The following is a 66169-nucleotide window of genomic DNA, read 5'->3' on the forward strand; positions in this document are numbered from 1 at the left end:
ACCGAATTTCAAGTATAAAAAGCGAAACCTGCTGTCTTGGAAGAATGATTTCATTCATTCGATCGTATATAGTACTGCAAAAACATCTTTAATCACGTAATCCAAATACATTTTAACAAAAAAAAATCTATATGTATATTCTCTTTAATTTTAATAATTATAACTATAAATAATTTTAAATAAATAGTTATGGAATTTCGAATTTCTTACAATAAATTTATCTTACGATATTCGTTAATATTTTTCTTACAATAATTGATACAAACTCAATCGATGAGACATACGCATAATTCATAGAGTGACCTTGACAGGTAATTTATGGAGATATGAACATAAGAAAAACATCTGATATACACGGCATGACGATGGTTATTATGGCGGTTAACGCATCGACCACAAACAGCTTCGATGCCCTCGTGACATTTAAATGGTGAAAATTTTGTCCATAAAGCCATAAGTGCATTATTGCACTTTGTTCCTCGCATTACCAAAATATTACCAACGAGTTATTCCAGAACATTTCCATTTACGGATTCGAAATTTCGAATAATATGGATCGCGTTTTTGGCGAAAAGTTTAATTGTTTATATTATAACAATAAATTTCTCGAGAGAGAGAGAGAGAGAGAGAGAACTCTAACAATTAAATAATTATAAGCAAAATTAACAAGAAAAAAATACTTACAGAATAGCTTCCCCTCATGTCATCTTGCGTGTTTACAAAAAAATACTAAATTATTCTGATGCATCAGTCGAAAGAAATGAGAGCTCGGTCAAGAATATGAATTTAATGAATTATCAATTTAACCGATAAATCATTCTGAGATCATCATATTTATAAATAACATTTTGGAATGAGAGAACAAATTCTTAAACAGAATTTTAATAGAAAGTCAGTTATATCTGGTAATGATATAATATATAGAGAATTTTGGGCTCATTCGATAAATTAATGAATAAAGGATAATGCCATAATAATAAAATATATTTCAAAATTTTTAATTTAACTTTTATTTGCTTCTTTTATCATAATTGCACAATAATATATCATACTTTTAGCTAACATTGTAATTGCAGGCACTTTTATACTCTTATTATACGCGATGTTAATGTCTAATGACCACGTTTCAGATCGCTTTCTCATACAACGTATTATATTGCTTCTTGAAGCGCAACAGAATTAATAAGTTTCCAAGGAATAATAATGCGAATCTCTCAACTGCGATTCTTCAGCGAGAGATTCTGAAGAAAAATCTGAAATTTAACAACACGTAAACGAAATGCTACTGCCGCGAGCATTTCTAATGAATTAAGAAATATCATGCAAAATATTGTGTAATTTGCGACACAGTTAATACATTAACTAGCGAAGTGCCAAACGCAGCAAAAATTTGTTATTTTAATGCTTATTACCTCATAAGCAATACGTAATAGAGATTGTCGATGAGGGTAGTGCCGTTAAAGTTTTTTTCTCAAATATATAAGTTCTATTTTCTTTTGCCAGTATCAGGTTTAATTATTTGATATCATAATTATTATGTAACAAAAACGTTTTTACTTGAAATGCGTAAAGTTCAAGGAAATGAAGTTTCACAGAAATAAACAGACTAGAAGAAATATTTAATATCATCCTGTTGTTAAGGATTAATTAATTTACGATTTGACTATACACATAATTAAAGTTTCTTTTTAGTTTCTTCGAACGTCTAAAAAAGATGCATCGGTAACGAACTGGCCACGTCCTTCGGAATTTCCGAATTCGACTTGAGGAATGTGGGACGTAATATATAAAACTATTTAAATGTAAATTCAAATGCATGGTAATTGTTTAAATACGTATTTGGTATCTGAAGGTTAATTTCTCTACTTCTATTTATATTCTTTTAATATTCTTTAAATAATTTGTAATACATATACAAATTTCTCTTGTTTCTATTTTATTAAATTTTTTTGTATAAATTGATTTATGAGAGTAAGAATTAATGCGTCCAAGGATTAATACCGCACCCTCAAACTTTTATGCTCCTCAGAGATGCAATTAAGGATCATTTTTTATCAAGATACGAGACGCCTACGTTCATCGTGGATGTGTTAATGGAAATCAAATTCTTAGAAACTCGTGAAATTTACGTTTCCGAAACACGATTTCACCACGAAATTGTGAAATTTATAGTTCAAGGACGAGACGGAAAACATATTATTCTAATCCTCAAGGTCGCCAGCTAATCTTAATATGAAGATGTAGAATATGCAATAAACCTTGCGAGTGATGAGATCCGTCAATAATATTTTTTCTCGAAAGTAGTGCTCCCCACGTTAGATTCTTTTTTATACACGAAGTGGGTTGACAAATTTATTATTATAAGCGCTAAAAACTTTTTAGGAATTATCCGTCTTTTCGAACGGAGTGTAACCTGATCACAGTGAAGCATATAAAATTATCATAAATTTGCAAAAATTTTAATTTTTGAGATGAATTTATTATTTTTAATAAGTAGTATCACACACGCGCGCGCACACACACACACACACACAGCAGCTGGTTCGTGATTTAGAAACCGATTTTCCTATTCTGTCGAGAGTATACATATATCCCTTTAATGGCTTATCTGCGGAACGTGACGAGCGAAGGTCGCGCGGGCAGCGATCACGACCTTTTCTGCGTTTGTGTCAAGCCCCTTCATTCAGTGAAAAACTAAATACTAAGCGAAAGGTTAACCTCACGAGAAGCGAACTTCATTCATGGATAATTACAATATCCCCGGAATTATCTATCGTACGCTGTTAAACAGAGAAGCATGTAAAAGTGCGGATGTAAGAGCATTGATCAGGAAAAACGTTTCAATTAGCCCTGACGAGAATTAGCCTCAGATGACTAGCAGCGGCAATGTAAGATTACACTGACATAATTTTAACCTTTGTGTGATTACATACTAAAACGTCGAATATAGTAAGAATTAAGAAGAAAAATGCACGGTTTGAAAAATTTAGACGTAAATATTTTTTTTTTTATTTTTATTTTATATATTTAATTATAATTATTTTAACAAATTTCGATTCGCAGTTTTGATTCGGGAAAATTTATAGATGGAAACCTTTTTCCCACGACTATCAGCACCCACGCCTCTGAAATCATCGCGCATGGCCAGTTAACTCGCGATCGGAGAAATTTCTCACGCCGCGCCGCCGAATGGAGGATGCAATCTTTTTTATTCGCGATCATATTTAGCCAATCTACATTAAAAATTTATTAAGTTTTATAACCGCTCATTTGTATCTAATGTGATTTATATTTCGAATGCAATAAAATTAATCTTTTGATTAGTAATGAAGTTTCAATAAAAACGATGTTGCGAACGAGCAAAAATAAGTATATGATGTATTTGTTGTAACCAAAGATTTATAGAGTGTGATAGTAAAAATAAGAAAATTTACAAGAATTAATCAATTACTTTTATAATATGTTGCTTCCTAATTATGCTTATAATTTGCTCTATAAGCATGTTTTATTTAACGCAGAATTTGAGAAAACAAGCTTTTTTACGAAGACTATCCTGATGATAAATCTGGTGGCGTGACACACCGGATGTTTATCTGCTTTTTATTAACGTAATGATTTGCCGACGTTGCAAATCGTTATAAGTTAAAGAAAAAACGAACTAACAGAGTTGAGAGACATACCATCTCCATCGCCAAGATAATTGCATTTCTACGTAATTAGGAATATAACATTTTGCGAAAATTAAACAACTTGGAAGACTTTTTTGTCAATTATACAATATATTCGCCGCTATATACAATAGATATAGTACATAATTATTATTAATCGTAAGTGATCAGAAATAATTAATCTATATATATAATATACACAAAAATTTGAGTAGACCATTTGGGACGCATTCGAAATAGTCCATTCATATATAATAAATCTACATGATACATATATATATATATGTACAATATATAATATATATAAAAGAGTCTTAGTATAATCTAAAAAAAACTATTTATTATATTTGGAACTAATTATTCTTTGCAAAAATGAATAGTTTAACGACCGAATGTGATTTATAATTTTCTGATATCGCAGGTGACTATCACCTTGAAACAAACGCAAAGAGCGTACAGATTGAAGATTTCTCTACACGAGTACTATTCCCGTTAGCAAATAACTCAGGCACTTATTCTAAGTACTTGCGCCACTGGCACTAAACTTTTATTGGACCTCACGGTAGCCGGTGCATCTCCACGCGTAAATGCAAGCTCGCGTAATGTTTGCGATGACCCGCTGATGATCGTTCGAGCATCATTGTATCTAAGCATCTCTAGCCCGATGACGAGTTTACATGACTCAAGAAGAAACATTAATGCGCCTCTTCCTTGCGCAATGAAAAGTCTGTTGGCTTTTTTCGCCACTTTTTCCCCGCATAAATGAAAAGGCGTCGTGTGAAACGTGCATCTTGCATTCAGGTGCACGCCACCCGTGATTTATCACATGAAATCAAATAAAATTATGTTAATAATATAAAGTTGAAAAAATTATGTTAATGAATATAAATGAATTAAATTATATGAAAGTTTTAACATTTGCAAAATTTTATTACAAAATATTAGGAAACTACACACATTAAGTAACATATTTCTTATTTGTGCAGTTATTTTATTACAGAAATTGAAAAATATATATAAAATAAAAATAAAAATATTTGAGAAAGGAGAGGAGTAATATGAACTTTCGGTATTTTAAATTTAAGATGATAAAAAGTAAAAAAATAAACATATGTACATATTTTTAATTTTTTTATTGTAAAGACAATTAAAAAAGTTTTTTACTAAAATTTTACATGGGTATCTTATGTGATACAAAAGATGTCGAGCCGGTATTTCGCACTAACAATAAGTACAATGTAACATATCGTTAGTTTATGGTGCCCATGGCGGTCACCATTCGGTTGCATAAGGCATTTACGTTTGACATCTTAATGGAGAAAATTAAAACCTTGATATATCAGAAGAAGAAATCCAAGAGAGTGATATCAGAGAAAAGAGATGGCCAGAGGATGCCTCTCTCGCTCAATTCAAAACACAAAATTAAATAAGCGTATATAGAACACCAAACAAAAAACTCAGATTATCGTATTTACATTACCTGATTTTTAAGACAATATTAAAACCCTCCAAATAGCACATAACTTAAGTGATGTATCAATCGTATAAAAGAATTGATGTCACTAACTAGCGACAAGTTAAATTCTATAAAATTGCAAATTAATAAAACTGTCTAATATCAAATGATTTTTAGGCCATAACTAAAAGCAGTTAAAAGTTACAGTTTTAATGTGATTTTACGGTAAGAAATGCCTATACGATGAGAGAAATTAGCAGATGAATATCAAAATTTTACCGACAGCTTTCGTCGACGGTCGTAAATTGATTAGTCTTACATCACGCGCAGTCTATAATACTCTTGCGCAATACTAAAATGTCAATAATATCAAAATCCACAAACTGTAAATACGGCCTAGTGAAATGTAAACTCTCATCACCCTCGCTTTACGACGGCAATTAAATTCGATCGGATATATGCACCGGCTCCTACATTACGTTATATTAATCAGAATCAATAGAGATCGGCCTTTGACAGACATACACACGGTAGACATTTACGATAGCAAAGTATGTTACAATCTTCCCAGACCATCCAATCACTTACTGTCGTGGCGGTATTTATCGCCACTTTGAATTACACTCTTACACCTCAAAAACGCGCAAAAAAGTATGTTGCATAATGGAACCGTGAAGTTGATCGTCGCTAGCTGTGGCATGTAATTATTGAAGTGTCCATATGACCCTTCCACCGTTTAATATTACATAGCGAAGCAGATATACATAACGAGACTTGGTTGACATTTAGAAGATACGTGCACGTTAACTGTATTTTGACGGATCACGGTGCGGAAGTTTCAGCGTCCTTGTCTTTCTGCAGAGAAAGGAGAGATGAAAATGTTGTAACCGATTATGTAGTTCAATGACGTCCGATCAAGTACAACTTTATTTATTTTGATTCATTATTTTTACTTATTTAATAATAGCGATTTGTATTAGTAACGTTCTAGGCAACAAATTTTAGTGAATCCTTCAATCAAGGTATGTAAGAAGATTACTTAAATGTAATATTGTGTCACACTATTACATTTGTGATTATTATTACTATTGTAAAATGGTCATATATTGTAAAATTAATTACATTGATTATAAATTTTAATTTTTTTGTCAATAAATTTTATTATTTTAATATATCACTTAAAATTGCACATAAAAAGGCTTTATATAATATCATAATTATTTTCATATATTGCAAAAATATTCAAATTATAGTTATGTATTACATATGTACAACTTGCGTAAATAATTCAAAGCAGAGTTTTTAAAAATTTTAAAGAATATGATTGAATTTTTGAAAAGCATATCCTTTTTTAGGGTGAAAACCCTTACAAAGAACATCTACTTCTTGACAAACAAAATGTTATCAAAATTTATTGTTCAGTGTTATTAACATCAAACTTGCATATATACGACTGTTTTGCGTCTTCTATCAGAATAAGGACATTGCGGAGCTCGTTTTGGCAGTAAACATTGCCATCACTTGCTGCCACCAATTCGCATTTTTTTTAATGCCTATGAGAAATGCATATGCACCAGTCGGCGACTCAAACGTGATATCGGCATTCCTTTTTTTGATCACACACACATTTTTGAGTCTCTCGAAAACATCTCCGGACATTCGCCGACACGCTCTTGGATCAGGGACGAATACGGAGTCCTTCGGCTATTGCCATTCAGCATCCATCGTTCTGTCAGACCTTTGGAATATCGCGGATGGCTCCGTCCTTTTCATGGGATGCTCACTCTCACTTTCTCTCTCTCTCTCTCTCTCTCTCTCTCTCTCTCTCTCTCTGTTTTTCTTCCCCTCTATCCTTTTCCGTCTTTCTTCGGCTCTTTCTCTCCCTCTACCTTTCCAGTCCAACCCCCACCTGTGTATGTGCGTGGAAGTAGAAGAATTACAGCATCCTCCCGCGGACATCTCATGCTTGGCAATAATCATCATGGACCGAACGTTCTGTCCTCCCCACCAGCCAATCAGGTAAATCCTATAAATGCTCTTGGTCGTTCGCAAATGAAGAAGTCACCTCCCGGGACGCTCGCGCTCTCCCGAGTGAGGTATGTGTCCGTTTTGAAGTGTCCGTTTTGTTTTGGTCATCTTCATCGGTGATCAGCGCAGCGATCTAGCCATGGTAAGTAACAGTGTATCACAAATCGTGGACGCAAAAGTGATGTGAGAGAAAATAGGCACAAACGGGAAGGGGCGGTGTACTCGACGCGCGAAGGGGTTGTGGGTCCGTTTTTCATCGGCGAGTGTTCCGGAGAAGTGAGATATAGTGAAGAAATCTAGTGGAAGGTTATAGCTGCTATTTGAGAATAGAGATTGAAAAATTGAACTTTACGCGGTACCCTTCACCGTTCATCTTTCAATCTAATGGTCATGTTATCTTGAAGTTTTTAAAAATTCTTACGTTCTCGTGCAGAACATCGCGGTAATGTTGCATCTCGTGACAGATGAAAACGCAAAAATAAAAGTGATAATCTTGTTGCCATATTTAAATATTTAAAAAAGTTATAAGAGATCAAAATTTGTTAAAAAAAATTGAAACTATCAATTATAAATATATATATAAGTTTAATGAGAAAACTTATGTGTAATAACATTTTAAATTTTCGCTTGAGCAAAATCTTTTACTTTTTGTATAAAATTCCTAAATTTTAAATTCTATTTATTAACTATTCGATATATAATATTTTTTATGTTAATTAAATTTTAAACTAAATTTTAAACTAAATATTTCCCTTGATGTAATGTACAATTCTATTATTTTTTGCTTTATAAGATTTAATTGAAAGTGTTATTTTGAGTGTTGTTAGCTTTTAATATTAAACTCTTTTGATTTTCACAGAAAAAAATGAAGAATTTTTAAAAATATTGTCGAGTATTGTTATATATGTCTTTTTGTGAGATATTTTGTTATATTTCAGTTCCACAGTTAAGTTCCTTTTTTGTCGTGCTGCGATAACGTAAAAAATTCGCCGTAGAAAGTATCGAGCTCAGCGACAGCAAAGATGCAACGATGATAATTTATTCCGCATGCACTCTCGTGACAATGGCGAGAACACCCGGTTGTCTTGGCGACTTCGATTTTCGACTCTTACGAGCGTTACATTCGTCATGTGCACTTTCCTTTCTGTAAAAGAATGTTTTCGTTGATGAGCCTGTCGTTTGGTATTTACACATAAACCCAGTCTTCTCGCGGGAATATAGTGAAACAGCTGTTGCGGCAGGTTGCAAATGTCAAGAGTTATTGTTCCTTAACTTGAAATTCGTTTTGTCCGACATATTTTTTTACAATTTTCTTCATTTTTTCAAATTCCTCCAATAAAAATTTATTTTTTTTTATCAAAACAGATGTAATGAAATTATCACGCAAGTGATAGAGGAATCTAAAGAAGAATGCAGTAGGCAAACTAAAAGTTTTGTTTAATAAAATAGATTGTAATATTTTTTTGAGAATTCAGAAGTTTTGTTATTAAATTAAAAAAGAAAGCGGTAAAGTTAAATTTCGAAACTGCTTAAATTTTAGCGTTAATTAAATATTGTTAGTATCTCTTGTATAATTTGAAAGTTCGACTATACACATATACACATACTGAAAAGAGAATCTTAAGTCGTAGAATTCTGGTGGAAAATAGATAAATCAGTTTTCTATTTAAATCCATTAGAATTTCAATCGAGATAACCGGATGTTCAATTATGATGACCTGCAGAATTTCGGCTAATACGATCAAAATATGCTAGTTTGTCCATTCTCTCAACCAGAAATTTTACTCAGTGCATTAATTAAAACTGTTTATATTTTGTATTAAATTACAAATTAAATAATAAATAAAGAAGAATTGTGGAAACGTTTCTCAAGTATATTTTAAAAGTATAAGCTTTAGTTAGAAGTCCATTAAATGCAAATCTTACGTTCTCTTTGCGTGGAACAATCTTAATACATGAAATTTCTAAAGAACACCATTCACCTAATCCGCCAACTTGTTCACATTTATTAACACAGAAATCATTTTAGATTATTATCTCCTCGGTATGCTTCATGATTACTAAAAACATTCTAAAATAAAAAACGTTATTATTTTAATCCTTTCTCTTACAAGATATATAAAGTTACAACTACTTGAATTGAGTTAGATGTATTGGAAAAAATGTTTGGTTGCATTGATTGAAATTCTGGCTGAAAATAGACAAATCAGAATTTTTTGGTTAAATTTATTATATATAATTCTAGTTGAGATCATCAGAATTTTAACTGGTATAATCAGAATCTTCTGTGGTTCATACATTTTTAACCAAAAATTTTTCTCATTATAACTGAAAAATAATTTATCAGCAATTTATATAATGTTTATATTTCTTCGAATTCCATCGATCGAATTAGAAATATACAATATTCTTGCTAATATGCACTCTGGGAAAAATTTCTGGTCTGAACGAACCAAAAGATTCTGAGCATATTATAATGAGAATTCTAATTATTTTAACTAGCGAATTGTAACAGATTCAATAAAAAAGTTCTGATTGTCCATTTTTTAACCAGAATTTCAATTAATGCAACCAGACTTTTTTTCCAATATGTGGATTAAAATGGGAACGATCATGTAACGAAATAAGTTTTCGTCCGGTAAAGGTCAATCGCGCAGTTTCTGCGCATAAAAAGTCACACGCCAACAAACTGCTCGGTTCGCGTGCCATTAGAGATCTCGAGGATCTCATGGCGTAATACAACCGCGTTCTTCTTCAGCGTCAAATAAGGCACAGTTACGATATCTACACCAGTCTCTCACCGGTTCACGGCCTAGCACGCCTTATGCAAATTAGGTGAATCCGAACAAAGTACGGAAGATACTTGAATTGACGGTAGTTCTTTGGCGGTTTTAATCGCTTTCATTTGCCGACTCTCACTTTTTTCATTCATCTCTTGTTTCTGCTTCAGAATGCAATGTTCTAACATTACACTCGTTATCTATGGTATTTGAAACACGATAATTAAATAAAAGTTAAATTAAAATCCATTTTAAATTGGGATTTTTATTACGGAGTAGTTTTAATATTTAATTTTTCAAAAAATCGCCATTATTATAATTTCACATTGAAAGAAACAAATTGTTGCAATTATAATTTACGTATAATTTATAATCTCTTTTAATTATAATTTATATTAATAGTTCTTTTCATTATATATTTTTTGATAGAATTATAAATATAATTATTACTAACATTTACAGCAAGAATGATTGTAAAATAGAATATCTAACGCTCGCATAATTATTTTACCATACGACTATAATCTCACAAATGCCAAACATTTTTTTCTCAATGCAAATTCTATAACTTTGGACATATAATATTGATAAATTTCTATTACTTATAATATATGTGTACAACATAATACCCTACGAAACCTCTCGGTAGCTAATTTTCAGCCTTCGCGATATAATCTGTTGACTAAATAAAGCCTGTACGTTAACGAGTAACTATCAACAAGTAGCAGGATTAGCGAAATTGTCGTGCAATAGTTTAACACCGGCGCGATGCGATAATTGAAATTCTTGCTCAAGTCAACCAAGGGTTAAAGATCGGCGCAGATTAAAACTTGCATAACTCTATACGTACGTATAATTAATTAGTGTCGTCGTTTAATTGTAAATAAATTTTGATATTATCATAAAATTCAGTATAATTGATTTGGTGACAAAGTAATTTTTAAATTATATTTATGGTATTTGTACATATATATAATACATATGGTATTTGTACATAATACATATGATATTTGTACAGAAATTATGAATGAGAAATATAGATACGTACGTAATAAGATAAATTTTACGTCATTGGCACAATTCTGCATGCGATGCAAAAACATTACATTTATCTGCAATATTCCTCAGCATTTAATATACAAGATAATAGAAACATGTATTCGATCATTAACTGAAAAGCCACGCGAGTCTCGCGTGAAAGATTTTTGCGTCACATTGTAAGAAATATTACGATATTTTCGGATTAATGTATTATCAGAATGACTACGTAAATATTTTCAATGTTTTCTAATTAAATAAATATTTTTTAATTGTTCAAATTATTAATTAAATATAGATATATAATAAAAGAAATATATTAAAACACAAATTAATAAAACTATAGCTTAATTGCCATAACAAAATATGTTATAAGTACTGATTGGCATAACGTAATTAAAAAAAATTAAATCTGTTCCACTGTATGTATAAATTAAATAATTGTGGAGAACAATAACGTCGTTTATTTATACAAATATATATTCAAATTGTAATCTACGATTAACCGATTATGATATTAATTACTCATTTTGTAACGCAATCGTAACTTTCACTGATTTATTCCGTTGCCTCGGCTGAATGTCAATGACTGCGCATCGTTAGCGATCCGCAAAAATGTCGTAATTACTGCCGAAGCATGTGCTCGGCATGTGTTACGCAAACAGATCTTTCACCGCAAGAAGATTTTTTTCTTCTAAATCCCCAAACTATCGTCCATTGACAGAATGATGAATGGTCCTATTAACGATTCGTCACGTTCGAAGATTCGGTATCTTCACGTTTTACTTCGGTGTCTTCACGTTTTAATCGCCATGACAAAACGATTTGTTCGATCGTTGAACTATTAGAGTTAATATATGTTACGCACAAAGGATGAACATAATAAAGATTTAAGCCGGTATTCATAGTCGATTCTTATATTTAAGATCGTCTTAAGTTCAATCTTGAGATGTCATGAACCAATCAGAGAGCCGCATTAGCATCTTAAGACTAAGGGGGTAATATTTCACTAGCTGAAATATTGTCCCAGAGATTATATGATTTCATCTGATTACAAATAATTTTTTTCACTACTATGAAGTAATTTGGTAAAATATACGATTTTATTTAATATTATACAATGATTTCTTGTGATTGCATATATAATTATCGGATTATACATAGAGATTTTATATAAATTTTATAATGATTTCGAAGATTCTGTCCCACGATTACATTAAGTGGTTACCCCCTCGCTTAAGACACTACTTAAGACAGTCTTAAAATAAGAACCGACTATGAATACCAGCCATAGATATTTTTTTATAGAAAGAATAGCTTTGCTGAAGTATTTAAAGATTTAGGTAGATACACATCTAAACATAATTTCTGACTCTTAAAATAATTATGTAGCTCAAAATAAAGTATCAAAATTTTTTACATTATTGTTCAACATGTTTGAATAAATATTTTGATGATTTAACAAAATTATTTTCAGATTCGTATCTAGCTAATTTTTAGACATTTCAGTAAAATTATTTTTTCGATGTACTTATAAAATTATAATCATTTCTTATGTTATAAAATTGATTTTGCATCTGTGGTAAAGTAAAAACTATTTTTGAACACTTTTTTTAAAAATTAATTACTTTGTGAACAGAAACATTAAATATTATATATAATCGATAGTGTGTTATAAGTAACCTTTAAATTAGTATCAATAGGTAGGTCATAGATTGTGAAAGTAATCGGTTCGGTAAACAAGTTGACAACTCATCGCTAATACGAATTAATTAAATCCTTGGAACTCGTGATGGATCATGATAATTTTGAAATTAATTCGACGCAGTCATATTTATGGCTCATCGTCATATCGTATCTCGACATTAAGTAACATGTTAACATGTTAGAAATGTCGGCATTATTTCAATAGTTCACCAAAATGAGAGAACTCTTGATGTCACTTGACCATTTCGGTGACGACCTCCTAAAAATAAATGCACGCCTCTATAATATTTTGCTATTAGTTTAACATATATAAATGCGTGTATTCATTCAAATACGCGTTTTGCAAGGGTCCTCGGAAATCCGCTGACTGTGTATTAATCAGAAAACTCGAGCTTCAATTTTCAAAGGTTATCAAAGAAATTAATCAATGAAACTTATAGAGCTGTTATTATATATATATAATTGAATGATGAAGCTCGAATTTTCTGATTAATACACAGTCAGCGGATTTCCGAGGACGCTTGCAAAACGCGTATTTATTTGATCTCGCAGCAACCTGGAGGTATTAAATTTGTGATTAGATTTGACTTAAATTTATAGTTTATTAGTTACTAAGCAGATATATTAATATGGACAGTGTTTACTTTGAAATTAACTACAGAAATGGATTAACTTATATTAAAGATACCAGAAGGTTTGCAGGTTATCGCCGCGTTTTTGTCCGTTATTAATACCAATGTTTCGTGAATCTTCCTGTTCACTTCATTAGGGCGAGGGGTGCACTGATGCTGAGCTGCTCCTCCGGGAAACTCCCTTTATGGATTAATTTATATTTTGACACATAAAAATTAAAAATTACAAAATGTTATTTGACTTAAGGAATTGGGTTATCATTGCTCCTTTGATTTAACAGCATATTATAATGCAATAACAGTTCATGCTGTGGATGACATAACTTTTAATCGCCCCTCAACTCTCTCTCTCTCTCTCTCTCTCTCTCTCTCTCTCTCTCTCTCTCTTTATTAAAAACTTCAACTTCTAAATTCGAGCTATCAATGCCTGATATAATATCCTCGAAATACAATCTATGATCCTTTGTTGTGAAAGAAATGCAAAGCAGCGTTACGCGATATAGAAAGCGAAACATCTCAGAATCCATCATTACAAGGCCTGATCATTATCTATCAATATCAAACAGTCATTCGTCAACAAGATCCGAACACGAAATCAAGATTTTCGCGATACGAGACGCCATTTCACATTCACATCGTTCGCGTTCGTACGACATGCCAACGTTTATTACATTTATCGAGCACCGTCCTCATCTTCCATATCTTCGCCTCTCGCGTATTCGCGTCGATCAGCCGAACTGCAGCCAAGTAACCGGTTGACACCAGCGATGCCGTTCATTGTGGTATTTTAATTATGTAATAACGGGTCGCTGCGGGACCAAATTGGTCAATAAATTTCAAGATGAGCCCACGTCCTTTCGTAATAACGATAAATACCCAACTGTCCTTTTTCTTCTCCCACCTATTTTTCTCGTCTCGAACCGGACAGAATCGATCTTGCGAGGTCAATCGTTGGTCTGCTTGCGTAATGCAATTATAATGCGGCTCATCATCATCGGCGTGAACTTCTGCCTTTTGGCAGCGGCGAGAAGATTCGATACAAGACTGGATTCTATTTAATTATACCCACAAAAATTCGTGAGATATAAACTCGTCATTATATATTCTCTTATACTAATATTTTTTAGGCTTTCACAGCCGTATCAACCAGTATAATTGTATTATATTAGTCAAACCGACGTTGATGGACCAGCAAAATTGACGTCGATTTATTTAATCATTTTTGACTGAGAAGTCTTCAACTTATATTTTTATTGTAAGATATAAAAAAATTCAAAGTTTTTACTACAATGCCACCGCAACATGAAGCAGTGCTTACATACCGTTACGTCTAATACGAGGAGGAAAGTGGTACTTTTTATGATATGTCCATGACGAATGAATGAGTTACCGCAAGTTTCTTACTATGTAACACGCGATCAGTTAAACGCATATGGAAACATCATGGGGTTGAAAACCAAAGACACAAGTTTTCCGTTTGCACGTACTGATCCGGCTTAGAAAAAAAGGCTCTGTCATGTTAAGCAGTGAAAACAACGTACTACACAGCCGGGACTTTTGTCGGCGTTTAACAATAGCTTCGTCAGTCTTTCCGAGCCGCGTTGTTCTTCGACGACAGAGACGTGACGCCTCGCCGTATGTAGAAAGTAATTACAAGTTGCAGGTGCAATAAGACGCCGGCGATTATGGGAGGCTTCATACTTTCATAGATTGCGTAGTAATTAATATTGACTGGTTATTAATGAACAAATAATTAATAATGACGCGTAAATATCAGTTGATGCAATATCTATCTTTGCTCATTTGTTACTATATATTGATGTATGTATAATATATTAATATATGATAAGTATATGTAACTTGGAATATCTGGAGAATTGTAAATTACTACAGCAAATTACTGAAGTATACATTACTCTAATTAAAAAGAAAGCGTCGCAGAAAAAGGCTAATAAAATTTTTTACAAATTTGTGAAGCTAAATTAGGTCAAATAGGTAAGAATCGTATTTGTAATGTAGTCTCTTTACGTGTTTCTTAAATCTGATAATTATACACCAAAAAATGATTTTGCTGAAATATCTAGAAATTTAGCTACATATAGAAAAGAATTTTGCTGGATGATTAACCCTTACCGTACTAATATGGGTAACTAGTGACCGAGCAATTCCTGTTCGTGCAAGTTTCTTTGAGTCTTTCGATAATTATAAATTATACTACATTTTATTATTTTCCAAAATAAAGAGTCAATATTTATTCTAGAAAGTTGAAAGTATCGTTAATGAATTTTTAGAGATTTTTAAAATTATTTTGAAGAAGTGAAAAAACGAAGAGATTTGAAGTGACCCTTAATGGTATGGATGAGGCACCAAATTGTAGATGGTATGGTAAGGATTAAAATAATTACGTAAGATTCTAAAGCATGATAAGTCATACTGCAAAAAGTTTGGACTAGCAACCAGATTGATCGTTCTACACAATTATTTTGATGTTTACAAAATTATTATTTAAATCTGTCTAGCTAAATTTTTAGATACTTTATCAAAACGTCCTCTCTGTATAAATAAAAAAAAATTTATAAAATTTACATATTTCATAATATTTTCTCAATTTTACTTATTTTATTCGTCATTTCGTTATTATGCGTAACATAATATCTAAAGTCGTGACTTTTAGAAATATGACACAATCAAGTGGAGATTACGCTAATCGATACAAACATTTATCATCGTTGAGTGAGATAATTGGAAAGCATCTGTCCTGAAGGCTTTAACCGTGCTTTGTTAGTACTAGTAAGACGTAACTTACTGGCGGTTCGCACGAATTATGCAAGATACTATATTTGCACCTTATAAGGTTGACCCGGCTATATACGCTCATCCATTGAACGCACACTTATTAAGCCTGTTTCGCTAAGAGGAGTCTGCCGTATTAAGCCAAACCCGACAAATTGCTTTCTCCACGGTTAACGTCCACCAACTACGGCGCGATTCGCAGTCTGAGTGTCGTATGCGAATTATGGCACCTGCTTTTTTTCTGTCAAGGATGAGCGTTACGTAGAGAATCGATCCCTCTTGCGAAATGGAATTCTTCCCGAATATCATGTTGTTCTGAAACTGTTGTATTGTGATACACACACACACGCGCGCGCACACACACGCACATACACAATAACTTTATTGAAATATAATATATGATCGAGAAATGTTTTATACAAACAAAGTAATAGAATAACACTTCAAAATATAAGACATCAGTAATAATGCTACTTATGGGCAATAGATTCTTCATATATTTAACCCTTACCGTACCATCTACAATTTGGTGCCTCATCCATACCATCAAGGATCACTAGAATGTCTTCGTTTTTTTCACCTCTTCAGATAATTCAAAAAATTTCTAAAAATTCACCAACATACTTTCAACTTTCTAAAATAAATATTAACTCTTTATTTTGGAAAATAATAAAATGTAGTATAATTTATAATTACCGAATGACTCAAAGAAACTTGCACGAACAGGAATCGCTCGGTCACTAGTTACTCAAATTAGTACGGTAAGGGTTAATACATAACAATACATTAAAGAAAGACATGATTTTTAAGAAAAACAAGAATACAACTTTATATGTATATGTAGTAACGCATATACATTCCACTTTACTTTAATTTCTTCTTCTTCTTCTTCTTCTTCTTCTTCTTCTTCTTATCTCTGATAGTTAGGTCTCTGATCTACACCTCTTTCATATGCTTGAGGTGCGCACGCTGATTATTCAATTGCCACGAGCATATTACTTTAATTTATTTTACATTAATATATATATGTATATATATATATATATACACTTATTTATTTATGCATATTATGTTTACATTTTGTCTAATTTTTACATAAACGATTATATGAAATATTACATTAACTTTTCCGGATTCCTTTTAGCACGCGCTATACTATATATTTGTTACATTATCTGCTTTCGTAATATATGCTGTAATAGACGAATACTAATGATACAGCTTCATGAACCAGCTGTTATAAATGGTCATATAATCAAGAAATGAGGATTATTAACTTGTGAACTTATTGTTGAATTTCTTTACTGTCCGTTTTTTACAGTCAATATTCCATCAATAATGTAATTATATATTAATGAACACTATTGATTCGATAATCCGCTATTACAAAATATGTAATGTGACTACTGGTTAGACATTACCAGGACTTTTTATTGCCCACATGCATACATTCCTTACGCGAACATCATTCAGAATATTAATTCGACAATATTCCGATGTAACCTCTTTAGATATTAACAGCTTCTGTTAAATCCTTGACATTTATTTAACGGGATAGGTTACTACATAATTTGCATATAAAATTCGACAAATATTCGAAAACACTACTGAAATAGAATCTACGTTCATGAAAGTTATAAATTTGTTAAATTCTTAGAATAGGATTTAATTAAAGTCTCATAAAGATTTTTCGTGTTTTAAATCACCTTCGACATTTACGGAAATTAATATAAATCTTTTATTAAGCAATTATTATATCAACTGAAATTTTAATACCCTGGGGTTATATAGAAAGTTTTTAATTGCTTGTCGTTTTTAATTATTATAATAAAATCTACTTCTGCAAATGGCGTGTGCAACACTTTCTGGAGGGCCTTTTTATTTATCCGTGCAATTTTCTCAGAAAGGTCCGCACAAAAGAAATTCTATACCTTTGGCGATTACACCTCGCGATTTGATCGACTATTTTCCGTGTGTCCATTAGCGACAGTCGCGTGATTAAAGATTTTAACACTCGATTGCGTTGCGTAATACATTTTGTACTTTACACGATCCATACATCGACCCAATGAGAAAAAGGCCATCGAAGTCCATGTCGCTTATCGGCCGACATCTCGCGGACTCTCGCTTTCTCCAAATGTAAATGAAATATCTAAAGATACTTTGTGAGAGTGATCGATTGTTTACTTAATCTACACGGATCGCACCTATCGCATAGCGCTGAACAAATTAGGATAAGCATACTACCGGGTGTCCGCACTTATTATGCTCTAATAATTGCCCTACTTGTCACGTGCAGCGAGAGAATCGTTTGAGATAAAAATGATGCGCGCGTGTACCTGCACAACGGAGTTTCGAAAGCTTCTTTACGTGTTATTGCGTTGCGTTTTAAATTTAAATGATCCCTCAAGACTCTTGAGAAAGCGCAGCCTCCTCCTCTTTCTTAAAGTCTTTTGAGCATCCTACAGTTGCAAGAATAAGATGATTACTCATGTCACCGGTAAATGTTTTGCAAATAAATCCCGTCATAAATTCCATCAAAGATAACTTCTAGCATTCTGCGGGAGCAAAGAGGGAAGGGATGGTCTATACCTTGCAAATCACGGTTCTGTCTTTTTCACGAAATAATATTTCGCAGACAGTTGCAAGACACTTTGCAAGAATATTGTTCGCGAGTCCCTTTACATTTACATAACTGTGTAATTTTCAGAGAGACTTGAACTTATACCGGCTTCAATAAAACGGACACTTCCTATACGGAATTTTCATTTACATAATAATGATGTTCTACTCGGATCAGTCTTCTGGATCAGTTTAATGAATGCCTTGAGGAGGGATGTGTGTGTGTGTGTGTGTATTCTTGTCACGACACGAGTTCATGATTAGCCATTTTAGAACAAATAAACAATTAAATATGTTAAACAAGGGTATAAATAAAATTAATTTAAAACTATATATTTAAAATTAACAAACTCAAATTTTACTGCAAATTAATTTGATAAGATTATTTTAAATGTGATATAAAATATAATATAGATCTCTCTTAGTTTCAGGGTTGGTAAAAAACATGTTTTAAACGTGTTTTAAACAGTTTAAAACATACTTAATTGATGTTTTTAATATGTTTTAAATATGTTTTTTTTTATAGTACTGTTCAAAGCATATTTGAAGCATTAAAAACATATTCAAGAAGAAACATAATATGTTTTATTCTTAAAAAAAAACATTAGTCTTTACCAACCCTGCTTAGTTTAAATAAAAAATTATGTTTATAAATGAACTTGGTTCAACACACCATGAAATCTTTAAATAATAGTTTTGCATAAGCAACAAAAATCTATTTGAGATCATAAGTTGCCATTGACTCATTCTACATGGTTGTTAAAATTCTTGTGATTTTTGTGCCGCCACAAGCAAGAAAGAATTCTCTGTTGTTAGTACAAAAGGGTTCCTGCAACGACATGTTACGATAAGAACCTGTTTAAAGCAAATATGGTAAAGGCCAAAGGTGGAACAGATATATTGAAGAGTTAAAATAGACATAATCGATTAACTTAGATGATGCCACAAAGATATTATCAGGGAGGTGTAGAAATAATCTGATAGCCATGTTGTTTCTTATAATATCAATCTTTAATTTAACAATGTATTATATTTTATAACAAGCTTCCTTCTGAATTACAAAAGTTTAGCTTGCAATATTTTGCTCCAAACTGTTTACAATGAGCTCTGATTTAAAGTAACCATTATTTCTTTGATTTTTTATCAATTTTTGTTTTTAAATAAGTTATTATAAATTTAAATGCTTTATATTTTTATCAGTTTATGTAGGACATATTTGATGATTATATATTTTGTGCGAGTCTTATTGTATATCATTATGCATGTAGCTCTTTTCAAATAATAATAATTATTAAAAATATTTACACATTAGTTATAGTTTCTGCACTTCTTTTATAATAATTTTATTACATGTACTGTGTTGTAAATGTGACATTATACACGATGTTGCTTACATGTTTAACTCTAATAAACGTTACGATTCCATAACTATAGAGCAATTAGAAAGGAACTATGTAAAACATATGAAAGTCGATGTCCAAACTACGTGTTACATATCATAAATCTTTCATAAATTTTGTATTGTTATTTTTATTGTTATACAGTATTTAAACATTTATTTTAAAAAATAATATAAGAAAAAAGGCTCAAATAATTTATAAAATTAATAATAAGTATAGGGCTAGGTCTTAAATGCTGTGTTATTAAAAAAGTTTATTATCACAAATGTTTCGACTTTAATTGGGTCATTTTCAATGTTAAACTTAATATAATTTAAAATCAACGACTCATTTGAAAGACATAACAATAACTTGACGAAATACATGATATGATTTAGACAATAACTATAATAATTTATAAAATTCATCGTTGTGTGTGTACAATATCGTTATGAATGGTTGTGAGCATTATTCAATATATAAATGTGTTGTGTGTGTGAAAACATAGATATTGCATTGTTTGAGTAAGAACGTGAAAATGTATACATTACAATGCATAGTGGTCATCAACGGCTATCCTATAAAGTGATCTTAAAGACGCAATTGCAAAGGTTCAGAGTTGCACTCTTAAACTGACAAATGAACTACTAATAAATAATCTCTTTAGAAAAGACATATCTAATCTGATCAGATTATAATAATATATCCACATTTTCACGTTCTTATCCGAATAATGCAGTATCTATGTTTTCACGTTTATACATTGAATAATACTCACAACCATCCATAACGATATTGTACATACACAACGATGAATTTTATATATTATTACAATTACTGTTTAAATCATATCATGTGTTTTGTCAAGTTATTGCCTTTCAAATGAGTCATTGATTTTAAATTGTATCAAATTTAACATTAAGAATGACCCAATTAGGGTCGAACCTTTTGTGATAATAAACTTTTTTATTTTTTAATAACACAGCATTAAAACCTGACTTGGCTCGTAGCCCTATACTTATTACTTATTTTAATATCTATACATTCGCTTCTGATTCTGTGAGCCCACAAAATCGGAATATTAATTTGGAATCTTTTTAATGGAAATATTAGAAAATTAAAAACGTTCAATTCGCTAAGAACTTTTCAGATATGCATTATTCTAATAAAACAACATTCTCAAAATTCTTTTGATAAATTCTCCACAAACTTCTATTTATTTATGCGTTATTTAAAGTTACCTTTAATTAGATTGTAATTATACGTTGAGAATCAAAAACTTTAATTATAAAATCGTAAATTTTATTTTTTTTAAATCTTATTACGTTATGAACTTTAGGACGATAGGACATTTGCCACGATTTCATAATCTATATCGTTTCTTTGACAAACCGACTTCAGCACTTGTATACACTAAGCAAGATACAAGGGAGAGGCTATCTTTTTCTCGTGGCGCACGCGCTGCTATCTTTCAATATAAATTATAAAGCTAAAGGTCACCGGACGCGCTCCTTCAAGACAGGATTATCGTTCGTCGAACACAGATGCCGTCGCGAACAGTTACGGCTATTTAATTCGTCAGTCAGAAGTGCCAGTTGAATCTGATGAAATGAAACATGCTGCACCTTTGAACTCATTAATGAGACCATATCTCGACTTGCTAGTGCCAGATTATCCATACATATTAAAGAAACAAATAAACATATTGTTACAGAAAAACATTTTTGTTGTAATATAACAAAGAATTTAAATATAAAATATGTTGTATACTAAATATACCAAGTACAAAAATTAAATAAGAAAAGAAACGAGAAATTAAATATAAAAATAAAAACAGCATACTAAAAATATTTAATTTTATAAATATCAAACAATAAAATCCAATACAATAAATATATATTATAAAATCTACATTAAAAAGCGTTTATAATAGTTAATGCTTAATTGTTTAAAATGAAGCACGTGCTTTGCAGTAAAAATTTACATATACATATACATATATATATATATATATATATATACATAATAGGAAGCACGCATAATTGTAACAAATGACACCGTTTGCATCATCAAACATTAATCAATGAGAAGACGATACACCATATTCTATACTCGCAAACCTTTCACGATCATCATCGTCATATTACATAGCGCCTTGTGGCCGAGATGCGTTATGTAAGATCACCGTAGGTGAAGCGTGAGATTATCCCACGGAGATGATCTTCGACACATTATAATATATATTAAGGTTGCATACGTGAATGCTTGACTAATTACTACGGGAAAGAGTAAATAAAGTGATTTTTATTTACTTTTTTTATTAACGATCTTTGGCGCGATAATTATCTAGGAAGCAATTAAAGCAAAAAATATTTCTAATGATAGTTATCATTAATCAAATATACATGTAAACATAACCAAGTTAATTTTTATCATAGACATAGTAGATACATCGAATATGTCGTACGTGTGAGAGAGAAACAACTCAAATCTTTTTTCTCTCTTTAACAGATAGAGAACTATCTTCTAACAGAAAAAAAGAAAAATTTAAGTTGTGTTCTCTCTTTCTCATTTACGGGCTACCGTAAACCATTGCTTGGTCGTAATGGTATGCTTGATCTGTACTGTGTCTACGGTAAAATTTTAATAAAAGTTGTATTACAGTGGAAGCTGCTGTGGGCGGCCATTCTGGTGGCCGTGCTCTCCACGTGTCATACAGATGCAAACCGTGAGAGAAGCAAACGTGCAATAGAAAACAGCCCACAGTTCCAGGGTTATAATTATGAGCCACCATCTAAACCTTTCACTTTACCCCCTCCGTAAGTAGTAAAAAATCTGAAAATCCTAAAATACTTATACATATAAATATCAGTTTTGATACATATATAGAGAAAAGTCACCGTTACTAACATAGATCTTCTAAAGATACATCCTTTATCTTGTTGTTTAAATTATGAAAAAGTTAATTACTTCAAATTCGACGCAATATTATAATAATTATTATATTATCTAAAAACACTTTCTTATTTGTAATATATATTATGTTCCTAAAGTTTTATTTTTAAGAAATATCCAGAAACAAGATGGTATGATATCGGGGACTTTCCTCTAACTATCAATCTGATTAGATTTGTCTTTAAAAAGTTTTATTTGTGATCAAGCTATATTTATGTAATAATAACTAATAATTTCTCATCAAACACATATCTATGATTACGTTGACAGAGTGACGTCACGGACAAGCATAATAACATTTAGGCCAACGACGGTGACATTACCACCATATACTTATACAACTCCAAGAGTTCAGACAACGGTAAGAACGCCACCGCCACCGCCACCGCCACCACCAAGAACGCCACCGCCACCACCAAGAACATCAACATATGTGGTAACACAGGGATATACATATACAACCCCGAGAACTCCATTCCCGACACCGCCTAGAACACCACCACCGCCGCCTAGAACACCGCCACCAAGAACACCACCGCCGCCGCCTAGAACACCACCACCAAGAACACCTCCAGTAACAAGCGGAGGATACGTTTATACAAGTCCAAGTACAGAATTTACATTGCCGCCGAAAACATCGCCACCAAGAACCGTGCCGCCACCAACTTCTCCACCGCGAACACTACCACCATATATACCACCTGTGAAGACTCCACCACCATACACAAGGCCTCCATACACACCACCTCCACAAACTCCTCCACCAAGAACGCCACCACCATATATACCACCCCCACAAACCCCTCCACCGAGAACGCCTCCACCATACACAAGGCCCCCATACACACCGCCTCCACAAACTCCTCCACCAAGAACGCCACCACCATATATACCACCCCCACAAACCCCTCCACCGAGAACGCCTCCACCATACACAAGGCCCCCATACACACCGCCTCCACAAACTCCTCCACCAAGAACGCCACCACCATATATACCACCCCCACAAACCCCTCCACCGATAACGCCTCCACCATACACAAGGCCCCCATACACACCGCCTCCACAAACCCCTCCACCGAGAACGCCTCCACCATATACAAGGCCCCCATACACACCGCCTCCACAAACTCCTCCACCGAGAACGCAGCCACCATACACAAGACCCCCATACACACCACCTCCACAAACTCCTCCACCCAGAACACCACCACCATATTTACCACCTGTGAAGACTCCACCACCATACACAAGGCCCCCATACACACCACCTCCACAAACTCCTCCACCGAGAACACCGCCACCATACACGAGGCCCCCATACACACCTCCGCAAACCCCTCCACCGAGAACGCCTCCACCATACACAAGGCCCCCATATACACCACCTCCACAAACTCCTCCACCGAGAACGCCGCCACCATACACGAGGCCCCCATACACACCTCCGCAAACCCCTCCACCGAGAACGCCTCCACCATACACAAGGCCCCCATATACACCGCCTCCACAAACTCCTCCACCGCGAACACCACCACCATATTTACCACCTGTGAAGACTCCACCACCATATACAAGGCCTCCTTACACACCACCTCCACAAACTCCTCCACCGAGAACGCCGCCACCATACACAAGGCCTCCATATACTGCGCCTCCACAAACTCCTCCACCGAGAACGCCGCCACCATACACGAGGCCCCCATATACACCTCCTCCGCAAACTCCTCCACCAAGAACACCGCCACCGTATATTCCGCCTCCTCAAACTCCTCCACCGAGAACGCCGCCGCCATATGTACCGCCCCCACAAACTCCTCCACCAAGAACACCACCCCCAAGAACACCACCACCTCCTCCACCTCCACTTAAAACCGCACCTTCTTATTTACCTCCACCTCCAACTAGACCTTCTTATGTACCACCAAGGACAACAACACAAGGACCTATAGAATATGAAGCTGGATCATTCGATACTGAATTTGGAAGGTATACTACGAAAACATCTACTCGTTTTACCACAAGACCTACGCCAAGAATTACTACACAATATATTACTCGACCTACTCCTCGAATCAGTACGCGAGTCACTGCTCAGCCATCTACTTACCTTCCGCCTTACTCTGAGCCATCCACCAGATATATCCCAACTGTACACACGATTCCCACGACCAGATACACTCCACCGACGACTGGATACACTCCACCCACGACCAGAACTCCACCCACCTCCAGATACACTCCACCCACGACCAGATACACAACCTACACTCCAATTACAACCAGATATACTCCAATACAAGATACCACTACAAGATATACTCCATCTATAAGAACGACATTTTCGAGTAGCACGTATAGTCAGACTACCCCTGTCTATTCGTCGACCACTCCGTCAACTTTTACTCCAACTCGACCGCCACCGTATCTTCCGCCGTCAAGCCCAAGACCAGTATATCCAACCGTGACGCCGCCGCCGCCACCTGAACCTATTTTCAGCATTACACCCAGCACGCCAACTTTACCGCCACCAACCGGAAGGCCTGCACCACCTCCAACACTGCCGCCTACAACACCCAGGCCAACTTTAGGATATAATTACCCGATTCCCGACATTCCGTTTGAAACTCGCAAACGATGAAAATAACATGGGCTGACAGGAGTAGCTTATATCGCGTTACCGATTACCGAAATCTTAAATATTAGTATGCGTAATATTAATATTAGCAAAGATGATTTAATGGCCGATATAGGTAACGCTGAATCCTTCGCCAGACATTTTGACAGTATCACCTTTTTTATATATCGATCATTTTGGCCACACTATTCTCTCTAAATAAGAATTTGGTCGGCCAACGAACGAATGTCTCTTTACATATGTAATAAGTATAGAAAAGAAATAAAAATTTTTAGATAAATGTATTTACATACCTTTCCACTTTAACGTAAAATGTGTTTTTAATTTGATACAAAAAACACATCGAAATTAGAAATAATTTTCAAATGTTGCGTATTTTACATTTTATAAAATTCAGCGATGCATTTAACGTGAAAATAAGGTATATATATATATATATACACACACACACAGAATTGTATATGTATATACAATCAGTGAGAAGCATACATATTTGTACATTTGAAAGTAATTATAATATATATATGTATAATATAAAAAATTATAATTGCATAGTTTTATTAAATAAAATAACAAATTAACATACATCACGTACGCACTAAAATATGTTTAATCAGAAAAATGTTTTATTTGACAGATACGGATTAAAAGTTTGATGCACACTACAGTTTGGAAACACTATAAATTAAAAAATTGACATTTGTAGGATTACTTTCTTAAATATCTATAAAAATATCTTTTTAACAATAATCCTTTAGGTTTAATAATATTGAATATAAAGAATTATTTTATTGTTAAATAAATCAATTAAAAAATGTTTCCAAACTTTTAGTCCTGAGTGTATTTAAAACTATTAGTATCACAATTGATATTTAATTATAGACTTTTTCATGATAATTACAAATATTTTTCTTTTAAAGAATTCTATATTAATGAGTCAGTTTTTTGAAAGGACAATTTTTATTTATAACTCGCAGTAATTTACAGTAAATTTCTATAGATTTATACATATAAGTACCTATTCCGTATAATAAACATATTAAAATCCTCGCTGCAAGTGTCCAACCGCTTTCTATTATTCCTGATACTTGCGTGTAGACACTTGTGACAAAAGTATATATCACGGGCAAGAAATTACGATGTCGCTTTGACGAATGAGTGGACGAAAATGGAACGTTAGTAGCGTATTTAGCAGGTCGAGCACCGGAACGCGGTGAGAGATTTTCCTTGCATGTATGCTCCGGTGGCACTCGAGTCCTGGCATCAAAATAAGTAGCCCATAACCATCTGCCTTCTACTTACCATAACGAGCCTCCCCCACAAACAAAGGAAATCTCCACGGCACTGATAGAATCACTAAGTGAAAACTGCGTGCCGAGAAATGCTTGATCGTTAGTTGCGTGGGTAGCAGTGAAAGAGTAACGTCGTGTGCTTTATATAGTTTGAAATAGCAAACTATTGAGTTAAAAAGGTCTAAGTCGGGCCTAAAACACTACCATCGGGCTAAAATAGTCTTCTTCTTCGTTTGTCAAAATAATCATTGCCGACGAACACCTGTCGATCGTTTGCGTTTACAACTGACCGCAATGGCAAGGTGAAATAAATCGACAATTTGAGGCATGTCAACGGTAAGCTGATTAATTAAGCTCAGTATCATCCTAATGTGTAATCGTAAAGGATATCAGTCACCAGACCTCTCAGAAGGCGATGCTTGAAACTGGCAGGAGATCCGCCATAAGTACATCTGAGCTAGGGCTTTATTCTGATCGCGGTGATCGATATAACAGGAGTCGCTACGGTTTAATTGTGAGAAAACTTGCGATCGGAGTTATGGTGGTGGTAACGGTAATACTGGTGAGTAATCGAGTGTGCAGAATTATTAATTAATTATTTGTTACATTTGTCAAGTGTTAGAAAATATTTCGGGACACAACTGAAGCTTATAATTGAAATTTATAATCAGAGCTCATAAAATGGAAAAATTAAAGCAGAAAAATTAAAAAGTAGAAAAATGAAAAAAGAATAATATTGATCGGTATTGCCATAATTACATGACAAATAATTTTAATTACTGTATTTATCGAGTATATTTCAGTTTTTTCTTACATATTTTGACAATCAATATATCTTTTTTCGTTATATAAATATGGATTTATTCGTTTGGTTACATCTGTCGTGGCGTAATAATAATCCTGATTGATAAGAAAGCATTAATATCATATTACAAATAGCTTGGTAACATTTTGGCTACGTTAACCACTTGGCGTTCGCAACGATCTTGAATTCCATTTTCATTGTTTATCAAATGTTGAACAAGAACAAATAATGCTTGTGAGAGTTGCGAGCATCAAATGGGACGCACGCAAGTTATATATATTTGAGTGATACGTAAAATTGACAGTCTGATTTGTGAATGATAGTTTCTATCCGATTAAAAATGATTTTACTAAATATTTAAGACATTGAATAAACAATATAAATTATATTAAACAAACCATTAACAATGAAGTATTAAAATAATACACTAGATTTATTCAGTTTAATGCCAAAATCAGTTGGGTAATCAAAGTATTGAGGTAGTTAAATCTTCAGGATTAAGGAATATGAAATAATGAGTTACAACTGAATAGATGAAGCGATGTGTACCTATCTACATAATATATATTATTCATATCCGTTCATATCTTACAATCGATGATTTCACTACATGTTCTATCGTACAACTTGTGTCGGACGATGACCTTGCACATCGAAAAGTCTGTTGATTCGTGAAGCATCCTGTTTCGCACGATTTTGTTACACGTGCCTCCGAGATGACGATAATCAAATGGTACGGAGTTTTTCGCGAATTTCTTCCACGCGCGAAGAACAATAGGCATAATTATAGTTTGCGCGTTTTCTCCGGTGATTAATGTTGAAGACGTGTGTGGAATTGTAATTTCACCGTGAATCTTTGGGTATTCCTTCTATGCATGGGGAGCCAAGCGAGTGAAGATTTCTACACGCTTCACATATAGGGCGTTAACTGTGTTTCGGTACAGATTAACCATCGTCTGTCAGTTGGGAACATGGGTTAATTGCACCTTTGTTGTTTCAAAAGCTGTATATATAAATATCATTCGCTGATTTATAAATTGTTAATTGTACAATTGTACAATTTCGCTTTGCAATCATTTATTTTCTTTCTACAGTGAAACTAGATATTAAATTTTTCAATGTCAATTAAGAACTAACATTGTGTTGCTCTCAAAAGTAGCGTAATGTTAACGTTTAGTTAACTAAAATTTTACGAAACAAGCTAAATTTTATTTTATCTAGCAGATATTAAAAACAATAATTTTATTAAAATGGCTTGGTATTATAAAAAAAATATTTTGTTTGTATTAAAACCGGTTATTATTAAAATGTTTTTGTATTAAATTTTTAATACCCGAGAGTTAATCATCATGACATTGTATTATTTGAACATTTTGTGTTAAATTAATATTCAACATTTTTATATTTTTTGTTTTATTTTTTTACATAATATTTGTGTTATTTCCTAACATATTTATCTTAAATTGAATTAACACAATTTGAATAAACCATTTAGTTTAATATCATCATAGGTGGCGATATTTATGTACGATTTTACGTCCGCCACGACGGGGAATAGTAAAATCAATCAGGAAACAAAACATATATACATACTACAAAATGCTCTCAAGAAATCACCAAATCTCTCGAAAAAGCCTATTAACTCCACGAATTTGTACGAAGCTATGATTAATCGTACGAGCGATCTTTTAATGGAAGATCGTTCGGACGATGAGAACTACGAAAGTCTTATTCAACGGAATACAACAGGCGATATAATACCAGCCGAGACGCGCATTATGACAGCGAATGGGCCTGAGATGAGAACGCAGAATCTGCACAATTTCAAGCAACGGAAGAGAGTGCTGAAATCCATAGAAGATGCCAATGAAAATGAGGAACCCGAGTCCAAGCAATTGTTCGATAATCATGCGATCGTTTATCGTGTGAGACAGAGGTGAACTACATATCATCGTGCACTGAGAGAAAAGTTTTTAGTATTTGTGATTGTAATAATTTATTGTCGTTTTCGGAGACAGTCATTTATTCTTTTTGGTATATAAATCTATATAGCACAGAAGTTTGCAGCAACGTTTGAAATGTTATTGCTGGAATGTTAAAATGTTGCTGTAATATTGCTGGAATGATCTGTATAGAGAATTCTAAATGTAATTGTTATCCCTTAGAAAAATTTAATATTGCAAATATTAAATTGGATGGTGATCGTTTATTTTGAATATTAAAAGCATTAACGTTAGTGCTTTTAATATATTTAAAATAAAGTAATTAATTACTAACCAATTTAATACTTACACTCTAAATTTCTTACAGTGAAATCTCACTCCAAGAAAGTGAAAATACAATCACTCTTTAAAAAAAGTGAAAATATTTCACTTCTTAAAAAAGAATGACAATTTTCACTCTTTTTAAAGTGAATTTTTACTTCAAAGGAGTAAAACCTCATTTTTTTTAAATGAGATTTTACTCTAAAAAGAGTGAAGATCGTAATTTTTTTACAAAAAGTGAAATATTTTCACTTTTTTTAAGAATGGTTGCATTTTCACATTCTTGAAGTGAGATTTCACTGCAAGAAATTTAGAGTGTACAGTATTAAATTTCTCTAAAAAAGGATTTCTAACATTATAACAACAAAAATATAAAAAAAATAGAGCTTCCAGTTATAACTATTTTACTACACAATTATAGTCACAAATACCAAAAACTTGTCTCTCAGTGTGATTAATCTCAACGATTATCTTAATGGCATAGTCAATTTCTTCGAATCGTCATTCATCAAAATCAATTGTTAAGAGCCGAAAATGTTTTTTACTTAAACGACAGGCAACGATTAGTAAGTGTCCATTTGGCAAAATATCATGATCTTCGCACAATGCAACGCGGAAGAATTAGCATATCGCGCAAATGGATGTTATATTGACGGCTCAATTCTCTCATCAATAAACCCAAAAATATGAATATCATTGACATCATTTTTATGATGATATACAGGGAATACTTTCTACATTAGGTAACATTGTGTCATTGCGCGTCAAGTTGATTCTATATATAAATTGCACATTGCACAGACTCTCTCACCGACAACGTCGTTCACCACTCGCTTACATTTCATCGTGACGTGTAAAGAAAGAGAGAGCCGATCATAATGATATCGCAAAAATTTATATAACGCGTCAGGTAATTTTTACGCACCGGTCAGATTGACACGGGTAGTTCTTCATCAATTTGGCAGATACAAACATCCAGATATGGACGAGGTTGTGAGCACGGAGGAGCTGGCGCGGCCCACGCCGTTTCACTGGGAATTCAAGACGCCGCACCCGACGTCGTTCAAACGGCCGAGGTATCCACAGTTGACGCAATACCGATACCCGTACGCATCCAGGAGCATCCAGGACATCATCAAGTATCTGACAAACAACTCCGAGATGCCGAATCGCGGCATCAAATTTACCGGTGTCTACATGAACCCGAAGAAGTACGATCTGATCCCCGATATGGAGGAGATGATGTCCAACAACGATAAATCGGAGGAGATCGAGACGCCTCCATCATATCCGGTCAAATCGGCGGTGTACAGTAACGATCCTTTTTACCAATACAAACCGAAACATCCAGCTGACGTTAATCTTTTAGCTACATCTAACGTGAGGTTTGTAAAATGGAAATTGTTGTAATTTGTGAATCTAAGATAGTGAGAATATTAGATATTAATATGGAAAGAACGATTTTGTTAAAGCATCTAAAATTTAGACAAATACAGATCTGAAAATAACGTTAGACCATGAAAGTAATTATGTATCTTGTTGAAAAACAAAAAATTGATTCGGTTAAACGAGTTAGTTTCCACATATGATGTAGTTTACAATGTGGTGAATAAAGTTGTCATAAATACAAGGCTCAGTGTATAATTTTTTAGTTACAATACATCGAAAGTGTAAAACTTGTGCTCACAGAACATCTTTTAAATTATAAGTGGAAACTAACTCATTCTGAATCTAATTTTTCATACAATTAGTCCTTTATTGCACTGTGTTATTATATTATAATTATAAAAAATTAATTAATACAATTATGAGAAGACCGAGTGATATTGGATAACAGTTGATATTGGACATGAGAATTATTTAAGATACTACACATACGTCTAACATTTTAAGCAATTATTTTATCTGATACTAGCTGTTGTCTAATATTACCCAATTTTATCCTAATATACCTATAATTTATTTTAAGTACTAATCAAATTAATCTTTTTTAGATTCTCTCCGACTGGAGTACATCGATATAGCCCTTATTACGATCCTGTATATTCTCGACCTTTAATCACTTACAACAAACCTATCATAACGGAACCGCAGTACGAAACCACCGGCTCTTACTCGACAAACACTTTAGCAAAGAACCGTAAACCAAAGCCGTTCAGCGTGATGCTTGACATCTATCCTATTACCGATCTTGTGGAGCAAAATAAAAAGACAAGTTGGACCAGGCCGCAATCGTCTATAGACGATTACGATCTCAGAAGACCCATTCAATATCGTGGGCCAAAATTTTATGCCTCATCCCCGCAACCTATACCTCTCCTAACTGGACCTAGTCCTACGCCTATATCGGAAGAAGAAGAGAGAAAACAAATGATATTTCATTTAAACTTGTATCCTCGAAGAAAGAATAAAATTTACAGGTGCGGTTCTCAACTTATCGCTAATCATCTTTGCTTCTTATCATTTCGTCGATTAAATCCACTTAAAAAAACTACTCTGGTGAAAATGTTGCTTAAAATTTGTATACAAATTGATCTTTTTAGAAATACTGAGAAACCTCTATATCTCTTCTTAAAATTTTTCATGTCTATAAATTAAGAAATATTCTAAAATTTCTACGATTTTTTGTTTTATAAATTTCTTTTCTGTTTTATAAACTTTTTCAAATTTTATAAAATTTTATTAGAAATTATAGAATAAAGAATCTTATAGAATAATATATATATGTTTTAGAATTCACATACATGTATAAAAAATTCTAGCAAAAATGTAGATTTTATTGGTATTTATAAAAAACGAGAATCAATTTGTATAAAAAATGTGAGAAATTTTCTAAAAAGTAATAAAATTATTTAAATATTAAAAAATTCTGAAATTAATAAAAAATTCTGAAAAATTATATTAAAAATTCTGAAAAAAATCTTTACTTATAGAACAAACTTAAAGTTTGTTTTGCAAATTGTAACTTAAAATAATTGCTTCACTCTCATATTTATCGCAAAGAAATTGAAAATACTCGATGTCTTCGTAATTTAATTATGTATTTAATATTTTTAATTTGACTTCTAGGAATGATATCATACACAAATCAGAATTGATGGAACCCGAGGAGCGGCAAGAATTTGCGAAGAAGATAATGTCTCCCTTAGAATCGATCACCAAACATTTGTCTGATCATTCCGTGGTCGAGGAGTCGAAGTTTATAGAGAATAAAAATTCAGATATAGCCAGTCTTCCTATATCGCGGTACCACGAGATGAGTTTGGACGAAAAAAACGAGAAAGATGGAGGTCTTGTATCGGATAATGATTCAGAAATTTATTCGGATTTGGTTAACAGTGATGGTATCGTAAGAGATTCTATTGTACCTCTCAATCATAAACTAAGCATCGACGAAGATTATGTCAGAACGGAGAATTATGAAACTAATGCGCAAAAATTGATCGGGACTACAGAGAAAGATTGTGCGAATTGCGACAATGCAACGATGATTGATAGACCGAAAGCCAACACAAACAAAAGCATCGATCTTTTGAAGAATATTGATATCGTCGAAGATTCTCAACGCTTTAGTCTCTTACGCTGAAATTAAATTAAAAATATAGTTACTAAAGACGTGATTCGTGAGAAAAGATCATCAAATATCTCTTTATAATTCGATGTGCTAGACATTTTAATGTCATATAAACGAAAAATTTTACATCATGTCGCTATCTCACTGGAATCACCGACCGTATGTTTATGTCTAATCTAATTGTTATTGTACTTCGTTTTGAAATATATTTTTGTAGTTCTTCTATTGTGCTTTTTTTAATCGCAACTTCCCAATGAAAATGACCCAATCAGGGTCGAAACGTTTGTTAAAATAAATTGGTTTGTTTTTTGATAACTTATTATTAAGACTTTGTTTGGCTCGTCTATTTTTATTATATTAAATAAAATCTTTTAATTTATTGCAGTCAAAAAGTTTAACTAAGTAATTTGAATAAACTTTTTAACAAAAATTAATTAATGCTTTAATTCTTATTGGATCTTGTTTTTTAGTTTTAATTTTTGACAATTTCAAGAATTTAAATTTAGAATTTTACTTATTTTTTAAGTAAAATAAATAATATATATATATTGATTTATACAAAAATTTTATTTCTCAACATTTAAATGGTAATTTTTATATAAATTAACTACTAAAAAAGAATATATAAAGAATATAATAAAAAGTTGCCAACTCATAATGAACCTATAGTATGTATCTCGACAAGGTAATATGGAGATTTTAACCGCGTTCAATAATCGTGCAACAAACTTTCATAGTTTCATTAATCACCGGTGCGAGAAGTGGCTGATCGTTTCTATTATATGCCAAGTATTTTTGATAAAAAGAACGATCAATGTGCTTTTCATATAACCAGACAAACATTTAAATACCATGTTTATGATCTGTTTAAATTCAGCCAAGCTTGCTTCCTTGCCTTGACATTTTCATCAAAGGCATTCGGAAATCTCTCGTGATCTTCAGAGAGATATTCGTCGCTTAACAGTAGAGAATTGCTTCATAGGGCACTGCGACGTTGGATACAATGTACATTTAGAAGATGAAAATAACAAAACAATTGAAGAAAGCTATTAATCAAGAAATTACATTGTATATATAGGGTGATTCAGGATAAACGTTTACCTTTAAAGTGTCATATTCCTGACTTAATTCTAAGACGATTTTTCCTTTGCTAAAATTTTGTAGAAAGATTTTTTGATAGTGTAAATTTTTATTATTTTGAACGATTCTCTAATAGACAATTGCAACTTTCAATATATAAAAATTGATTCTATTGTATGTATTATGTGTAATTTGAAAAAATTTATGTTTATAAATTATTTGTCACAAATATAAATATATAGTTATCATATTAAACATTTAAATAAATAATGAACAAAACTAATTTATACAAACTTGAAAATGTATATATTGTCGACTATAAAATGTACAATTTTATTTTATCTTAAATACGAATATATATAATGTTACATTATATTACAACACACAAAAAAACGCATTTGTAGCTTCTTAACAATATCCCAAGTACAGTATAAATAAAATATACAATTTTAAATTCTCTCTTTTTCTCTTCTTTTGTCGAGAGTTTATAGTTATATATTTTACTTATATATTAGACTTGTATCATTCTATGCTATTAATCTAATTTTAAAATTACCTAAAGATAACACATTATCAAATTTTACAAACCATATACTTCGTTATATGGACGCGTCTTAAATCGTACAATACTTTTTACATTATGAATATAGCACCAGCGAACTCTTCTTTCTCTGCAAGTTCATAAATTACATATTGTTTAATAGTTCTGTAACTTACGGTGCACCTTTTTCACCATACTTCACTTTATTATTATTACATTTATAAAATCTGCTGAGATTATGTTAGAAAAAGTTGCATTTAAAAAAATTTTATCAGAAATTATTTTTTCAGAAAACATTTTTAATTAATTTTTTCTCAGCAATTTTACATTACTCTTTTTAGATATTAAATATTAACATGTTTCATTAAAATAAAATTTTAATTAATTTTAGAAACATTTCCATTACAAAACTGGTTTTTGTTTAATAATTGAGTTTTTGTTTGCAATCTACTTCTAAATATATTTATCTAAGAAAAAATTTATATAATTTATAGAAACATTCTCTAATATTGCCCTGAATCTTTACGTTCTCGAACCCAGCGTACTCGGATGGTAAAGCGTCGTATCGGCTCCCCCTTCATATGGGCCTTCATGTGGACCCAACGTGACCATCGTGCCAGGTCCCAAAGTTGTATGCGATCCAGAACTGACCAGAGCTGGTCCGGAAGAGACATAACTGAGAGGTGGTCGTGGTTGATCGCGCAAACGCGCGTGCTTCACTTGCCGTTTATATCTGAAAAAGAAATATAACTCAATATTTTTGATCCGACGTTTTATTTGTCAGTAAAATAATAAGGAAATAAAAATTAATTATAGCATATAATAATAAATAATTATTATTTGTAATGATAAAATGATAATATTTGGATTTAATAAAAAATGTTAAAAATCGCGAAGTTTTAAGGTAGACTATATTTTGTATGGTAATTATATACATGAACTATATACTAACTATTAGCAATGTGACTAACAGATTGTCACTTACTTGGCATGCATGCAACATAGTGCACAACTGGAGATGATTGTAGCGATTCCGACGAGGACTGCAATAACTAGGACCCAAATCTGTGTCATGGAGGCATCAGCACGGGCTACCACGGCAGCACAATGCTGCACCTTCTCCACATGATATGTTCTATATACCTTCTTCAGCTCTTTATTCCTCGGATCAGTCAACAACGATCGCATCTCGTCCAAATCGTAAGATTCCTTGCCGACCATCTGGAAACACGAACTGGTCGACGAAAAGTCCAGGGAGTTGTCCTCTTTCGAATAGAACTGCGTATCGTAGACGTTGACACTGATTGGCAGTGAAAGAGCCTGTTGGACCGCCTTCTCGAAGTCTTCCAACGTCTTCCTGACTTCAACTGGCGGCTTCGAGAATACGAACTTTAGCATGTCGCGATCGCGCAACAGGAAGATCCTCACAGTGATGTTAGTCTCGCCTCCTGGCGTCAATGAGTTATTCGCCGACATGATCATCTCCATGAAACCGTCCGCGTATCCCGCCATGGAGCCTGTCGTCCTGAGCTCGCCGGTGCGCGCATTCAAAGACAGTTGCGATGGTATCTCCTTCTGTGACATGGAAGGATCAACTAGAGACATGAAAGATACTCTACTCATGTTGTAGTTGATAGGTAACGCGCTGGAATCAGCGTCATAAGCTTCCAATGTGATCAAACTGGTGTCGATTGGCACGTTCAAACGAACCCCCAGGGTTATGTTGTCCTTCTTGAAGTACGGTTTATTGTCATCGATGTCTAGGACCTTGACAAGTACCTGTCTCTCCGAAGGATCCTGCTTGTTGTATGGTTTCGGCACTATGTCCGACTTCTTGGCAGAATACTTGAAACACTTCACGGTCAGTAAGTGAAACTCGGCAGTTTCCCGATCGAGACGACCGTTCGATTTGATGATTGCGGAATTATTTTCCAGACGCTGCACAACAAACAGCCCCGCCTCGTTCCCATATATGATCTCGTAACCGATCATTCCATTTTCATTAATATCTTCATCGACCGCATCGATCACGCCGACTTTGGAACCCACCGGCATTTCTTCCAGGACGTTCAGCTCGATCGGCGGACTATCTAGACTGCGTTTGAAGTGCGGTTTGTGATCATCGATATCATTCACGATCACCTGGAGCACCCTGGTTGCTTGCTGCGGCGGCTCGCCGAGATCCTGTGCTACCAAGATCAGCGTGTAGCTGTCTTTGGTCTCTCTATCAAGTAACTTGCGTGTGCTGATCAATCCGGTATCGCTGTTAATCCTGAAGGCACTTGCATCTTTGCCGAAATTACCGTCCTCCAGAAAACGGAAGGTGATTCTGCCGTTTGGCAAATTCGGGTCGTCTGGATCGGATGCTACCACTTGGAACACTGGACTGCCAACAGTGGAGTTCTCCGCGATGTAGGCTACTTCCTCCAACGTCGGCCTGATGAACAGTGGCACGCCGTCGTTGCTCACCACGTCACCGATGTACAAGATAAGATTCACATCCGAATACAAAGCTGGCTCACCATTGTCCTGCGCTCGCACTCGCATGTTGTACGGTTCGGTCCTGCCTTTGCCAGTCAACGCTCTCGCCGAATATATCTCGCCCGTCGTGTGATTTATTTTAAACAATCCTAAAAACGTCAATCGCACAATTAATTTTGCTTTATACATAAACAATGTTATCAATTTATTTTGCTATAAAAAGAAAATTAGATTTTATTTTACACTAAGAGAAAATAATGTTGCAATTGCCATAATTTAATTACAATTTATAGTGCAATTTATAGTACAATTTTTGGTGCCAACTATACATTTTTTTAATAGCACTATAAATATAATTATTATTATTAATAATATAACATTAACAATGATAATTATAAAAACGAAACTCCTAACTATAATTATTTTACTATGCAACTTGTAGTCACAAATATCAAACATTCAATGCACAATTATTCAATCTCCTTCACTATTTAAACTTTTAAGATAACACTAATTTTAAATTACATGACACTGTTTATACCTCGGAAAAATAATATTGTAGTTAACAATAACACTTTAATCTTACCATTAGCTTCACCTTCGTCGATAATCTCAAAGTTGATCGCCCCGCCTTCGTCTTCGTCCGGATCGGTAGCCGTGATATTCACCACACTGATTCCCACGGGTGCATTCTCCGGAATCACCGCGGTATAAGATTCCTGTTCGAAGCTAGGAGCGTTATCGTTAACATCGAGAACGTCAATCGTCACTAAGACTCGACTACTCCGTTGCTCAGCACCACCTTGGGGCATGTCTGATGCCACGACATAAAAGCGCAACACCGATTGTTTTTCTCTGTCGAGAGTCGTGTTTGCGGCGATCTAAAAATTATTCCTTTCATTATTTATTCTGATGGAACTATATAGAACTACATAATTTTCACAAATTATTTAGATCAGTTTTAAACACTAAATTTTGAATACTAAACTTAAATTCTAAATACTAAACCTAAAAAATATCTAAAAAAAAATTTTTTAATATCCTTTAGATTTAACGTTTAAAATTTACGTTAGTTTTTAAAGAATTGAATTTTTCAGATATTTTCAGGCTAATATTTTGACTCTATATATTAGAATATAAATTAAGACATATATTATCAAAAATTATTAAGAGAGAATTTTACCTGGATGTTGCCCATTATGGGATCCACTTCAAAGAGATTAGCGTTTTCTCCCGTCAAGGAGTATCTCACTTCGCCATATCCCCTTTGAACTTCCTGTTCAGTTTTAGAGCTATCCATATCCAGTGCCTGTACATTTAACACAATTTTCGAGGGTTTAGCTGATTCCAAGACAGAGATTTTGTAATCCTTCTGCCCAAAAACAGGAATATTGTCGTTGATATCGTGAATTTCGACGATTACGTTGGCCTCCGACATCTTTCGCGTTATATCATAATCTCTGGCAAGCGCTCGTACTTTAAAGCGAATAAACTGAAACAGGTTTAAAATTTTACATCTTATACATGTTAAAAAAGAGCAAATATAAATTTAAACTAATTTGTTAATATTATTAATATAAATAATCAAGCATCTTTAGATCAGAAATAGTTCATTATCATAATAATCTTGATAAAGTTTTATTATTCTAAATTCTCCGAATTTTTTTATTACAAAGTCACTCTCTCTCTTTCTCAAAACTTATACGATTTCTATTTGATAAAACCATGCAGTCTCAAAAGTGTAATTTCCTACCTTCTGATTCAGCACTTCGTAATCCAGTCTCTTACTCAGCACTACATTGCCGCTCTGAACACCTACATTAACATAGCCTTCGTCATCGTCCTCTCTCACCAATTCAAACCTCTGAACCGGATATCCCGTCGTTGGCTCTTTCGCCGACAGCATCAACAACGTCGTACCCAGGGGTTGTTCTTCCGGAACCGTGATCTTTATCGTTGGATTATTTGGTGACCAACCGGAATTGGTAAACGTCGGATTATCATCGCTGTAGGCTTGGATGTAAATTATCACCTCCACTTTCGCTATCTGTCCGTCCCTATCAACGACAGCGTTTAAATCCTTCGCCTGCACTGTTAGTATTACGACAGCGACTACTTGATAATCTAGCACTCGATTAACGGTTATTGCACCGGTCGTGGAATTTATTCGGAATGCTGTTTTGTAATCATAAGAAGCAGTATTTTTCAAAGCCACACCGGTCTTGTCGACGGCTTTTATTGGTTCCACTAGAGAATATTCCAGATATGCGTCTGCGTCAGGATCATTCGCTACCGTTTTCAATACGAGTTCACCTATTTATGATAAATTATTATTGTTACTAGATTTTCTCAGTGTGGCTGCAGAGTATAAAAAATCTAAAGTTCCTTATTCATCTAGAATCTAGGATATTTCTAGGACTCTATTTTTTATTTTAAAGATGACTTATTTAATAAGTTAAATAGTTAATTATTAATTGGTGGCTATTTATTGGCAACGTACCGATAGCTGCGCGTTCCGAGACATGAACAATGTATGTTGATTCATTAAATGTCGGTGGCTTATTATTTACATCTATAATGTTCACTGTGACAGTAGTGGTAGCTGTCTCCTTGACAGGTGTACCTGAATCAACAGCGTACACAATCACCTCGTATTTTTCACCACCAGTCTCCAGATCCAAGCGAGCGTCAGGTGACACAGTTATGATACCAGAACTGTAATCAGTCACTCTTATCAATTTTACTATCAAATTTTTTGCTGACTACCAAATTTTTTTAATTAAAATAGTGAAATAAAATAATTAAAACAAGACAAAAAGATAGTAAGAGAAAGGCTGTAAATTCTAACACTGCATTATTTATAAGTAAACTTTATATTGCACCTGGAATCAATAACGAAATTATCTTTAGAACCGGACGCGATGTAATACTGAAGCAAGTTATCTCTTCCGTCGGGATCGTTGGCGACCACCCGAATTACTTCCGTTCCCGGAGATGCGTTTTCTAAGAGTCTTGCTCGATAAGTACTGGGTCCTGGTAAATTCGATTTATAGTTTCCTCGGAAAATAGGTTTTTGGTTTCCCGGAACACCGACGCGAACTAAAAGCTTTGCATCGGAATATAGTGGTGGTATGCCAGTATCAGTCGCACGAATGATTAGTTCGTAAATGCCTCTTTCAGTATCTCCAGAACGAACCGGTTTCGACATGGTTACTTCCCCTGAATCCGGATTAATCTGTAAAATTCATTAAAAAACCAATGTTTAAAATATACATCATAAAATAATACTACTAAATTTTATTACAACAGAGAAATTTAGGAATTATACACACATTCTTTTACATCTTATAAATTAGTATTAATTTCTATAAGTTTAAATAAAATAAAATATATTAACGAAAATATTCATCACAAAACGGATTATTAAATAACAATATAATTATATAACGTTAATTGTGTAATATTAAAATTTTATTTTATAAACACTTAGGTTAATTTTTACTGTTAAATTTAAAAATTAATAAATCGATAATCGATCTGATAAAAATTATAAAAATACTTCAATGGCGAACCTTGAAGACATCTTCTGTCATACTATTATGCCGGCTAATCGAATACACGACTTTGCCATTGCCTTGCATTGGTCCGTCGATGTCGGTCGCCCTGACAAACATTTGCGGATCAAAGCTGGTAGCATCTTCGCGAACGGTCCTGGAATATTCCGGCTGTTCGAATGTTGGCTTATTATCATTAACATCGTCAAGCTCAATGAGAATATTAACAGCGGACACTCGGCCACCACCATCTGTCGCCTCCATCGTCAAAGAATAAGATTTTTGTGCCTCATAGTCTAACTTATTCGTCACAAATATCCCACCCTTCTGTGAATCAGTCCTGAACTTGTCTGCGCCGAAACCACGCAGAGTATATGTTAGCTTGCCGAAAGAACCACTGTCGTAATCCTTTGCATAAACATCGCCAAAGCGAGTGCCGGGTTCTGCGTCTTCCAGGACCGATAGTTTATACATCGATTGAGAGAATTCGGGGCTGTGATCATTGGCGTCTAACAGCTGGATATGCACTCTACAGGTGGCCACCTGCCGCAATAAACAAATAATTCATATTAACAAATAATTCATATTAAAAATTCCAATGATAAAAATAATCAATATTAAGATTAGAACAGGACCGCTTATATAAATAAAGTCAACTAAGTTGATTGACTAATTAATAATTTCTCACAATTAAATTAAATAGTAAGACTAACCACTTCGCTCGCTACAGTCGCGATGACGTCGAACTCAATTTCTCTCTTTGTGGGATCATCAACATCGTAATCGAGAACATTGACATCTTTGGCCTTAATTACCACCGGTACTCGACCCTGAGCTTCTTCAGGACTGACAGTGAATGCTTTGCTAATCCCAGGATATCGCGGTACGTCTCGCAAAGCCAGGAAATATTTCGCGTTGTCACCCACGTCGCCATCGCTCACAATCATATTTAGACCTGTGTAAACACGATGTCATCAAACACGAGAATCTCTTCAAATAAAAAACAAAAATAAAAAGAGAGAGAAAGAGAGAAAGAAACAAAGAAAAATACTTAATTTTATTTTTGTATTACTTTTCTTGTTCCATAAATAATTAACAAAAAGGTAATACGTCTCACTTAGAGCAACATAACTAAAAAATTATCATTTTATAGTTGCTTACAGAAAAAGAATGGAAACATAAAATAAAAAGAGCATTAATTAAGATTTTAATTACTTATAATTCCGTTAAAAATTATTGTATAGCACTTCAAAGAACAGATTCTTAAAGCTGAAATTTTGCTCTATCGAATGATATAATTACCAAATTTAAAAAAAAATCATATAGACATAATACAAATGAAGTAGAGCTACAAACTTTTGTCCCAACTCAATATTTAACTTTGTAAAGTAAACACGATTTGCAATAAGCTTAATGACCTGGTAGAGGAGTGTTCTTTCCGATGTCCTCTGAAATCCTGATGCTGAAGTAATCCTCATTGAAAACGGGCTCGAGATCGTCCACGTCCGTGACGACGATTGTCACGATCGATGTCGCGGTGTCGGCTGGTATTTCATTGTTGATCAGCTCGGTGGCTTTAACTTGGAAGGTGTAAATGCCGCCGTTTTGCAGAATCCTGGGATCCTCGCGGTCGAGAGACACATTGGTTGTGACCAACCTGCCAACCGTGACATCACCATCGCGAGACATCTCAAGATCAAAGTGCCCCGCATCATCGTCTTCCAGCGTCAATAACAGATTTCTCGATTCACCTGTGTCACCGTCACGTGCTCTCACCATCAAAACCGTATGACTAGCTGCGGTATTCTCCGGAAGTGCCGCACTGTAAGGCGCATTCAGGAAAACAGGTGGCTGATCCTGCAAAAAATTTGTGCAAAAGTTTACGATATAGATCTTTAATGAATTATTTAGAAATTGCCTTATTTCTCTTTGTTTCTATAAATCTTTTATTTCTATATTTCGCTGATTAGCATAAATGATTATTTCTATTAAAAAGTAAATCGCGCATTTGCATAAACTAAATTTACTAAATCGTAATTTCTCGCTTACTGAGATAATGAGTTTCATAATTTTATTGTGCACTATTATTATAATAAAAAGTGAAAGTGTCTATATAATAAAATTATAATAAGTTATAATAAATAGAGTTATATATGCATAATAAAAAGTATTAAATAAAAAATAAAATTAAAAATAATATCTAAAGGTATGGAAATTACACAATATTTAGTAAAGAATATGTAGCAAAGAATGTGTGATAAAAATAAGACTATATAATACACTCGTTACTTCAACGATTAAACCTATGCATGACGAAGATGAATCTTCACTTGATAATGCTCACGCTGACAGGCAGAGATTGAATAACAGGTTGATGATTCCCTACTAATTTTATCGTAAATGACGTTATTATCCAATGTAGCACTATCGCCGGTTTTATACGCGATTATTTCAATAATGATCGAGACCTACTTACCTGAACGTCGAGGATGTCAACGGCAACGGTCGCTCTGGCCTGCAACCTCTTCGACGGATCGCTGGCTCCGTCGACAGCCAGCAAATTAATCAAATAAGAATTTCTCCTCTCGTAATCTAACGGTTTCGCTAACGTGATCAGCACGTCGTATTCTCCTTCAGCGATCTAAAACAAGTCATCGCGATTATCTCAATAAATTAGTTCTCATCCATTTCTATAAGATGGCTTTAAGATAAAAGAGATAAACAGTTAATTACTACATCAACTAAAAAATAATATGTACTCCAGAAGTATTTATATTTTTATGTTTAATTTAATTTAAACAATTTAATTTCATAATTTAATTATTTCTCATACAGCACAGATTATTCCAGGAATATTGCAGTAACATTGCAAAGTTGCTGCAGATATTGTATATGGATTACTTTAATTTTTTAAAATAATTATACTAAAGTTTATTACCTTCTCCGTGGAGATGTCGAAGACCTCGCAGACGTCGTCGTCGCGCGACGCCGAGACGCATTGTACGTGAACGTCGGCATTCACGCCACCGTCGCGATCTGTGATAATAATCGTGCCCGAAGGAGGTAACAAGCTACCCACTTGTGCATTTTCCGGCACCCTGGCTGCGTACGGTCGATTGTGATAAACCGGTGGATTATCGTTTTCATCGAGCACCGCTATTTCGCGACGAAGAGACACCGTGTTAGGTTCCGATCCAGCGATACCTTCGTCTGGAACGGGCAAATTTATTCAGTAAACTGAATCAATTTTTCTCTCATTGCGAGACTCGGCAAAATAAATATTTTATTTAGTTTTATCTCAGTCAATGTACATCAATACGAATATTCAATTATACATATCGCTCTTTTACTTCAAGTGACACAATTAAAAAAATATGATTTTTGGGTCATAAATAAATTAGGTAAACCCTATCAATCATCAAAAGTGAACTAACTTAACTTTAAAAAAAATCGTCAAAATGTTTTTTACGACTTAAAGAGGGTGGTTTTCTTTAAGATTGTTAAATGAAAAGGACAAAAATGACATTTAATTTGTTAAAAATATTTTTTTGTAGATATTATTTAATTAATCAATAATTTTCTATCAACTTTAAAAATAATTCTTTGAAATGATATGTAAATATTGAAGATATCTATATAAATTAGAAAATATAGAGTAAATTTTTTAAATTTTTATTTCATAAAGATATCTTATAAAAATAGAGTATCAAAATTTCTACTAATGTTTATACACATTAGTAGATATACACGGTTTTACCTGTTATGCTAATAATGACTTCGATGAGATCTTGTGTTTCTCTATCTAAGGCTTTCCTCAGGATTACCACTCCGGTCTCCCTGTTTACGGTAAAGTATTCGCCGCTGATAGAGTAATGCAATCTAGATTCTTCAGGATCCTCTCCACGGAGAGTATAAACGGGGACATCAGGCGGTGTACCTTCTGACACAGCCAACCTGGCCATGTCTCCGCCTTGGATAAAGTGGGGCGCCCTGTTTATCACTTGACCCCATGACGAAGACCACGTGGAAACCAACAGCAATAAAATCGCCCACATCGTCACCTGTAATCGACTCATACTTTATCTAAAAGTCATAGCAACAAAAAGGAAAACAGTAAGACAAAATAAAATTAAAAAATCAATTTAAAATTAAACATAGTAATAAAAAACAACAGATTATTATTTATATCTAAATATTAAGATGATAAATCAGATAATTAATTTTATTGTTATTTTAATGTCAACAAATGAAATCAGTGCCGTATAATAATCATTTTTATTATAGGCGCAAATAAATAAAAATTCTCTAGCATATAGAAAAGAATTAGAATACGAGTATTAAAGTAAAAAGATTTTCTGCTATTGATCGAGAAATATAATCAGAGCCGTCATAGAATCGTGTCGGAGTTCATCGAACCATTACACGAAAAGTTACAATCGGCGCATGCAAACGAGCGTGCAGATAGGAAACGGCAATCGCGTGAGCAGGATACAAGATCCGAAGGCGTTTAGCCTCCACTCAAATGCGACTATCTGTCGTCTACTGCTACATTCTTTTTAGTCGTTCTACAAAAGAAAGGAGTATGGTACAGGCGAACCGCGACCGGTACTACCGGCAACCTCTGCAATCGCAGCCGGCCGGTACATCGTTGAAATGCGTTTTCTGCCAAGTGAAACGCTGTTAGAAATCAGATTCCATTTCAGGAGTTTACAGAAGCTGATCTATATGTGAAAATGGCACAACGTGACCAAATCGAATCGCGAGATTGTATCGAATAGCAGAAATGCGTGACGGTTTTCATCTCGCAATGCGTGTATTGTACTCGAAGAAATTTGTCGTACGAGTTCGAAGAAAGCCACTTTTACAGCACGTTATTTATAGGGGAAAAACGGCATCGTAATTCACCTTCCAAGAAAATTTATGTTACAGGAGAAATTTGTTTTTTACTCAGAAATCTTTTTATATCTTACAAGAAGGAGGATATTCAACTTTGAGAAAGTAGAATATTTCGTATAAAGGTTATTAATAAATGCAGGGATGGGAAGTAACTCGTTACTTGTAACGAAGTTACAGTTAAAGTTACTTTTTTTCAGTAACTGTAACTTAACTTTGTTACTTTCTTTCCATCTGTAATTATAACTTAACTTAGTTACATCTTTTAAGTAACTAGTAACTAATTTAATAGTTACTTTCATAGTTATTTTATATATTTGAAACGTATTTGTCAATTTAGTGTGTGGTAGTGTCCACTTGACGCTACAAATACTTCGAAATATTTGATTAATCAGAAGAAAGAAATTTAATTAAAGCGTTCAATGAACTCTTGTACCCGTTTGGTCTATATTTTGGGATCTAATGGAATCCGCCAATCTAATACAAGAGCGCTCAGTGAATGATTGTAAACTATTTTGGATTAGTGCTGGAATTTATTTGCAACTTTTAGCCGAATAAAAAAAGAATTTTTTTTACAAAAAACATTGTATATGTGTGCTATTTCATATTCATATTCATATTCATATGTGTTTATATTACTTTAACGAAAAACGTCTTTGCCATACAATTTTTTTTATCTTTTTGAATAAAATTGTATAACATGTAAATGTAAGCCAGTCTTTTTTTTTAATTGTCCAATGCTGCATTACACTGATGACCCCGTGTATCATCCTTGTTTAATATTAGGTGAAAAACAAGGGTAAAACGATACATGAAGGCAGTTGGATAACGTTTCTAATGCAGCCCTAATGGTATCGATACTATTAGTAAAAATTCCGATGAAAAAAGTAACTTAAAAGTAACTTAAAATTACTTTTTCAGTAACTGTAACTGTAACGAATTACTTTTCAGAGTCAATAACTTGTAACGGTAATTAATTACTTTTTGAAAGAGAAAAACTGTAACTGTAATTAATTACTTTTACAAAGTAACTTTCCCATCCCTGAATAAATGTATCTATAAATAACGAAAACGGCTGATTTGCAAATTTAAAATCTACATTGACACATTAATGTTGACTGTCGTAAAAAAAAAGTACTCGCTTTCTTAATTGCTATTCCCACATTTGTAACGATATTAGCGAGCCGCCTTCTATCCTTGACATCACGTGGGCAGACGCGTTACAGTATTACTAAGCATTAGAGAAGAAATGACGCCGGCAGGAGCAACAGTGACATACAGCGTGGGGTAATGGCCCTGCATTTCCTCGACGCCTTCGTGCGTATAGAGTGCAACCTCGACTTCCGCGTTCTACCGACCACGGCCGCCATCAGGAATCGCGTCTCCGGAAGATGTAATTATCAATCGGTTGGAGGAAGGAAATTTATGGTTACCGTACTTGTGGTCCGCCCCTTTCTTTTCGTGCATCTTAAGAACAGTTCTCGATTGCGAGCCCCTATTTACCTATCCACGCTGGCTAGGAAGCACGTGTTACGCGCATTGCAAGATGCATTCTCCTGCAGCGAAGGATACGACACGCGCAAGAACACACACGAGCGAGGTCGTAATAAGATGAGAAGCAGTATTCTCTAATGATACGAAGACGATGCTGATGGATGTAAAAATAATACGTATATACGTCTGTTTGTGGAGTTTGTGTATTTGCTGGTATTTTAACCCTTACCGTACCATCTACAATTTGGCCTCATCCATATCATCAAGGGTCACTAGAATCTCTTCGTTTTTTTCACCTCTTCAAAATAATTTAAAAAATCTCTAAAAATTCACCAACATACTTTCAACTTTCTAGAATAAATATTGATTCTTTATTTTGGAAAATAATAAAATGTATAATTTATAATTACCGAAAGACTCAAAGAAACTTGCACGAACAGGAATCGCTCGATCACTAGTTACCCATATTGATACGGTAAGGGTTAATATGGATTAAGTCTTATACAATAATTTAACTTTTTAGATTTATTTAATTTTTAAAAACTCTTAAATTTTATATAATAACTAAAAAGAAGTTTTTTGTAAAAACCAAGTAACTCTAAAGAGTTAAATTTTTAGGAAACTTTTCATCTTGAAACGTTCATTACAAAAATATAGTAAATTTTTTTTAGAAATACAAAGTTCGAAGCTTTGATTAATATATACGTATTTGGAAGATTCATTTAAAAATAATAAAAAATAATAATAAAAATAATAATAAATAATAAAAATAATAATAAATAATAAAAATAATAATAAAATAACAATAAATAAATCTTTAGACTTGTTTAGTTTTTGGTACTGTGCATAAAATCTTATTGTTTTTTTCATATCGTGATTAGATAGGAGGCTATTTCCTTAATCTTGTCTTTCTTTTGTCTTGAAAGAACAGAATTGAGAATCAGGTAATAGCACTCAACTGTGAATGCACAATGAAAGTTAGGGCCTACAATTACCATACGCTGAAAGCGAGATTTCACTACGTAGAACAATTACTCTCTTAATTGTTAAACGTGAGTCAATGCAGATTTTTGCGGACAAAATAAAGCAAGTTTATCCACTCAAACGAAATTATGAAATGTCTGAACTTAAAGAATTGATGCTTCGTTTTATATTCTGAATACTTCAAATAAGATAAATATATTTATGTACTAAATATGAAAAAAAAAGGGAAAGAAAGAAAGATGTATTTAATAATAGATATTGAATAATACAAATAAATGAGGAAGAGAGCCACATCCAATCAAAACGAATTTTAGTGCCTAATAATATTTTTGCATTAATTTTTTTAACTTTTAGTTCATACAAACTACGCACAGTTTATTTGTCGGTCTTGAAAGTAAAAAAAAATTAAGACAGTCCTGGAATTGGAGTATGTGATGTTAAATTTGTGGGATTTATTTATTATACTAGAAAAACAGTCTAGTTATATTAAAAGAAATTCTATAGTAAAAAATGGAGGACAAATCAGAATTTTCTGGTTGAATCTATTATAATTCTAATTAAGATAATCAGAGGTCTGACTGATGTGCTTAGATTTTTCTGGTTCGTCCATTTTCTACCAAAAATTTTTCTCAGTATAGCATAAAAATTTCATAGAAGCGAGATTCCTCACGTAACTAATCCATAATTGAAAGACTCAATTATGATTTCGCAATTCTTATTTAATATGAGTAGTGAATGATGCACACGTTAACGAGAACGCATTATCTCGAAACGAACTTGGTTTCTTTAACTTTGTGTACTTGGAGTAATGCGGAAAACCGTGAGGTGCGAAAACCGTGACGATGATAACCGCATGCGTATCGACGCTTTGCTGAGCGAATTACGACACGTACGGAGAACTTTAAACAGAAGTCACCGTTACTGCCAGCCAAGTATAAAATGATACCGAGAGATTGAATGATGACTGCGGTCACAGCTGTGCAGCGAGAAAGGAACCAAGTGCAACTCCTATCCAGCGAATCGTTTGGAAATTAACGTTTGCGAAAGATCGCCATAGACTCGTCGCTGCTCAACATTTAGTTATTACGGTTTTATAGCTATTGCACCATATTTAACCATTTATATAATAAGCAAGTTTGTTACAAAAATGATTTTACAAAAATTCTCACATATTTGCGTGTTCATGAAATTTAAATATATGCATTAAAGATATGAAAAATTATAAATTATAAATAATGTAAAATAATTCCTTAATTTGCAATATAATTATTCTTATCTTTTACCTTAGTAGAATTTTTTTATCATGATAAAGCAGCATAAATAAATTTCAAGTTTAATCGAATATCTTACATCTTGTGAGTTGATTACTCAGAGCAAAGAAATTTCTTTGACATTTAATAAGCACTGGCTTCTAAGAACGACAGGTGTGTATTAATCATTAATTTCTGGAATAACTTTTACAAATCTATATATCAAAATTTAATTCTTTTATAAAACATGCATCATATCTTCTAATCTGCAAAATTTGTTTTACAAAATCCAAGTAATATTTTCTTAGAAGATAAAAGAACATTATAAATAAGTTATAGCCTTTATAAAACATTGCTAGACATTAATCCGGAAACAGTAACCTTATTTGTTTACGTAAACGAACGGAATTTTATATACTAATTAAAAATCACTATTATTACTTCACCAGTATTTTAAAACATTACGAATATGGATTTGCTCATAGTTTTCTGAAAAAAGTATTACAAAATATTACAAATAAAATAAATCCGTTAAGTAAATTATTATGACAATATTTCTAAATATAAAAAAGATATTTAATAAAACAATTTTTTACTGCAAGTTTTCGATGGCATTGCATAAAAAAAAATAAAAAATTATTTAAAAAAAGAAAATATGTTAAACAGTTGCATTTTACAAAAATTCACATTTTTTTGTTTCTAAAATATAAAAACACTGCAGATGACTATTTTCAGGTTAATATAATAGGAGTATTTGATATTATTAAATATTTTAATTCATTATTTAGTTAGCCTATACAGTTTTCTGCAAATCATGGAAGTGAGTTTAATTTAATTTGCAGCGAAACTTTCTATTTCTTTGTTTCCTCGGAGGTAAACAATAAAAGGAATTGATTAAAATTATATAGGTGATGAGATTCAAGATTATAGGGCCTATTCTAAAATAATTCTGGAACATATAGCTACATCACAAGAAAAGAAAAACGAAGAAAGAAGAGCACAAGTAGGACAAGTAGCAGGAACGAGCGAAAGAGGAAACCAGAAGCCAGGAAAGAGCAACAGAGAAAGAAAAAAACCGTTACACCCCTCTTCCTCTGGTCTCCGTTACGTTACGCGGTTGGAATCCTGACACTGCGTGACCAAGTGATGCCAGGATGAATGACGAAGAAAAGGAATATTCTGGTGCGCGCATATCTTCCTGTAAATCTTCACTTTCATCAGCACACTTCGTAAAGGACACAAGAAATTTTTCGAATTTATCAAACTCTTAAATGATCTTAGATACAAAGCTAATAAATCATTTATTTATTTTTACTTCTCTTCATAACATATAATAAGAATTTCGCATATACGATTTATGATTTCCTATATGATAGTATGACCTACTCGCTCCTTTCAGATTACTGGAAATTCTGACAATCCCCGGAATCGTTTGTTCCCTTAATCGATGGAAGTCACGCGCGTCGAAAAATTCGCACCCACAGCTTTTCCTGTTCTTCGAACTTGACACTGGTTCCTCGAAACCAGAACTTCGCCAGACCGCACTCACTGCCGGAACTGGTTTTTTCGAATGATGAAAAAAAAAAACATTAAGGATCAATCGAAGATTTACGTGGTTTCGCCAGACTAGTCAATTATCCGTAACACGTTGGAATTTTTTATAATACGTTCATCAAATCTCGAAAATTCAAACACAATGGAAATGAATTTAATAGTACATAATATCAGTAAGTTTCAATATATTGTAATTATAAAAATGTTATACATCAAAATACTTAAACTTATATAAATCTTTCCAAATTCCATTCGAATTCCTTTTTTTTCCTCCGACATTATATAGTCTTTTATTAATTTTAACGTAACGTGTAAATATACTTAGAATTAGATAACTAATACAGGTTTTAATGCTATCGTGGTATCACCGTTCTGCGTGTACCAAACAAAAGAAAGAGCACGATTATACCGTTGCCAAGAAATCGTCGAGACGACATCCTCAATCTCCGACCTCAATTCCTCGATTTGCATGAGCGTTGATTTTGCAATCATGTTCAGAACCATAGTCCAATTTTCAGCCCTCCTTTTCTGATATATTATTTTCTTCAATATGCAATAAATTTAGAAATTGTGAAAGATGTTCTTCAGTTTATTCAACTGGATAATAATTATGCAAAGCGTGCGATGAACACAAAGAATAGAATAGAAACAGAAAATCACAAGTCACTCGATTCCAGTCTGAAAGGAGCGAGCAAGTTTTATACTCGTGAATAAATTATAAATATAAATACGCATACGCAATTCTTATTATATATACAAAGAATTTTAATAAGTGAATAGTTTATTTGCTTTATTTCTAGGATCATTTACGAGTAATTAAAAATAAATTCAAGAAATTCATTTTAGGATGTGTGCTAATGTAAGATGAAGTAATCTTAGTAAAATTATATTCTTCTAGTAATAAAGACAATAAAAATTCTTCCAATGAACAATTAAAACAAGATTTAATTTAGCACATTTCGTTGTTTCAGGACGCACAAATCTTCAATATTGGCATTAAACGTTCTTCAACTTCAACATCTACCAAGTTTAAACACTAAGAGAAAAGTTTTTGATATTCTAATTGCATTGTAAAATATTACTACTACAACGTCAATAGTAATAATTATATGTTTATAGTGTCTTTATATCAAAAAGAATATATTATTGCATAATTAAATAAATATAATTATTATTATTAACGTCGTAGCAGTAATGAGTATAAAAATAAAGCTCCTAATTAATATTTGCGGAAGTTGAAACTAACCGATCAACTCCATAGAAAGTTCTTTGTTATTTAATCAATCTCTTCGCGTTGAAAGTAATATCCAAGTTGACGTTTTGGACAATTGGTACATGCCATAAATTCAAAAAGATTATCTCAAACTTTTTCGTGAGCTCACAGAATTTACCTTCCAAAGACGCTCCAAGATACCGCGCTGCACAACACGGTTTATCACCTCATCGTGTCACGAAACCACACGTGCTGTATTCCCGCGCACCATTCTATAATCACTTAAACATATTCGTGAAATCACGTCGAATCGTCTGCATGACGCACTCACGAAGAGGTAACTAAAAGTACGAACGAACGCAAGAGAATGTCTCATCTACCCTCTCGGTATCATTGAACGACGGCGTCGTTCCGGACCGAAAAGAGAACCAACCGGTGTCTGCCAGCCAATGGACAGGTCTATACTGCATCCTAAGGAGGTATGCGGCCTCCACCGCGGGAATGGAAGGTATGGTGAGAGAAAGAAAGAGAGAGAGAGAGAGAGAAGCCGTGCGCCTCGGAGTAAAGAGAATCTATAGTCTGTACCCGGTAAAGCTCCACCGAGGACGACGACGACCTGAGAAGCGAGTCTTTTTCTTCATATTGCTTATCCGAGATATTAGGTGATCCTCAAAATTGATTTAATCTGCAATTGTCGAAGGTTTTCAGTAAAATATTAATCGTTATAATTAGTTAAAAAATATAAAAATTAATACAAAAATTATATCTTAAATCAATTAATGTATAAGTTGCTAAAACCATAATAATTGTAATACTAATTTAAAGAATAAATTGTTTGAAAATATATATATATCAACCACAATTTTATAATAATTATATTTAGTTTCGAAAAGTAGAGTTTATAATTAAAATTTTTTAATATAAGAACAATTTCAGCTTTTCGACAATTTGATTTTTATTTCTATATCTTACAACAATTGATATACCTATGAATAAGTAAGGTGTTCCGTAATATAAGAGTTGCAACGTTAAATTTTTTGCGGCAGGGATTTATATAATAATGCGAACCGAGAAAGACAAACTTCTGCTTCAATCTTTTATTAGTTTCTTGATAAACAAGTAAAATTATGAAACAAAAATTTTTATGTTTGTAATAAAATGTAATGTTTCATCTGGTTGACATGTGATTTGACAATAATGAAAAATGACAGAAGATTAGGGTCTATAATAATGAAAAGCGAATCGATGATGAGAATGGAATTGCGTCATCAGTTTTCCTGACATTTCGTTTGCAATCTTGAAGGTGTTACGACCTTTCAATGGAGCTCTTTGATTAATCTCCTGGTGTACTATTAGGAAAGTTATTTTTGCGAATCAAGTTTATTCACATTGAAATGAAGTTAATCTTACCTTCAGTCATACAAACGATACGATGAAGAAATGCATGCTAATAATTATACTTTAAAGAGAAAAGCAAGAGAAAGTAATATTTTTTCATTCAATGAAGCGTCCGTAATAATTAAACGATTATCTCCTTCAGGAACCTTTTGATAATCTTGAGCTTTAAGAACCGCTTCAATTTTAATATCAACAAGATGTGCTCGCTTAAAATAAAGTACTCGCCTAAAATAAAGATTGTTGAGAGCAATAAGTATTATAATACTTTATTCATTATAGTATAACAAGTAAGTATATTAAAATAGAATAAAAAAATATATTACTTAAATGCTCTATTAGAGTATCATTTTTTAAGACTTTCTGACCAAAGAAACAAAAATTTAATATAAATAAGTAAAAAGCGCCAATTCTTGGTATCTAATAATAATTCCACGTAAATTTTTTAATACATCTTTCAGTTAAATAAACAAAAATCTCAATTTTTAAAAATATACCTTCTTATAAAATTAAATACGGATTACAAAAAAAATGATCAGAGTCAACAATTACACCATCTTTCAAAGATGGCGTCTAGTCGCAGTGTAAGTCGCGGCCAAGTTTATCTTCGCGAGTTCCTCGTTCTCGTCCATCTCGTCAGAAAGATAGTTCAAAAGGTCTCTCTCGCGAACGTTTAACGTGTACAGGCTATAAAAGAGCAATGTTAAAATGCCGAAGGCTCGACGTACTTCGTCCCTCTCCATTCTCTTTACCCGTCCTTCCACTCTCTCATTCCCTCTCTCCCTCTCTCTCTCTCTCCCCCCTCTCTCACTCACTCACTCACTCACTCACTCACTCACTCACTCATTCATTCTCCTTCTTCCTCACTCTTTCGCTCTTTTGCTCGGTAAGGATAAAAAGGACGCGGAAAAGGGGTATTCGTGAATCGTAGCATGATCGGGGAATAAGGACGACGAGAGAGGAATCGAGAGAAAGGTAGAAAATCAGTCAGGTAAGAGGAAGACCTCGCTACGACGAGCGAGAGAGGTAGGGGATTTGTACAGTTAGCAAAGGCCGCAGCGAGTGCGACTCCACCTTCGACTATCGTCGAGAGTATCATGCCAGCATCTAAAGTCGGACGGAGATTGTTTTCCCCTCTATAGAAGCGGGACAACGTGCCGATCAAGACCTATCCAAGCTGTCGGGGATCGGTTGGACCGGATTCTGGGTTTCCAATCTGGCGCTGCACACCTTGGCTTCCATGTAGCATGCTGTCGAAATCGCCGCGTTGGTGAACGGACAATTGTCTCGACGTTTGATTCCGAGAATTTATGTCAGATTCCTGTAATTGAGTTAAGAACGTAGCTGCATGGAAGGAACGGCTTTGCTGAAGTATCTAAAAATTTAGGTAGAGCTAAAAATAATTTTGTTTGGACCATCAAAAATAATTATGCTATCATCAAAATAATTATGACGAATATGCTGCCTTGTTCTCTCATTTGTGTTGAAAATAATTATGTAGGAGACGCTCAAACTGGTTGTTAGAATGTTAAATTTTTTTGCAGTATTGATATCACGTTCTATATAATTATTTTGATGATCCAACAGAATTATTTTTAAATCTGTATGTAGTTACTAGAAAAAAAGATTGTTACATAATATATTTTTATAAAATTTTGTATAATTATAATAACAGTATTATCTATAATTATATCATCTGTATCTCTCAGATTAACTTATTTATATCTAATAAATATATATCTAATAAATTATTTATATCTAACGTTATGTGTCAATTATGCATTACACAATTACACAGATCCCATCGCTTATAAATTATAATTAAACGTATAAATTAGAGATGGCTCACGGCAAAGAATTAAGAAGAAGAATCCGAGAAATAAGTTAATTTTCTATGTTTCCCATATTTTAAATTCCTCAGCGTGATGGCGAATCTCGGGCTGCAGAAATCTAAAAGATACGTAACGCGCAAACGCAACATTTGTACGATAATAAATTACATGCTAGTAAGACTACGAAGAAGAGAGAGAACATGTCACGTCGTGGGATAGATCGTGTCTGTTGGCATATCTCCCGACGCAATTTCTTCCTTCTTCCTTTCTCTCTTTTTTCCCTCTCTGTTTTTGCAACTCGTTTTTGCAGACGTTTGCGTCCTGTTACGACTTATGGGAAAACTCTCGTGAACTACATGAAGCACAGGGTGTTGTCAGTTAGATAACCCACTTCTCACGTGCGCTTGTACCTCTCACACGCGAGAAACCTTTCGAATCGGCATGGCGATTCCTCTAGCGTAATAATCGCGATCGCGAACCGATCGCACGGAGAATCGCGATTTCGAGAGACCAAACCATCCCTGTTGTAATGATTACGAAAAGAAGCAGAAAGTGATAGTGTACACCTTTATTTTCATGCACACGAACTCGTATAAATAATTCAATAGTTTGGTATAAGAAATTCATAATTACGATGTCTTCGTATTTCAAAAGATTCGAAGAGAATTTTTTGAATTATGAATTTTTTTTATATTTACCTACACATTAAAGCCTTCAAGTATAATTAACGAAAACACGAGCTAATGACACGAGTAATTCTACACTATTTTATTGACAGATTTAAAATTTAGCTAAGTACCAATCTAAAAATTATTTTGTTAAACTATCAAATTAAATAATTATGTTGGAAACTAAAAAAACTTATAAACTAAGCTGCAAGAAATTATAAAATTCTAACGATTAGTTTGAATTTCCAAAATTATTTTAATGGTCCAACAAAATTATTTTCAAATTTATTTAGTAAAATTTTAAATTTTTAACAAAATCATTCTTTTTGTGTATAAACATGTCCTAGAATAAATCATTATTTAACTCGTCAATTTATTATTCCATCAGTTTCAACAACAATTTCTCTAATAGTAAGTAGAGTCGACACTACCAATAACTGATCAATTGTATAAAAAACGTGAATTACTTTCCGGAACTACTTTCGAACTGTATTCATGTGGTTTGCACGTAACAGCTTTCTGTTTATTTATGAGCTCCTTGATATGCTGTAACAAATCCGTTCAACTTTCCTCGTATTAATATAGTACGATACATGTACTAGTCGTTCAATTATATAGCGAAATAAATCTATAATAATATTATAATTAAACATTATTATTATTATACTAATATTTATAATATTTATATATTTAGAAATATTATTAAATAATTTTTTATTTACTAAAAAATAGTTTGTTCTAAACTCCTATTTAAGGAATTTAAAGAAATAGTTTCACAAAGGTTTCTCTCTTCCCTATTTCGCAAAAATATTTCATGGTTACCTGCGGAACCAGTTGGCGCAATTTCGTTGATTGCACTTCGCCGATAAATTATCCAATTAGAGCGAATCGCCTTTATCGCAGTCGAACCCTTTTTTCTGGCTTGACAGTTTCGGGCGAACGCGATCGACGTACCTCAGGCGCACTGTAAGCCCCTTTTTTTATTTGATTTTCAATTCTACACGCCTATGGGACAAATCTTTCGTGTAATTTCCAATATTTCCGCCGGCCGATCGAACATGTGTCTGCAACGGCATCGATTTCACGGCGACCTTTTATCGACGCTACGAATTTTCAAAGTGTGAAAAGGGTTGGGCCTCTTTATGCTTCAAAGGGTGCGCAAATAACGTTGCAGAAAAAATGTCTGTTAGAAATCGTCATAAATATAAGGTATCTTTTTGTGTACTTTGCGAAACTTGTATTTTTCTAACAACAATAAATTATTTTTGAGCTTAATTATGAAAGGTATCTAATAAAAAATATCGCTGCTTTGATAGAAAAGTGACATTTCCAAATTTGGAAAAAAATTGATGCTGGTGCTATAACGTCCTGGAAACTCTAGAAGTCATCATTTTCTACCTCTTTGACATTATTTTTCTCAAAATTATGAAGTAATAAATGATTTTGGACAACAACAAAAAATGAATTTCGTATTTATCGGGCAAAAATATATTAGAAATGACTATTCGTACGTTTGCATTTCTGATTTAAATTCAGTCTGCAAAAAAAAAACTAGCGGAATATGAATAGTATCTTTCCTCTTATACAAAAAAATAGCACGTTGAACCGTTGCAATGCGTTCGAAAGAATGGCGTGAGATACGTTCAAGATGGATCTGTGCTAAGCCGGTCGATGTACTTTTATAAGGTGCAACGCTCATAAACACACGATGCGTCCGGAAAATTGCTTAGGAGCGTTATAATTATGCAAATTGATCGAGAGGTGCCGTAATATCCTCGCATTAAATGTTCTATCTTCCGTTTATGGCATAAGAGAAATTTAGCGCAAGAACGTCATGGCGCGCGACGAAAGTCGCAACTCACGTGCTACTGCAATTCGTTATCAAATTGCAATCGAGTGTCCGAACAGCAATTTCGTGATAATCTAAGCAATTTCCCAACGTAATGCAATTTTGGGAAAATATCTTGCAATTATATTGGAGGTCACGCGATACAGATCATAAAGTAGTGCACTTTTTAATGAACAAATTACTTATTAATAGATCGATTAATATTGGAAACTATAATAGGTATGTAGGATTCTTAAACATGATGCTGTAAAAAGTTTTCGTATTCTATAGTAATCAATTAAATCATTGAATCATTGATCATTGAATCATTGAAATATAGATGCTTCGGTCAACTTTGATATCAATTTTGTGAACAGGAACTAAGTGTACTCTCACCATTATTTTGTGCGAAAAAACCGATTTTTGCATATGTTACGTTTTATTATATTGCCTGTGTTAGTAAAATATTTCCACATCTCAGACATCCGAAAAATTTGTGTGTTATTTGTAATTACGTCCACACAATATCTTAAATCGTGTAATACCAAATCAAAGATTCTTATTATACAAATGCCTTAAAAATCGAATGTTTAGATTCAAATACTATTTAAAACTCAGAATAAACTGGTTACTCGAATACGAAAATTTTCATTAATTATCAGTATTAAAATATACGATGATAATACGAATTTTCTGATCTTGATATAAATTAAATTGAATTATTTTTCTCAATTATTTATAAGGATTATAAAATACACGCTTCAAATATCGGACAAAACTTTTTATAATTCTTATGATAAACAAATGTTAAATATTTAATTTATAATATAAACAACCAAAGGAAAATAAAATATACAAATATTCTTACTAATTACTATATTAGATATCATTTTCGGGTTTTTCTGTTTGTAAATGTATATCAGTCTGCTGAGAAGCCGAATCCATGTTATTTGTCATTATGTTACACAGTATTGTCAATATCTTAGAATGTGTAGGACTAAATCTGACATAATATGTACACCGTGGAGAAATGTTCGGGGAAGGTCGAAGATTGACGTGTGAGTCGTTGTTATAATATTGATAAAAATATTGATATAAAAATATGTTTGAATTCGCCTAACAGCTAATAGTATCGATACAGTTGCAGTTTTACATACACACCTATTCTGTAATCTATCAATCATAAAATAATAAAAACAGGTATTGACAATAATTTATTAATATCATAACAATAATAGCCAACTGAGTAGCCTATTGGTAAAAGTCATTATCTTGAACTTTTTTGTAAACATAAAAGAACTTGTATAATTTTTCTTATTTAAGATATTAACAAAATTTTTTTATAAATTAAGAAAAATTTATTGTTTTAGCTAACAAAATATAATATGTGTATAATATAATGTGAGAAATACAATTTCTATTTATTAAAATAGAATGTTTTTGACTGGTTTTGCAACTGTAGAGGAAGGATTTTAGCAAATTTTGGGACAAAATATTCGTCATTTTTATTCAATATGACTGATGGATATAATCGCATTTGCAACGGTAGGAATTTGAGGATTTAACATTTTTTGCACTTTTGTCTCTACAATATAATTTAACTTCTTTCATAATTAGACTTTTCTCTCATTTTTCTCCCTTAATTTTATAGGATTCGTAATTGTTTCAGTACATTTTTACGACGTTCAATTCGTAATCAGGGAACTAAGGAATCCGGGTTTGTTTTATATTTTTAATAATAAAGTTGTCTTTGGATATAAGTTACTCATTTCTAAAGGTTTAATATTTAATTTTTTCTTTGTATATATCTTAACAAATATGTAAAGATTCCAAGATAATTTGTTAGACTACCAAAATTTGATTATTAAAATTTTACACTGTAATTGTAGGTCAGAATCCTTTCAACGCAACTATAACGAAAAAGGCATTCATACGACGAATCATTCGTATCTTTCGATGTTTCGAATTTTTCTCGTGTAACTTTCCGTGCTTGGAAATTGCACAAATAAGCGAGAAACATTTACAATCGTCCCTCCAGTAACATATGTTACTATCTGGTCAATTCGCACGTGATTTACCACAAATATCAGACTTGAAGTTAAAAATTCAACATAATCATCACCGGAAAGTGGATTTTGTTTGTTTCGGTAGAACAAATTGTTGACAGTGCACTCAGAATATACATGAATATCCTTCGATAACATAAATCCGTGCAAACAGACGACACGTGTTCTTGACATTTTTCGTTCCCGAAGTGTATATATAGGCGCTAGTCTTATATTATTTACCGTAGAATCGCGCGCGATCAGGAATCAAATCTCGGAGTTTGCTAACGTGGTAATACATAAAACGGTCATTCCGGAACGTTCCAAAATCTTGCATGTTAAAATTTAATGATACCGTAAATTATTATTTCTGTAATAAGTTAACAAATGTGCTGCAGTATCAAAGACAAAATAAATGTAAAGACAAGAAATTGCAAATGCATCACTGTGATGCTTAAACACGCTTGAGTACGAACACACTTCTTACGATAAAAGAATGAACAGCAAGTAACAAAAGTTAACATAACATAAGAATTATGTAACATCTATAAAAATAACTGAACCTAATGACTAATTTAAATTTTAAAAAAATAAAAGAAATATTTTATAATACATTATACTCGTATTTTTAATAATAATTGAAATATGAAATATAAATAATTATTCACACACACAATATAACAAACATTGATTTAATTTCAGTTAACATGATTGAAGAAGTTAAAACTCCACACGAATCACATTTATTAACACCTCTATCTTCGTTTTATTGATCCCTGTACAAACTCATATCCTGTAGTATATTAAGTACAAAAGATACACTTTTCGATAGTCTCACTTACTAGACAGTAGGCATTGCACGCTTTTTTTCACATTAAAACAAGATATTTGTTTAATAAAGTAGCATAATATGCGCGCGATTGTTGCTTATGATGTATATATATATTTTTTACTATTCATTTTTAACATACTATTTCTTTAACTAGCCTAACTTATAATTTCAATAAAATAGGAATGAGATAAATGAGTTATTTCTTTTTAAGGGATTCTTATAGGAGAAAATTATCAAGATTTAATTTGTAAAAGAAACGATGAAGTATAAGTCATTATAATAAAAAAAATCAATTCTTGTAATTTTTCGTAATTTTGTTCGTTGAAATTCTTTTCTGAGTACCCCCTTAACGCGGTACTGGTTTCTATAGCGATATATCTGACATTATCAGCTGATTAGCGTATATGACATATGGTCACCGTTGATTATATTAGATTAGCTGCAACTTATTTTCAGCCATACATTGTACATGAGTATTAGATAACCACAAGACTGTAAATCTTTATGAGGAAATATTGTAAGTAATAAAAACATAATCCATTAGATATATTATCTCTTATGCAAATGATATTCAATTGAAGATATTAATATCGAAATATTTATACATAAGATTTAATACAAATAATTAAATTACGTAATTTATTAATATACAAAAGATTGTATTTTCTTAAAATTATTTTTTTAAAACACCTTACACTCATTTCCAAGATGGAAAACGCCTGTTTATGGTTGACCCGTTATACCTTATGGACAGGCGGTATTCGAAAGTATTCAAACATTACAGAAAGCATAATAATTATTAATAATATTTATACAATTTTTTCTTTGCACCATTGATGATGAAAAGTGTTAAAATCTTTATTCTTTAAATAACCTATAAATAATTTTTTAAATAATTTTTAACTTAAAAATAAAAAAATATTTTTAAGCATTTATAAATAACAGAGAAATTATGATTTATTAAAAGCTTATAATTTTTCTTTAAAAAGTTTTTCAGCATGTAAACTTTATTTTTGCCTTTCTTTAAATGTGCATTTTTTACACGCAAGTGTAGTAAAAACGCATTCGAGAATTGATTGTAAATTCTGCAAGAAACATTTATATACGATAATCTCAAAGCGGTGTAATCGTCCTAAAAACCTCTAATCTTCTAACAAGGCAGCTACATCGCCGTGGCACGCGTCTAATGCATACACGAGGCTAGGCGGGGAGAACGTCAGACGTACCCCTCTATGGTGATTATGGGGTGAACTCTCTCGGTGCCCCATAGAGCCTTACGGTGGCCCAGGCCTCGTGGAGGGGACGAAATACCCCCGGGACGGTATATATGTTCTAAGAGCCCCTTGCCACATGCACAGTACCAAATTGTACCCCGCCTAGTCCGCTCGTAGGTGAATTCTTATTTTCTCGTTCCGATCGCCGTTACGTGATATAAATTTCCATTAATGTTCGTTCTTACCTTCCGAGAGTGCTCTTTCTGTGTTGTGTGTCATTTCGGGAAATTTGTTTTGCTTCTAATTTACTAAAAGTTGAAGATATTTGGCAAACCACAAGTTCGGATTTTGACATGGTATGTGGAAATGTATTTTGCAAAATTTTTTAAAAAAGCTCGATTAAAAAAACGTTAAAATTCTTCTCCGAGATTGTAAAAAAGTGTAACTTAATTTAGAAATTTTAAAAACTGGAAACTAAAATAAAAAATAAATACTAAATAAAAAAGTATATTAAAAAAAAATATTATATTTTTTTAAACAAATATTTTGATTATAATAATTTATATACATGCAGAGGATACAAAAGCAGAAGTGTAAAATTGTTTCATTGCTTTGCGTTACAGCAAGATACAGCAATGTCGTCAGAGTACTCATTCTGCAGCGAGGGTGGCTTCGACGAACTCTCGAGCTCCTCCGATTCTGGTTTCGATGTTAGCTTCGAATCGCCAAAACACGAAATACCACCTGACACTCTCTTCCCTCCAGTTAAAGAAGTGAAGCGCAAAAAAACGCGAAACACTCGTTGCAAAAGTCCCACGCAGGTATATAAATCAATGAGCGCTCTCGATAATCTATCTATAAACAATTTTTACGCACTAAATACAATTTTTCAAAAGTTTTCTAAACAACAAAAATTTAAAAGTTTATTTAAAATACATTTAAATATCCAAATATTTTTTAGATATTATTATGATAAAATAGTTTTAATTAATTCTTCGAATTTCTTTTAAGTGCTTTTCAGTTTTCTGCATTCAGTTCTTTTAACTTTTAGCCTTTCTTCCTCGCTTCTACTCTTTAGTATAGATTACTTTAAATTTTTTTCGTTTTTAATAAAATTTAAATGGAATTGTAAAGGTTTGATACGAAAGTCTACTGAATTTTCTGATTTAAAATATTTAACTTAATAATTTGTGTGTGCCTTCAAGAGATTCAGAAAGAAGGATATCTTGTCTTTTAATCTTTTTTTTTTTTCACCTTTAGGACAGACGGGAGGGTGGCTTAGATGTAGACACTAATTCTTTGCAAAAGAAATTAAAATATTCAAAAAAGAAAAATTAAATTCTATTTATGTTTCTTTTAATTTGTTTACTTGTGGTCTATCCAATTAGAGGTTTTATCTATCTGTCTGTTTGCTTTTCTGAGCTTGCTCTTTCAGAATAGTTCTCCCGGAAATCAGATTCCTTCTCACAATGTCCCTTCTGCAAATAGGTGCTCAGATTAAAGAGAAACCGGCGAATAAAGGCAAACGACCGCGAGCGTCACAGAATGCACACTCTGAACGACGCCCTGGAACGTCTGAGGATGGCCCTGCCGACCTTTCCCGAGGACACGAAGCTCACGAAGATCGAGACTCTCCGTTTTGCTCACAACTATATCTGGGCGCTGTCACAGACTTTGGGCAACGCCGACAGCGGTGAGATCACAGTGAACGTCGGCAATGTTACCGTCAGTATCACCGAGAACGGCAACATGATCACCTCGTCATCCGGAAGTTGCGCGGTCGCGGCCCAGAAGAGGCTGGGACCTCAACATACCGCGGGTTTCCCGTACCCACCTCAGGAGCGATTCGTCGCACCGGAATGGCAGGAATATGATTGCTACAGCGATCAAAGCGTGAGTCCACCGATGCAGTATCAGCCTTGCTACGATCAGAGGATGTACCAGATTCATCGTCCTCAGCATCAACTAACGCCGCCGTCTCATCATCACATGCCTCATCACAACATGTATCAGTGTCTTTAGACGTCGAAATGCAGATAAATTTTATTTAATGGTTTAAAAATGGTTTAAACGAGCTGGTTTCTTCAGCATTGATTATCTTTACTCATAAGATTCAGCTCAATCTCTCTGTCTACGCTGATACAAATAATGGAAAAGACACAAGAACGATTATGTCCTGGATAACTTAATCAAAAAATTATCCAGAGAAAGAAATTGAGTATAACTCAATAAAGAGTGTTTTTTTTCCAAAGAGCTTACGTGATTGTAAAAAGAAAGGACTGTGCTATAATTATCGTTATCTACTTTATAAGAGAGTATTTTATTCGGAAAGAGTATCGCTTTTTACTTACAATGTAAGTCGATTAGAATGGTTCTTCAATTCTGCTTTTAATCTTCAATAAATATTTTTTGCTAATCATCGATCGGAAAGACGATAAAACGTATAATCAAGACAGAAAATAATATTTTTTTAATAATATAATACGTAAATCCAAGATTAACGCTTTTATTTCAAGATTATTTCAAGAACTTTTTTTATACTAATATTAGAAGTAATTTAATTTAACGTTTTACAATGCGGAAAAGAAGAAAAAAATGTTGGATTTACCATTAATTGTAGATAATTATCGAATAATGGATTTCTTACATTTTAAATACTATACTAACTGCGTTCCTTTTGTTCTAGTCAGCAATATTTTTAGTTGATCTCGAACGCTCGATCTCATTTTTGTTCAGCATATCTTAAGGTATATTTATATATGAGCTTTTAAGTTAAAAAAAAAAAATATATATATATATGAAATGCCAACCAGTGCTCTTATTTTAATACACAACTACTGATTCAGGGAATATATATTGTATATAATTTATATCTGATGAATAAAAACATATTTTACCTAAACTTCGTCTCGAGCCACTTTTTCTATCTGTGTATACATATTAATTACATCTATTTACATGTTATTAATTATAATACATTTTATGTATAAAATTTTAAAGTAAAATATAAAAGTTTTGATTTTAATTTCATACGTACGTATAATTTAATTTATGGAAAAAATGTAACATTGTTTATATTATTTTTATACTTTATTATTATGTCACTATTTTTTATTATTTTATGAAAGATTGAAAGATCAAAATTAGGATACTTGCAGAAGTCGCAATTTATAAGCCCTCTTCTCCCAACGAAATGCTCTGATCCACTTTATAGGAATGGAATAGTAGCTTGAGGATGGACGGGCACGTGCCAGGCACGCGTCTTGCATTGAAACCACTGCAGAGCAGATGTATCACAGATCGTGTCTGAAGTTAAATCTACCCATGTAATCCGTGAGATTACATATAAAACATGACAATGATTCGACAAATCAATGTGAGTATTGAATAACCAATTTTCACAATTAGCTGGTGATCTTCAAATAAGTTCTCATTATTCTTACAATTTCATAGCTTCAATTACTTTATTATATGTTCTCGTTATTTATGTTAGAGGAAAGTCGCCGATACTGACATAGGTCTCTTAAAGTGACACCCCCTTATTTTTCGGAAACTATTGCACTTTATTAATACTAATAAAATCATTATCTCTGTTTAGCTAATTAAAGAAATAAAAACTCATAATTCGTAGGTTTGTGGCTTGTTTCTATATCAAATCAGCTAAAAACGAATTCTACAAA

General features: G+C 33.1%; 4 protein-coding genes across 6 annotated transcripts; 3 read left to right on the forward strand and 1 right to left on the reverse strand.

Moving 5' to 3' along the window:
• The first annotated feature begins 7194 nt into the window (after nt 1-7194).
• Nucleotides 7195-25934, forward strand: LOC108764842 (proline-rich extensin-like protein EPR1). 3 transcript variants are annotated; one of them, XM_018513239.1, is made up of 6 exons: nt 7195-7294; nt 22768-22922; nt 23329-23427; nt 23458-23779; nt 23870-24304; nt 24524-25934. In XM_018513239.1, the coding sequence occupies exons 1-6, from the start codon at nt 7292-7294 to the stop codon at nt 25697-25699; spliced, it is 2190 nt and encodes a 729-aa protein (XP_018368741.1). In that variant the 5' UTR covers nt 7195-7291; the 3' UTR covers nt 25700-25934. The 3 variants fall into 3 exon arrangements, with proteins under 3 accessions (XP_018368741.1, XP_018368742.1, XP_018368740.1); XM_018513240.1 differs by having other exon boundaries at nt 24140-24304; XM_018513238.1 differs by having other exon boundaries at nt 23329-23426; nt 23466-23777; nt 23823-24304.
• Nucleotides 25935-27085: 1151 nt separating this feature from the next.
• Nucleotides 27086-33783, forward strand: LOC108764823 (uncharacterized). Its single transcript, XM_018513211.1, has 6 exons — nt 27086-27324; nt 27374-27550; nt 29305-29729; nt 31023-31442; nt 32052-32477; nt 33127-33783. Exons 1-6 carry the CDS (start codon nt 27316-27318, stop codon nt 33641-33643), a joined length of 1974 nt encoding a protein of 657 aa, XP_018368713.1. The 5' UTR covers nt 27086-27315; the 3' UTR covers nt 33644-33783.
• A 1913-nt stretch (nt 33784-35696) lies between these two features.
• On the reverse strand, nt 35697-53109 carry Cad74A (cadherin 74A). Its single transcript, XM_018513259.1, has 14 exons — nt 52854-53109; nt 45045-45348; nt 44226-44497; nt 43764-43928; nt 42706-43144; nt 42001-42242; nt 41306-41830; nt 40616-40968; nt 40234-40448; nt 39487-40046; nt 38917-39225; nt 38320-38614; nt 36238-37882; nt 35697-35985 (listed from the first exon to the last, which is right to left on the reverse strand). The coding sequence occupies exons 2-14, from the start codon at nt 45340-45342 to the stop codon at nt 35775-35777; spliced, it is 5529 nt and encodes a 1842-aa protein (XP_018368761.1). The 5' UTR covers nt 45343-45348; nt 52854-53109; the 3' UTR covers nt 35697-35774.
• Nucleotides 53110-63124: 10015 nt separating this feature from the next.
• On the forward strand, nt 63125-64511 carry tap (basic helix-loop-helix neural transcription factor TAP). Its single transcript, XM_018513226.1, has 2 exons — nt 63125-63310; nt 63978-64511. Exons 1-2 carry the CDS (start codon nt 63125-63127, stop codon nt 64509-64511), a joined length of 720 nt encoding a protein of 239 aa, XP_018368728.1.
• Nucleotides 64512-66169: the final 1658 nt, after the last annotated feature.

Source organism: Trachymyrmex cornetzi, unplaced genomic scaffold, assembly GCF_001594075.2.
Source record: "Trachymyrmex cornetzi isolate Tcor2-1 unplaced genomic scaffold, Tcor1.1 scaffold454, whole genome shotgun sequence".
Lineage (NCBI taxonomy): Eukaryota > Metazoa > Arthropoda > Insecta > Hymenoptera > Formicidae > Trachymyrmex > Trachymyrmex cornetzi.

Excerpts from the sequence above, each read along its gene's own strand:
- LOC108764842 (XM_018513238.1), top strand. Across the intron at positions 23,778-23,822 it reads ACCTGTGAAGACTCCACCAC|CAAGAACGCCACCACCATAT; the intron begins CATACACAAGGC and ends AAACTCCTCCAC. Across the intron at positions 24,305-24,523 it reads CTGTGAAGACTCCACCACCA|AGAACGCCTCCACCATACAC; the intron begins TACACAAGGCCC and ends ACCCCTCCACCG.
- LOC108764823 (XM_018513211.1), top strand. Across the intron at positions 29,730-31,022 it reads GTTTATCGTGTGAGACAGAG|ATACAAACATCCAGATATGG; the intron begins GTGAACTACATA and ends TCAATTTGGCAG. Across the intron at positions 32,478-33,126 it reads AGAAAGAATAAAATTTACAG|GAATGATATCATACACAAAT; the intron begins GTGCGGTTCTCA and ends TTTGACTTCTAG.
- Cad74A (XM_018513259.1), bottom strand. The coding sequence starts at position 45,342 with ATGTGGGCGATTTTATTGCTGTTGGTTTCCACGTGGTCTTCGTCATGG. Across the intron at positions 41,831-42,000 it reads CGACTGTAGCGAGCGAAGTG|GTGGCCACCTGTAGAGTGCA; the intron begins GTTAGTCTTACT and ends TTATTGCGGCAG. Across the intron at positions 37,883-38,319 it reads CGACGAAGGTGAAGCTAATG|GATTGTTTAAAATAAATCAC; the intron begins GTAAGATTAAAG and ends TGACGTTTTTAG.
- tap (XM_018513226.1), top strand. The coding sequence starts at position 63,125 with ATGTCGTCAGAGTACTCATTCTGCAGCGAGGGTGGCTTCGACGAACTC. Across the intron at positions 63,311-63,977 it reads GTTGCAAAAGTCCCACGCAG|GTGCTCAGATTAAAGAGAAA; the intron begins GTATATAAATCA and ends TTCTGCAAATAG.